This window comes from Chenopodium album, chromosome 15 (genome assembly GCF_948465745.1).
Source record: "Chenopodium album chromosome 15, dcCheAlbu1.1, whole genome shotgun sequence".
Lineage (NCBI taxonomy): Eukaryota > Viridiplantae > Streptophyta > Magnoliopsida > Caryophyllales > Amaranthaceae > Chenopodium > Chenopodium album.
Genome location: NC_137848.1, coordinates 1,629,484 through 1,690,431, shown reverse-complemented (window position 1 = coordinate 1,690,431; position 60,948 = coordinate 1,629,484). Strand labels below are relative to the sequence as shown.

Genomic DNA, 60,948 nt, shown 5'->3' with positions numbered 1-60,948 from the left:
TTTGAGACTGGTTTCAGCTTAGCGGGGTGCGTTTGTTTTGGGGATGAAAACAGGTGGTTTTCGAGGTATTTTGTGGGTCAACGTCGGAAAACTAGATCAGTGGTGAAAATCCGGTCAAAGGTAGTCTTATATAATATACTGTATATTAGTATATATTCTTAACAAGAGGTGAAAATTCTATAGTGGTCGTTTGAAATATGACAATAATAATATTTTAATGATTATATAGTTCAAAATTAACGTATTTTTATCCAAGTAATTAATTATACTACTCTATTTTTGCTATAAAATATTATTATCATCATTTTTTTTAATTTATCAAATTTTTAGTTTTATTTATGTAATTTTTACTCTTATTTTATAGTTTCTCGAAAAATATTTATTTGGTGTTGGATTAAAATTTTCAAAAATTATATTTGCATTATAGAAATTAGAATACTAATTGTGTCCAATTTATAATGTGAAATCGCTCATATTGTTTATCATTAAATAATAAGATAGTCATATTTCAAACGACCGCTGTAGAGGACTGCTCTCTTAAATTAGCAACAATTATATATATATATATATATATATATATATATATATAATACTTTCATGAGTTATTACGACTCCATCTCCATAATTTGAAGTTTGCACAATACATAGCAAATATTCATGGACTAATTAGTCACGATATACGTCAATACATTAAACTCTTGAGCTAATATGGCTAAGCAAATGTCTTGGATGGAAGAAATCCATGTTGAAGGGAAGCTTCCCATATCTTTTCAACGTCGAAAATCTCATCACCGCATTCATTCACATTCCATCCTTCTAAAGCATGTACAATTCCTGCCACACGCCTCGCGCTAATCACACTTCTTGGCAGCCAGTTCTGCGCATATATGTACGCGTACACCCAAAACACAAGCAGTTAAGAGCTTCAATTGAGGAAATAATACTCAATTAAGGTGATTAAATAATAATGGATTGTACAAACCTCACAAGAATGCAAGTTTCCGAATGATTTAGGAGCCACCAATGATGGTGTGTTGAGATAGAAGCAATCATTTCTTGTTTTCTTGGGAGGGAACTGAGATATTGGAACAAATATAGTTCCTTTAGATGCCATAGACTGTTCTTCTTTCGTTAAATCTTCTCCGACTAACCATACCTGCATCAAAGAGAAAAAAAATATCATCTCAGAGGCTATTAGAATACAAAAATTTTACGTACTGGTCACAAGAATTTAGTATCCACGCGTATAATTTTTTAATCAACCCGTTTTGTGTGTGAATGGTCACACCGTGTGACCATTTATAACACTATAACACTCATCGAGTAACTTCTATAAGACTGACCAAGTAACTCTGTAACACTGACCGAGTAACTAGTATAACACTATAACGCTGATGAGTAACCCCTTTAACATTGACCAAGTAACCCCTATTACACTAAAATATATTGGATGGCCACACCGTGTGGCCAGCCGCATATAAGACTTTGTGTTCTTTAATTTGGTCGGACCATACTATATGCTCCACTACATAAATATTTATTGGTTCGTAGCCATTATATATACTTCCTCTGTTCTATAAATATAGCAACAACGGTATAATTATGCATCCCAAAACACATTTTATATGTTAAATATCTATAATTAAAGAGTAAAATTATAAAAAATTGATATTGTAAAAGTATTTTACTAGAAAAATCTAACAAGACTCCATATGACTATATTTTACTTTACGTATAAATCATGATCATAATATGTGGTCAAACAAGCGTGATGAATAGTGTAAAAGTTCAGTTATAATATTACTAGAACGGAGGAAGCATGTGTTCGGAGACATATTTGGAGTCTGCATGCATGCTACCTTCTGATTATACAAATTAGAAGATTGAAAGAGCAAAAGCATACCTTTTGATTAAAGCCGTTTGTTATATGAGCCAAATTGGAGCCATCTTCTGTTGTCAAAGACTTTTTAAGCTTCTCATATTCAATTTTTCTAATGGTAGTAACCTAAATATGATATAAAATATAGGTTAGTTTCATATACTTAATTGTACACATATATTTGAAATTCATCACATCAATAATGTGGATATTAATGGAGTTTTACTACAACAGTACATGGCCATAAAAGGCACAAATTTACTACCTGGATGCCCTTGTGACATAGCGCCGAAACAATGGAATAAGCAACCTTCGACAGCCTACCCCTAAACATAACCTGGGAAGTTCCCACGGGAATGCTATTAAGCACCACCGCGACTACTAAGCTACTACCATCAACCACTTTTACTTTGAGGTTAGGGTGCTTTTCCAAGTAAATTTCGCCGTTTCTATTGAACTCTTTCCCCTGAGAAGTTAGTGTTCAGAAGATAAAACTTGGCTATATATATTTCATTGGTTTAATAACATAACATAAAATCAAAGAATAATAATCATAACTTAATTAACTTGCCTGATTTAAAAGTCCTAGGCTTACTACTTTGATTCCTTTATCCTCTGCCTCTAGTATGGCTTCTTCAATCAACTTGTTTATAGCATCTCGCTTCGTTTGTAAAAGATACTACACCAAATATCCAATAATAAAAGTTAAAGCTATCAAAAATAATACAACCTTTGACCCATTCATTTTTAATAATATAACCTTTGGATTATTTTGTAATAATACAACCTTTAGGAAGTGTTCATTTTAAATGAGACAAAATCAAATTTTCGCTGGTTTTTATGTTTAGGAAAGGTTGTTTTATTTCATAATACCCCCTAAAGGTTGCATAATACCCTCTAAAGGTTGTACTATTACAAAATAACATTTTATGTCACTCATAAAATATGTTAGTTCCATTTTATGTCACTCATATAGAAATAATGTCAAATGGCTAAGTGAAAATAATTACTCACTTCTTTCTTAAAGCATGGCACAATCCATAATTTTGCCTTAAGCTTCTTAAATGTGTTTCTTTCGATGATGAATGTCCTACCGTAGGCCCAAGCTATAAGCGCGGACCAGCATGTGAGAGGCCAGATTAGCCACATGTACCATTTGTAGTTCAAAGGGTTCGAGGCAAGGGAGGCAAACCCAAGCCGGAGATGGTAGACAGACTGCAGAGTTGTCAGATGCGTAAGGTGAACCACATCCGGAACATCTTCCGGCTTCTTCAGAGAAATTTCATAAACTATATCTGTTGATTCATCCATTGTTCCATAGATGTAATCATAGAATGGCATGAAAAGAGAGTAATTTGTCCTGAAACGGGTGTGATGCAAAGAGTGATACCTGTAAAACCAGAAAATAGAGCCTTATTACTTTTATGTATTTTAAAATGGAAAAATTTGTCAAAAAGGTCCTTTAAAGTAGGTCTCTTTATGGTAAAGGTCTTTTTATATATATAAAAAAATGGTATTAAAGATCCTTTTATCACACTTAGGTTGTGGAGAGGGTCCTTTGACCGAATTCCGACCATTGACTTTTTTTCCGGCTAAAAAAAGTCATGTGTCTTGTATATGACCAGTTAAAATATAATCCTTTTTCCCCTGTCCCCATTTTCCCTCCTCATCTGGTTTGATTTGTCTTCAATTTTAATGTGAGAGACTAGAATCGGAGTTTGATGATTTTTTTTCACAAAATAGGGTTCGCGTTGAGGTTGACGATGAAGACATTAGGGTTTAATAAAGGGAAAGGTAAAAAAGGGGGAAAATGGGTTTTTATGCAAGGCATGTGAATTTGTTTGGTCGGAAAAAGGTCAACTGCCAGAATCCGATCAAAGAACCTTCGTCACAATCTAAGTGCGATAAAAGGACCTTTTGTGCCACCTTTTTTTATAAAAGGACCTTTACAACAAAATGACCTATATAAAAGGACCTTTCTGACAAATTTCCTTTTAAAATAGATCGAGAATTGTATTGTACATGTTAAGTTACTTACGAGGGAGTGTACATGAGATATTTGAGTGGAGGAATCATATCAAACACCCATTTCGGAATGACCTCAAAGTTGCAATGACCCATGCTGTTCATCAAGTCGATGTAAGTGAGATACAACGCCACAGTAGCTATAGAGATAGTTCCCATGAATGTGGTTACCAGCAATGGTAATCCAAGGATAACATAATATGCTATGTGTTCAGCAAATGGATGAATCACAGCTGCAAACAAAAAAATATTGTCCTAGATTAAACATATATAATATGATGAGTAACATATAATAAGGTCTAGTTGAATTGGTTACTCCACCTATTTCCAATTGATATAACAGTACGTACAACTCAACATTAATTAATCTTATTTTGATTCATATATGTATATTCCAAGATGTTTGATCGTTATATACAATGATTTTGTGCGTGTCGACTTACCAGTATGGGGTTGAGATACAATAGAAGAATGGTGATGAGAGTGGTAGCGAGAGTAAAGGAAGTGATGGTGTAGAGCGCGATGTAACCAATAGTAGAGGAACTCAACAGGACCAATATGAAGTATGAAAACTAGAAGGAGACCATCCATTCTCCATAAAGGCATGTTCTTTGCATCCTCAAGCACCCAATATGAAATATAGAATAAGATCCCATTAAGCAGAATCTGGTCATCCCTGATTGTTTAATTTACCACATACATAACATAAACGTGTCACATTTATACAAAGAAAAACGGGGAAAAAAAAAAAATTATATAAACATGTAACTGTCGTATATAGACAAGTTAAGAGAAAAGTGTTTGTTTAATCACTTTTTAAAGCCATGGGATTACTCTATGATTAGTTGGATTCATCTAATAATAATTTACTATCTAGATCGAACATTATGGAGCAACCAAATAACAACATTATTGATACTATTGCCAAGAAAAAACAAACAATATGGATGATAAATTACGTTACCATTTGCTTTCCCTGTCAACTTGCTCAAAGTCGATACTCCTATCGACAATAAGGCTGTTGCCTTTTGCTGTTCGATATCGAGACAGACTTATCCATAGCTGCTGGTGAAGCATCCTCCATAGCATAGAAAAGAACACAAAGAGATAAAATGGTTTTCTCTCATCCGATCTCGCTAAGTACAAGTATATGCTATGAATAATCCCTGGTGCCACTAAAACATACTTCAACCCATACAATTAAATCAACTAGTTAGAGATTATTTTATATTTGTAACGATGAAATTTTGTTGATTAGACTTTTTTGAACGAAGATGTAACATCCAGGAGTAGACGCCTTAAAAAAAGTCATACTCCTGGTATTAGAATACAGTATTAAAGTAAGTCAATATTCTCCACTGTATGCCAAAATAAGGAAAACTCTTGGTGCATAGGCCCTATATATTTTGCAACATATAGGATGACACAATTATAAATATTAACAAAAGTATAAAATATCGCTAAATAGGTAAATAGTATCATTGAATGATGACATGGTGTAATGGTATAAATATTTTTCTAATGGTACAAATAATCGATAAATATGTAAATGTTGTATCAAATGTTATACCATTGTGAGATACCCGTATAATACTAATAATTGATAAATAATTGATAATCTGTAATATAATCTGTAAGGTACTATATACATGTACAATAGTACAAAAAAAAAAAAAAAACCATTATAAGCCTAAAAATTACTATTATAGATGTCGAAATACGTACTATTATGCCCTCCAATGTGTTTCCAAAACACAAAAGGGCTTATGCGTCCACATGCACTACTCCCAAAATATGTCAATATATTCTCCGCTGTATTAAAAGACAGTGGATCTTTAAGGATTATGCCAAAATAAGTCATACTCATGGTTTTAGAATATATTAGAAAAAGTCATCTCAGTAACTAAAAACTAAATATACTTTAGAAAAAAGTCATATTTATTCTTTTAAAAAAGCATGGCATACCTTAGAAATTCAACAATCTTAATGACAAAATTTAGAAAACCCTTTCAAATTTTATATTCTCTACGGGTGAATGAAATATATGCGAAATAAAATAGAGTTTGGGATAAACTTATTCATCCTATATATATATAGGGAAATAAAAATTCTCATTTTCAAAAGTAAAATGTCAAGTTTTTTGTGTTGACAGAGGTTGTAGATGGGAAAAAGCGTGTTGGTTTATTTATTAAGTCTTTACATATAAGAAGAAGAAATAAATTGCTTTCAAATACTACATCATATTTAACGGTTTATTTGATAGTACTAAAAATATATGATTAAAACTATAATACTCCGTATAAGAAAATTCAATGTTACATACTTCGTACGAAGTATTAAATAATTTTGTTTTAAATCTTTGTGAAATGATTATATATAAGTATTAAAATTTGTAAACCTTGCATCGCATGAGTGCTATACTAGTATTATTAAGATTGTGAGATACAGTCCGACCAAATAGTCAAATACTATTTGGTTGCCACGTGTTCTTATTAGGTCATGCAAAATACTTCAATGTTGTAGAATTGCACAATATATAATGAATACCTAATACAAAGTGTTATATATATATATATATATATATATATATATATATATATATATATATATATATATATATATATATATATATATATATATATATATCATGAAGTTAAAAATTATAAAAAATGAAACAAATATGAAGCAATAAATAGCAATGACTATATACATATATATATCATGAAGTTAAAAATTATAAAAAATGAAACAAATATGAAGCAATAAATAGCAATGACAAAGATACACTTGTAGTAAAATAGAGAGTACACCTTGAAGTTACCAAGAGGTTCCCACGGCCAGTGAGAAAAGATACCAGGAGTAGACGCCATACACTTTTATTTCTCTCTTACAACTAAAAACTTACAATTAAGTAATTAGCACTCTCTCTTAAATTAATTAAAGCTACAACTTTATTACTATTATTATTATTCAAAGCCTATATATAAGCTACGTACAAATTTATTATCATTCTCTCTTAAACTTAATTATAGGAAGAGCCTGTAAGTAAGTGGCCCCTACCCCTATCCCCGAGCGATTTGCTTGAGGCAACTAGCCAAGCTCTTCGTGGCGACATTCACACCAGATCAATATATATCAATATATCTTCAGAAAGAAAAAAAAAAAATTAAAAAAAAATCAAAAAAAAATCAATATATTATCTATTTCAAATCTTAAAAAAGAAGAAAAAAAATATGCTTCCTTTGGTTTTTGTTTGTTACACCATGAGTGATTTCATGCTTGTCAATGCATTACTTTGGTTATTAATATCTTTAGTTATACTTTTGTAAAAATTATAAAAAAAATTAATATTTAACAAGTAGATATTAAGGCGAATCTAACTATATTCCACAAGACCTTACAGTTAAATCACAAAAGATTGTCAAAGAAGATTATGTAATTAAATAGTGTCAAAGTCTTTATGGTGCAATAAAAGAAAAACTGAGGAAGTATATCAAATGTACAATATCTTATATAGACCCGATTCACACTAATTTATTATGGACCAATAATATTAGAGACATTATGGTTGTTTTATTACAAAAAAAAAAAAATGGTCACTATATTAAAATAAAAGTTATTATATTGAAATAAAAGTCATTGTGCCATTAAAAGCTAGAGGAGGTTATTTTATTTTATATATGAATAATAAAGGTTATACTGTTAAAATTAGGGTCACTATGTTCAACTAACATTGTACTTTAGGTTCATAATAATAAAGATCACACAAGTTTTAATAAAGGTTGCTACGTTAAAAATAAGGTTACTTTGTTAAAAGTAGGATCACTATGTTCTATATAAAGTCAGTTGCGTGCGTATAAGTCTCGAGTTCACAATAATATTTTTGTGAATTAGGTCCACAGAAGTTTATTCCTATCAAATGAGCAAAAAGATCCTTGCCTTGATGGATAAAGGGGTTACCTGCAATGAAAAAAATGAGGTTATTCTTTTAGTAAATAAGGTGGGATTTTTCTTTTAATAGTATAAAAAAAAAAAAGGAAAGAGGTTGCTCAAATGTTCGAACAAATGGGTCACATTTTTTTTAATTAATTGATATTACCCGTGTACTCCGTAATAAATTGGGGGATATTCTTATAGGCAAATAAAATGGTAACTAATATGAATAATTGAACTTATTCATAATAACAAATACTTTCTCCGTTTCTTTTTAGTTGACACATTTTTTTTAAGTCACGTTTGCCAATGGACAAATTCAACGGTATATATCTTTAATTACCGATAAGCAAAAATTATAAAAAGTTGATATTATGAAAATATATACTCTGACGAATCTAATAAGACCCCACATGCCTATATTTTTCATTACGTATAAATCACAAAACACGGTCAAAGGGAAGTGTGTGAATAGTGCTAAAGTCAAAACGTGTCAAGTAAAAAAAAAAAAACGGAGGTAGTGATAATTACTCTTATAACCAAATGTGGTCACACTATGTGACTTGCCACATATGAAGTATAAGATTTAGGCTATGTTTTGTTCGTTTCTTTTTGCTCATCTAATATGATATGAACTTATATGTATAAAGTGGGGTCTTGTTAGATTCGTAATTATGTAGCATACTTTAATACATGATTGTCATAAAATTTTCCTTTACGATATCACGAGATTAAAGACATTTAACAATTAAATAAGAACTTATTTTTTAAAATTCTAATCTGATTTGAAAGTAGTAAGCAAAATTAAGGTAAACTAAGCACAACTAACCTTACTGTATTTTAAACAATGCGGCAAGTGGAGTCTAAACTGTAAATTAATATTATTAGTGCTGTCAAATTTCAAACCGAAACCGTTTAACTGTCCGAAACCGACCGACCCAAATGAGAACCGAACCGATTAAAAACCGATTTTTTTGAAACCGAAAACCGACCCGAACCGTATTTTAGTAAACCCGAAACCGAATCGACCCGAATAATGTTAAACCGTATAAGAACCGAATCCGTTAACAAACCGAACCGAATATAAACCGAACTGAAAGAAAACCGAACCAAAAAAGAACCGAACCGTATCTAACCCGAAACCAGTTCCAACCCGAAACCGTTTAAACTGGCAAAAAAACCGCTTACACCGAACCGTTAGCAAACTGCTACCCGTTTGCACCGAACCATTTAAAAACCGAACTGGTTATAAACCGAACCGTTTATGAACCAAACCGCTGCTAAATCGAACCGTTTACAAACTTTTTCATATAATTAAATGGATTTTATTTTTTTTTAATTTTTTTTTTTTTTTTTTTTTTTTTTTGACAGGGATATAATTAAATGGATTAAATATTAGAAATTTTAGAATATTTTTTTTTAAATAGCAAGGCAAATCATTCATTAAGGTCTTAAGGATAATCACTGATTACTTGATTAGCAACACTTGTGTACATATGATTATCCTTAAGCAAAAGAAGACAAAACTAATTAAAAGATTACTAAGAGGTGTGAGTGTGTGACAACATGGAACTGAATGTACAGTAGGTTTGATTGATTATAAAAAACAAAGTCTCGTCTTCTTATTAAATGCATAAAAAAAAACAAAGTCTCGTCTTAAAACCAAAAACTTTAAAACTGATGATGTCATCCTAAGTGTTAAGACTTAAGGCTAATCTTGCTTTGATCAAATCACAGATTAAATTTAAAAATAGAAGTTTTAATGTCGGCAACTATCATGCATCGATCTTGTATCACTCCACGAGAATTTAACTTGACGACAGTGACTAGAACAAATTAAACATGGATGTATTAATTACTCGTCCCTTACAATTAATTAAAAAGTTGTGTACGTAATATTATTATTTTTTTTCACATAAAAAAACCAATAATTGATCCCGACAAAAGACAATTGACACCCAATAATTTCAATTTATTTTTGTTAGCACTAAACAGTTAACAGTATAAGAAAGGCAAGAACCACATTGAAATGATAGGGTGCAAATTCCCCTTTGTCCGGATCAATTTTTATTGCTTTCGGCCTCCACCATTGCCGGTTTACTGTGGGATGATGTCATAATTTCCGCCGTTCAGCATTACTTCACCATCCATCCAACTCATTTACACGCTAGGTACAACATCGTTCTCTTATTTTCTTTCCATTGCTTTCTTTTTATTTTTTATTTTTTATTTTTATTTATTTATGGTTGAGTTGGGCATTTAATTTGAACAGAATTAGGTTAAGAAATATAGAATTGTGATTTGCTAAAAATGGAATTTTTACTGTGGGAATTAGAAATCATGAGTATATTTCATGAGTTTATTTTCGGCTATCAAATGGAATAGGGTATTAAATTGGTGAATTGTGTAGCCATGATTACCAAAGTAACCACCTTCGTAGGGAAGTTGAAATTAAAAGAGAAATCTTGGGATGCACCAATTTCAATTTCTTATTAATTATATGTGGCTGTTTAACACACTTTGTTCGACAATTTGAGTTAATTCTTGGTATTTTAATCAATAGTTGGTAGAAGTTTTGAATAAGTATTTAGTTGTGCATGGATCCCTCTATCATGAAGCAACTCAAAGAGGATGAGGTATTTAATCCTCTATTGCCGATGTTTTCCAAGTACTTGTATATTACTTTGTGTTGTAAATTTCTAAGCATGTTTTGGTTGCCTTAGAGATGTGCCAGTCTTGGCACTTAATTTTGCTTATCTGATCCATCAATAACCCCTCATTTTCACATTTTTCAAAAAGACGTTAATTGAATAATGTAAAAATTGCAAATAAAGCAAGTAATAAAATATGAAGGGTATATATTAGTACGTATTATGAAATCCAAGCAAAGTAAATTTGGTGAAAACTGAAAATATTATTATTAAACTTAATTCATTTAAATTTTATTATTTTGTAATGAAACTTCTAGCATAATGTATTATGCATTAGAGGGAAAAAAGTTTGTGGCGCGCATCCACTATTATTTAATCTTTATAGGGAAAAAAATTTGTGACTCGCATCCACTATTATTTAATCAGGGGGTAGCACGAGCCCCTCGGGTTACAACGTAGGTCGTTTGCCAGTGGTCACCAGATAAGAATGTAAGTTGTTAGCTTGTTGCTTATGCTAGCTAGGGCCAAGTACCGACATGTTAAGTGATAGGATGAAACTAAGTTTTCACTGTACTACATTTACAATAACAAAAATGTGAACTACAATTGTGGTAGATGTAGAACAATAATTTAATTGAGCGTACAAAATAAAATTGATTTTAAAAGTGATAGGATTAAGTGTGACATGTAAGTCATGTTAAAGGTGAGTTTAATATGTACACTTATGTGAGATTGCATTCTAATTATTTCTTAATTGAAATTTTCTTCCTGCATGCGTGCTTGGTGCATTTTTTTTTTTTTTTTTTAAAGGCAGAATGAATATCTAGTTATTTTATAATGAACATATAGCTGTTTAGTAAAGAACATACAACTGTTTTATAATAAACATATAACTGTTTTGTAAAGAACATGATAATATAATGTAATGAACATTGTTCAACCACCATATTCTAAAGACAAAATTCAAAGAACATTTCAAAGTAAACAATGAACATTATAACATTGTATTGACAATCAAAGAACATGGAGATAAAGAACATTATTTCACCATGTGTTCTTTTCACTTTAGGTTTATGTTCCTACTTTTTAATAGTATTTTTTTTTTCACTATATGTATATATATGTTCATAACATTTAATAGTATGTGTTTTTTTAAACCGTAATCATATATTCATTATATTTCTATAATATGTTCATCTGTTTTTTTTTTATTTTTTATTTTTAATGAAATGCATATAGTATGCACCAATAAGGATGGTGCATAAGCCTTCAGGAACCAAGCTTTGTTCCTTAATATAGTACCCATTAAATTTTAAATTAACCAATCTTCTTTCTTTTACAACAACAATTATTCACATAGTTAATTCATTAGACATTTTACTCAAACACTTATCAATTAATATGAAAAAAAATGAAGTGTGTGATGATTAAGAGAATCATGGTGAAGAGAAGTGCTTTACAAAGTCCAAAAAAAAATGTTGTAGATATGTAGATATGTGCAACAGGTACAGTTTGCGGAGAAAGTACTTTGAAAGTAAGACATTCATGATAATGTGCACCAACAAAATTGATGTGAGAACAAGTCAAATGTGAATATTATATAGCCACTAATCTAACTTGAAGCACGGGTTTGTGTTGGAATATGTGCTTCAAATTGTTAGTGGGTAATTAATTAACTCCTAATGTAAAGGAATTTGCTCTTCAAAGAATCATGTTCCTTATAGCTTAGTATTAAATACAAAATTAGTTTCATCTCTATAACTATAATTAAACACATTCAAGCCAAGCATGCTCACAATGTTTTGATGTAAACCGGCTGCAAATAGCAGCTCTACTAATCAGCTTACTTATAATAATGCTTTGGATGATTTTTGACTCAAGATCAATTGATACTATTCGACATGTTGTTATTTGGATGATTATTACGGACTATAGAGTAGCCTTTTAACTTCTAGGTTCAATATATCTTAATTAGATAAGTGTAAAGTACATTATTTATTATAGAGTGTTAAATGTTAATTGGACTTGAAATCTAGAGCTGATTTAAGTTGGAGGTGATAGCTTATTTCAAAAGTTTTCCAACAATAGGTCATATGGCCAATTTCGATAAGAAATGAGAAAGTTATGTGCTCTTCATAGCTTGCCCATGCTTGGTCGCGTGAACGTTTTTTTGCTTCCTAATTTTGGGTACGTTTATGACAGCTACTAATGCTATTCATTGGGGAATAATTAGAGTTTCCTTAGAGTTTCCTTATGTTATAAAGTATAAGAAATCATTGGATGGGCAATTATTAAGTGTTTAAGTAGTGCTTAGATTAATTAGCCTAGCCATTTCAAGCTAATATGTAATAACTTTATTCGAGATGTTTTGTGAAATGGAGAGAGTTGTATCTCCTTGATTATATCTCTTGTTTATCCTCAAAACGATGTACATTTCATGTCATTTTTATCCGAATATTATATTTGCATTAATTTATCGAGGAAATATAAGTCAATCAGGCTGATTTACAGATTGTGCAAATCAGGGGTCAATTTCGTCTTTTCACTCATATTAGTAAGGGTAGTCTGGTCAGCTTGTGCAAACGTTGATATTCAATGTCGTTACCTTCTGTCATGAGGAATTAGTTAGAGAACTTCTTCACTTTCCCCAATTCGAAACCCTAATCTGAAACCCAAACCCAGAAACTACTTCTTCCTCCATGGTACCACCACCTATGGCAGTTCAAAATGTCGCCGCAAATGAATTCGAAAGGCTTTCCCTAAAGGGTTGATATGGCCTTAATTTACACTCAATTCAAGTAGGGTGTCTTTTAGGTTCGCCGCGAAGCGGCCATTGTTGGGGAAGAAGAGGAGGACGACGGGAAGAAGAAGAGAACGACGGGAAGAATAGAAGGACGACAAGAACTGAAGAATAGGATGAAGTGGAAGGCTTTGTGGGTTTGTTCGGCGGAAGGCATAAAGATGGTGGTGGCTGTGATGGGTTTTGGATGGTGGTCCCTGTGATGGTGACTATGGCGGTGTCGTCGGTGGAAGATTGGATAAGATGCTTTAAAAATAAAAATAAAAGAAATCCGTAAACCAAAACAGACGTTAGTAAGTCAAATGTCTTCAAAACCAAACAATAATATAAAATTAATTTATTTGGTAAGGGGGCCCACAAAAGCAACTGGTTGACAAAAATTTATCAATCAGGCTGATTGCCTGGGTCTTCCTCTTAATTTATCTACTCTCACAACCCTCTTTTTTAAGTGTTACATTTTTAATTTCTAAAGTGGCTTTTTTTTTTTTTTTTTTTTGTGTGTGTTTTTTGTTTTTTTTTGGAGTTTCCAAATGGTACCACTAAATTTGATTTTTCCAAATGGTACCCTTATTTTATCTTTCTTCCAAATAGTACAATTAAACTATTAGTCTAATAGCTACAGTAGGTTTACTAAACTCTAAACCTAATTAACATCTAATTAACAATGGGTTTACTGTAGCTATTAGATTAATAATGCAATAATACTATATAATTGAGTATGCAAATTATAGGGTAACTAAATTAAGAGAATTGGTTCATTTGAATTACTGAAGAAAAACATAAAAGAAATCAAAAGAGAAAATAAAATAATGACCGATAGATTTTATTGTTGAATGGTTTCAAATATCAGCAGACGACATATTTAGTCATACTAAATTACATGTAAAATGACGGACCTTTGCAAGGTTGGCTTTCTAAGTGATTTGAGTAAATAGCGTGTTTTTTGTACAAATTAAAATTTCGCCACTTGCAATTCCTTTTATTCAATTTACAGGTGTGTGTACTCGATGATAATAACATGCTATACCCTAAGTGATAAGGACATTTGAGGTAAGAAGACTACTAGCAAAATGTGTACTAAATAAAAAAAAAAAAATTAAAACTTCCCTAAATAGTTGATTGGCCAACAAATTCGACGGGTTGTATGTAACTTTAGCTACTTGCTTGGCCTTTGTTCTGATCCTATAAATATGTTAAGCCAAGTGAGCTTATTTCATCATATTATAAACAAATCCAATCTACAAGTAAATCAAACTTAGCTATATTTTTGTGAGTTTGATCATGGATTTCGGAAGCATAACCGAGTTTTTAAGCAACAAAACTATCTTAGTTACCGGTGTAACGGGCTTCATTGCTAAGAGTAATTTCTCTATTTCCCTTAATTAAATACTATATCAGGGCTGGAAAAGGGCCTGTGCAAACAGACCCTTAACATAGGGCCTCCAAGTTCATAGGGCCCCGAATTTTGAAGCCTAAATGATTTTTTATTTTTATTTTTTTTATTTTTTATTTTTTTTTTAAAACAAAAAAACTGCTTCCTTTTGTTTTCCCCATTAAATCAACTTTCAATTATACGCTTACATGGTTCAATATTCAAGATTATACTAGAAGTGATAAAAAAAAAAAAAAAATCAGGTCGGATCAGGCTTTAACATCATATCTCGTGTCCCAACCCGCAAAAAAATATCAATCTTGTCGGCCCAAAATGAGATTTCGGGCTGGTTTCAAGTTTTTAGGTTTGCCCAAACCCGCCTTATTCATATATATGCTTTTCATTCTAATTCCTCATAAATATTTTGTTTGACAAAATTTTCAATACCACTCTTCCTCTCTTAATCGACAGTTAATTAATTTGAAGTCATGTGTTGTGACATTGCTGTTATTTTATTTATTTCCACTATTCTCCATTTTTAATATATGCTCCAACCTCCTCTTGCATATGGGTATTTTTATTTTTGGTTGCTTTTGGGAGGTGAAGAAGATGAAACTTTGAAGTTTGAAGTCATGTATTGCGACTTTGCTGATTATTTTATTTTATTTTTTAATTGAAAAATATGGAGAATAAGATTATACTTCATATGCTTCGTATCTAGCATTGGGACTTTAGTCATAATTTGAATAAAGTTTGGCTTAAATTTGATTTTTCATTTTTTCTTTATTTTTTTATTTTTTTATTTTATTTTTTTCATATACTAGTAGATACTGATTATACGTAATAATTTTAATACGGTTTTGATATTTTTTTGTAAATAAATTATAAATATTAAAATACATTTTTTTATTATTAGAGGTCCACTTTTTAATATTATAGAACAGGGCCTCTAAAATGTTTAAGATGGTCCAAAATATTACATACATAAACATGGTGTTATTATGTGCATGCTAGTTTAACATACTTCCTAAGGTTATTTTTTAACGTGTACGCTTTAATATATATGTACCATGAATTGCAGTACTTGTGGAGAAGATACTTAGGGTTCAACCAAACGTGAAAAAGTTGTACCTTCTTGTAAGGCCTAGAGATGCTCAGGCAGCCGATGTTCGACTGCAAGATGAGGTATACTACGACCACAAAGTTATATATAAAATTTATCGAACGACTATTATATGTGCATTATTACTATTTATTTACCAATAACATTGGAAGTACGTGTAACATATATCTCTTACGTCGTGTTTTGTTATTATGTCTTGGACGTAGGTGTTAGGCATGGAGTTGTTCAAAGTGTTAAAAGAAAATTTGGGAACAAATTTTGAGGCTTTCATGTTGGAGAAAATAAGTGTAGTTGCTGGTGATATTTCGTACGAGAACTTGGGACTTACTACTGATCGAATGAAAGATATGTACAAGGGAATAGATATAGTAATTAATGTTGCAGCAACTACAAAATTTGATGAAAGGTATACATTATACTAATTATATTAACGGATTTATATTAGATTATTTCAAGCTTATGATCCATGCATAAAATCTATACATAAATAGTAATACGAGTAGGTTATTTTGAAACGAAGGAAATGTAGTTAATTACGAATGAATTGATTTTAATGAGTGTAGGTATGACATTGCACTGGGCGTGAACACCCTTGGAGCAAGAAACGTCATTAAATTTGCAAAGACTTGTGCTAATATACAGTTGCTCATCCATGTCTCAACTGGTACGTGATCGAATTTAAAGGTTTTATCCGATGATTTTTAAATGATCATATATATAATTAGCTATTAACAAAATTTAACTAATTTTGTGTTTCAGCGTACGTGTGTGGAGAGAAAAAAGGATTAATATCTGAAAGTGCATATGCCATGGGGGAGACACTAAATGGTGTAAATGGGTTGGATATTGATTATGAGAAGAAGCTTGCTGAACAAACATTAAGTAATCTTAAAGCCAAAGATCTTTCCGAAAAAGAAATCAGACTAATGATGCAAAACTTAGGGAATCAAAGGTATGAATTTTACAAGTATAGTCAATTTAATTTGATATATGGCTAACAACATCAATTTTATTCATATATCGTATGTCCCAATTAAGCTTAATTTCTATCCAAACAGATCGAGTTTAACCTTGAGATCATGGGTTTGAAACCTAAGTCTCTATTATTGAGAAATTTTGAAAGAGCTGAGAAGTTCTCAATTTTCCTTGGCCAATCTAATTCTATGCTCGGACATGATCTAAAATTTTCTACTCTAAATTGATTTTCTGATTTAACTAAACTTAGACCTTATTATATATGCATTAATTCTTAAGAAAAACAAATCGAGTAATAAGATTTCCTTAGATGTGTATTACCGTGTAATTTTCATTAGTAATTATGTACATAGAAGATATATAGTAATAAACAAACACAAATAATTAAATAGATTGATCTAACTATTACTCCGATATGATATGATGTGATCATTTTCGAAACAATTAATCAAGTGCTCAATTATGTATGTACTTAAATAAGTGGAAGTGAAAAAACCTTATGTTCAATGCTCTCATTAATCAAATATATCAAAATCTTATAGGACCACATACACATTAGTCGTTCTATTACATGTTTAGAGCCATTTTGTCCTCTTTTCATATTAATGCCACATTTTTCGTATAATCAACCAAAGGTTATACGGAGAATTAAAAATCTATAGGTTCATTGACACTTCAAATTGATTTGATATTAGTGTTCTTATTTACTACATAAATTAGGGCAAAACATTACGGATGGCCAAATACTTACGTTTTTACAAAGGCGATGGGAGAGATGCTTGTAGGGCATTTCCGAGGCAATTTACCAGTGGTTATCATGAGGCCTACCATCGTGTGTAGCACATTGAAAGAACCCTTTCCTGGTTGGGTTGAAGGTTGCAGGTATATATTTTTGAACTTAATACAGAATATAATCTTATGTAACTGTTACTAAATCGTGTTCATGATCTATATACTACCGATGTATTTATACAACTAGCTAGTTAGTCACCCCGGCTCAAATCACTCTACGTGATTTTTAAATGTAACTTTGTGTGATTCAAGTAATGGGTGACTAAATGGACTTAATATATATTACATCAACATAGTATATATGCTAGGTTTTCCTTACCTATGTTGGATTTTAAAAACTAAGTCTCTCTAATACAATAGCTCTATTACGTACTATTGACCTTATTGGTACAAAGTAGTACGAAGTATTAAAATTTCCATTTCTACTTATTTGATTGCAGGACTATTGATAGTGTGGCCGTGACCTATGGAAAAGGTATCCTAAGTGTCTTCCCTATTGATAGGAACACCGTCTTAGACTTGGTTGGTCCTCCCTTACCCTTTTGATTTATTATAAGTAACTGTCTCAAATTACTTTCTCCATTTGAATTTTCAACTTTCGACCATAAAACCTTATTAGTTATATATAAAACCGATAGTTCAACTTATATGATTATTAATGCGAATTTTGGCAAAAAGTTTGATGATGTTAACCAATTAATAACTATGCAGATACCTGCAGATATGTTTGTGAATTCGATAATTGTGGCAATGAAAACCCATGTCCGTATACCTTGTTTGACAATATATCAAGTCGGAAGCTCATACAGAAATCCTGTAACTTTTAAAGAGTTGCATGACATTCACTATCGTTACTTCACTAACAATCCATGGAGCAATGGTGAAGGTAACCCTGTTATAGTTGGGAAAGGTCTTGTGTTGAGCAACATAAAGATATTCGAAATCATTCTCTTCGTATGTCAATTTTTTGTTCAAACCGTAAGTTTATTTTTGTTTTATAATTCAACAATAATGTTGTCGCTTATCCTTTAAAATTAATTATTATTCCGATTTTATCTAATTACTCAATTTGTTTTCAGATTTTGTTATTTGCTACTAGAATGGGTCTTAGTGACTTGCAACGTACATTGTTTAATTTCGACAAAAAGCTGAAAAAAGCTATGAAATTGGTGGACTTGTACAAACCCTACTTGTTCTTTAACGGCATGTAAGTTCAACTTTTGAGCTTCATAATAACATAACTTCTATCTTTAACTCTCTAGCTATTCAATTCTTATGCGTAGTAAGAGTAATTGTATCCTTGCTAATGAATGGTTTTCTCTTTATAGATTCGTCGATACAAATACCGAAAATTTGATCAAAACTGCCCGTGAAAATGGTTTGGATGAAGATGTGTTTAACTTCGATCCGTTGAGCATCAATTGGAAAGACTACTTCATCAATATTCACATTCCATCAACTGTTAAATATTTGTTCTAGTTGGTATCTTTGCCAGATTTGCAAGGCCTTGATCATCATGTTATTAGTTCAATTTCTTAAACAATCTAGTATCTATGCACTTCTCGGCCTCATTTAAACAAAGAGTTGATGTATCATATATATAATACTCGAATAATCATGTATGTGGAAAATTTATTTACGAAGACTATATTGTATAATTAAATCAATATGAGTTAGTACATATAATAAAATTTTTAATTTTTTTTGCTACATCGATCTATCACTATTTCAAGTGTTTTATCAATAACTATTTTTTAGGCTCGGACGATTTCTCATGTTACCGCATTATTCCACGATAAAAATCTTTATTAACATTCATTTTTTATAAAATGGCATGTAATATGGTAATATCTTAGTGGCTAGCACTTAAAGATTAAGCTTAAGGTTGTAGGTTCAAATCTTGTACCATTTTTTAAACATGGTGTGAAATCAAATTAAATGAGAGAGTACCTCATGGCTTAAACATATGGAATAATAAAACGAGGAGAGCGTCACGTCGCCTTTTGATAGATATTATAGATATAGATAGATTTCTTCAATGTTTCAAAATCTATTATTGTCATATATTTTTAACAAAATTTACTTTCACGGTTTTCTAATACATGTAATCAGATAACTTTAGTATACACTCATTAAAAGTCAACTTGTTGCACATAATGAGATACAAAGGAACTAACTCTATACATAGCCTAGTTTACAGTAATTATCACAAGCTTATATTAGGTGGATTCACATATTAATTTATCATCATGATAAATCTCAACCTGCCACAATATGAAATCACAAGGACAAAATGTTAGTGCATAGCCTTTTTAATAAATGGTGTATGTTGAAAACTTGATCCCCATCGCAATATCCGCTTTGGATTTAAGTACGTAAGTGGTTGTGTTAAATCCCATCTCCTAGGGTTCCTTTATTATTGAATTAAATTATCTTAACTAGTCAATTAGCTATAGATTTGCTTTATAGTTGATAATTTATTAACAAATTACAAATTTTAGTTCTTGCTTAACTTGTCGTTTATTTAATGCATGCTTAGCTTATTAGTACACCTTAGTCATTGTGGATTTCGATCCTTCTTTAACTTGTGCTATGTATTGGTGAAGTTATGTTTCTGTTTGAATTAGGAGGCTAACCAACAACCTAATTTCCCTATCTATTCTATGGAACATCAATAATTAATTTTGGATCAAATGTTTCTGGTAACTTAGGGTCAAAATAAGTCTAATTTTACTTAACTCTTCAAGAGAAGATGAAATGGTTTTCTCCTTCACGTCATGAATAAGAGTAGTGACAGTTTGTCAACTTTGTCTATTTAGTTTAACTGTCTATAAAACTTAAATATTTATATAGCTTAGTAATTTAACATATAGTTCCCGTTTCTAATGAATTAGTGATTTTTTTAAAAGTTACCTTTTTACATATAGAGATTAGATATTTAAATATACTAGTGTTTACCCACGCTCGCAACAGGGTTTTGTGTATCCAAATTTGTAGAATGTTAATGAATCGTTTAGAAAGTCTATTTTTGATTTTGCAGGAATGAATTCAAAGTTGTACACTACCTATTAGTGATTGAAGAGTTACTTGTGATTAGCAATACGTGGTGAAGTGCATAGTTGTTAAGTAAGAAAATGATGTAGTTATTGTGTTTATTATTTAGATAAGTTTTGATTGTGTAAAGTAAAAATTTTGCTTTTGTAAATGATTGAACTTGTGATGAATAATAATGCATCTTCTCTAATATTATGACATATAATACTATAGATTTGTAAGCCATATTTTACATATAAAACAATGGGCATGTCATGCGTGGAACTTTCAAAACTTTTAAATCACTATATATACAGTTCTAACCTATGTAAGACTCGAAACTATACATATGTGCAATGGTACATTGCTCTACCATTTGAGCTAATAGACTTTCCAATAATTTTAGTAGACTTGACGTAAAATTTTAGTAGACAAATTAAAATGGAAATGTCTACACCCAACAAGAAAGAGGGTTAAATGTCATTACTAATAAACTTTTATACCAATATATCATCACATGGTAACTTTTATACCAATATGTCGCCGGTGACTAACCTTTATACCAATCTGTCACAACTTGCTAACTTTTATACCAATTTGTCGCCGAAGATAACTTTTATAACAATATGTCACAAGGATGCTAACTTTTATACTAATTTGGCTAATTGGCCTAACAACGTTACACGATATTGTGTTGAACACTTGCACCACGAGACGTTTAAAATTTTCGACTCTCTATTTTGCCAAAATGTTGGGGAGACATCCCACGTTAATACTCCTATCAAGAAGGCACCATATATGGAAGCATAACCCTGCGAATAAATGTAAAGAGAACAAGAAATTGTGTGTATCAAAATTAGAACCCAAGACCTTTACACTCAGCACGAAATCACTTACTAGAAAAACAAATTAAATTAAAGTGATTAACTTTATCTTCAATTTATTAATAGTCGTCCCATATTTTACTCGACCATATGTGATATTTCATTATGTGTACGATCTAATTTAATTTGGCCCATAGTATATAAAGGCCAATTAAAGGTCTTAGTTATGGGATGGACTCTAATATCATGTTAGGCCCATAGTAGTAGTTTTGAGTATTCATAAAAGTGGATTGTTTTAGTCAAAATGTTATAAAATTGACCATAAAAGTCAAAATATAAAAAAGAAAAGGCACCGAAGGAGTTGCAAAACTAGCAATAATGAAGTTGGTAGCCAGGCTTACCTACGGGCCTTATTTGGCATGTATATTGGGCTTCATTCAACTTAGATGGGGTTTAAATGAACATAATCTGGAAATAGTGGCCTGCTTTGACCAGTAGTGAAATGCTTCCTTCGTTTGTATTTGATCTTAATGTTTACGAATTTATGAGATAGTGAATTGATGTGTTGAGCGGCTGTCAAGAAAACGTATTGAAACTCATTGTAAATCCTCCCCTCTACTCTATCCTAAAATTTAGCCCCTAATGTTAAGAATTGAAGGGCTTCCATTAATTTTTATCAGTGGAAAATCTCAATTTTTTGTTTCTATAAATATATATTAGCGCTAGCTTCTTTCTTTTGAAAATGTTTTATCAATCAAAAGACAAGGTTAATACGGTAAAATCCGAGATTTTGTAGATTCATGAGATTCTTGTGTAATTGTTTCGTTGGTGAAAAATTACGCTATGTGTCACAAAAGTTAACAAAATTTCGAATTGAGAAATTTATGAAAAAGGACCTTTTAAATGGTTGAATTTTTATAAAAGAACCTTGAAAATGAAAAGTTGTGAAAAAGGACCTTTTATGTTGTATTATGTTTTTAGGGGGTATTTGGGTGAGTTTTCTTGGTAGTCAATGCTGGAGCTTCGATGTTGACTTTCGAGTTAAAAAAAAATAAAAAATTATTTTTCCCCCAAATTTTAGAAAGAAAGGCGGGAAAGTGCAAGGTAGACGAGCGTAGTTTTTATAAAGGAAATCTTTATTTGATTCAATATATTAGTATTTGTTAAATTAGAATTTCTTTTGTAGATGACGTATGACTTTTTAATAATGGTTTAATTTTGCAATTAAAACAATGTTTACAATTTTACCAAACATAATTGAAAATTAATTTAATGGTGCAAATGAGAGCATTAATAATGACGACGGTTTAAAATGCAAAAGTGAGAAGAAACATTATAGAACAGAGGGATTTTATTCTTTGAGGATTGGTGTTTTAGCCTCAATATATAGCTTAATTGAGATTAGAAACCTAAAACACTGATGTCAATGGACTTGTTATAATGATTCAATACAAGATTGTTTTATTATAAATCCAAGGAGGAACTATTCACATTACATAACATATATGGAACAAACACTGGCTAAATTAACTTAAACATCTCCCGTCAAAAAAAAAAAAAAAAAAAACTTAACACATCACATAGTTTGTGAAGTTTGGGTAGTAAAAGCTTTTCTGAAACGAAAGGCAAGATTAACATCATTATTCATGCCCAAAAGTCCATTCTCATAGAATCCAGAAAGTTTGCATAAGACATTGTCACAATGGAATATCTGATATTCATCTGGTTGGACATAATTGAATGGTACTGTAATACTGAATGCACTCGGTCCGAGCGACTCAGTAGTACCTGCAGCCACATAGATGTGGCCGGCTGCATTATCCGTGATTAATCGCCACGCCAGTGGTTTCGTGCAGCTGGTAGTGACGTTGACTAAGTAGAATTCAGTTGGACCAAATGGAAGGTACTTTGAGCTTATTGGAGAAGTGATTTTGAAAGCGTGGCCATTAGATGAACCATCTTTATCTTGAGCAATAAAGAGAGGGCAAGCCGAGGTTTGTGGTTTTTGTGCCACGGTGAGGCCTCCACCATTGGCGGTTCTCTGTGGGATGATGTAATAGGTTCCGCCATTTAGCAGTGGTTCACCATCCTCGTCCGTTATATAAACAAACGAGGCGGCCATAGTAGGGAGAGGAATGAGTTGGAGCAGAAGAAGAGTGGTTATTGCAATTGCTGGTTGGAGAAATGGAGTCATTTTCTTCAGAATTTTTGAGCTTTGGTTGCTAGGTTGTTTGAGTAGTACGTATGGGAAAGTAGGAGCTAGTAAAAGTTGGTATTTATAAGAAAAAAATTGTTACACTCTCTGTTACAATATAGTCGTTACACCAAGTTTTTGTCATAATATATCACTTTATGTTTATAATTTGATTAATTTGTATTCTTTCAGTCCAAACTTAGTTTAAAACAAATAAAAACTAATGCATTGCACAGGTTGAAAAGTAGTTAATTTATGTTAATCAGGATACACTAGCCTCTAGGGTTTTTCCTATCCTCTATTGCTATGTTGCCGGTGATATTTTGGAGAATTTATGGACATACAATTTCCCACATCTAAAATAACATTATTAAATTTACTTGAGACATGATATTTAAAATTAGAGTTGTCAAAAACTGACATGTTCGACCCGATCTAATCTGACTTGAAAAAACTCGTTTCATATTTCGACTCATAAGAACATTATAACTTAACTAAACTTCGAGATAAATTCGACCCGAGTTGACCTCACTAAATCTGACCCATATACTTGAATTAATACCTAATAGTTGTTTTTGGACTACCACAGATCCATAATAAAACCTCAAAATTTTATGAGGCAAATCCATACGCTATATGTGTACAACGAAAAACTCATATCATTTTATGTTAAATAACCTTGTTAAATTTATGTGTACGACGTACAATTCATATCAATTTTATCCAACATTATATTTGCACTAATTTATTTAACTCCTTTCATTTTAAAAATTGTTAGATTTTCTTAAAGTGACTATTATTTTTATGTGTTTACACTTTCTTTTTTTCTTTTTTTTTTTTAACTAAATACTACAAAATCTGAAATGCATTTTATCATTAATGTTTCTCTTATCACGGTCCTCTCATTATTAAGCTTCTCCAATTCTACAAAAAAAGAAAAAATAAAAAAAAGAAAAAAAGAAAAAATAAAAAAAATAAAAAAAAAGAAGAGAAATTCCAAGATGAAATTCTTTTATTGATAAGATCGACATCATACATTATTGTTCTTCATACAACCTTCATATATTTATATGCTTAGGTACATGCGTTATGCGTAGCAATAATGTACTTTGGGGCAAGGAAGACTATATAATGCAACACTTAAACTTTAATGAAACATAGAGCGTGGAAGAAGTCTGGCCTTCTTCGAACTAAAGTTAACCAAAACATGCGGGAGTCATCTGTGACGGTAGTAGAGTCAATAATGCCGCATACGATTTCTTTCTTACATGTAAACCCATCGATTGTACTACTAGACGGACAATACTCGAGTTGGTAAAGGTCCATACCAGCAATACTTTTCTCTATCTTGAACCAATTAGCAGCGGTCTGAGGGCTCGGGTTTCCTATACCACCTCCGGTAGACAAGTAGAGTTCACCGGAGTTGGCATCGGGGATTAGCTGCCATGCCCCTTGCGAGCAGGCACTAGATGAGGTGTTGAACATTATGTTGACGTCTGAGGAAAGGTGGATGTATTTTTGTGATGGGTCTGATGGAAGGAACATTATTGGGGATTCGCCGTACCAGCCTTCGGCTAATTGGGCTGCGTATTGAGGGCATTCCGATTGGTTTGGTTTGGATGCCGCGACTAGGCCACCCCCTAATCTATACATTGACAGTATAGTACGGACGTAGTAGGATGAACCTACTTCGAGTGGGTTCCCTTCGACATCTAGGACAAGGGAGTCCACGTCGTTGGCGGCTGTGGTTGAAGTAACGATGGAAAGAGAGAAAATAAGGAGGATTGTTGTTGAAAGTTGGGGAAAAAGATTAGCCATTTTTTGGGTTTTATTATTCGTTTTTTACTTTAGTTTGTGAAAAAAAAAAAAAAAAAAAACTAGTGCTCTAGAGCTTATTTATAGAAAAAGCTAAGTATACCAATTACCAAATCACACGACTCTAATCAAATTTACTTCGTATATGGTAGTGCTTATTTGTTTGAAACCTATAAAATAGTAAAATAATAGTAGCTGAAGTATAAAATCACGGGGATCTCAATATCATAAAACATGAGGATTAAATATCTAAGCTATCCCCTTGTTTAATAAAATTAATGGAAGTTCAAATTCTAATTGTTAATCGAACACGTTAAGTAAATTCCTACTATGTGATGGAAGTTCATAATTTCACATAACATTCAACTGTAATGTGAAATATTCTCTATCATATTGCCTTAGGTTGTAATCCCTATAAATATTGTTTAATGAAAATAACCTAATTAAGGAGGATTATACACAATTACATAATGGATTACTGAATCCAAATCCTTGAGTTTAACTTTTCACGTGTAACTTTTTTTTTTTGACACAAGTACTATCATCGATAATATTTAAGTTTTTAACTGGTATTATTATTAAAGATTCAATGAGTAGTTTAATTTAAAGAAATATACTTTAAAATTTTGGTGAAATCAAATTTAAAAAAATTACATCACCTTTTATCTAGAATTTGTTATATACACCCAGGTGTACCGTACACCCAACTAACCTAAGGTTAGTTTTTGCTCTTCATTTGATGATAAGATAAAAAACAATCATCAAAATGAGAACAAATATTCATGGGTGTACGGTACACCCGGGTGTATATAACAACATCTCCCTTTTATTAGTCGGAGAATTATGGTATACAAATGTTTATTGGTAAAATTGGCCTCAATACTCTGAGTTATGGCTTGGGTGCACCCAGCACCATGTACATTGCTTAGTGGCCAAAACACCACAAACTAATGACTTGGGTGCAAAGCGCACCTTTAGTGAGTTTTCCGACCATTATTCTCGCTGGAGTTGGTGAATTTTTTCGATTTGTGTGATGAAAAATGTTCCGTAAAGATTTCAGGGGTCATTTTGACCCATAAGGATCCAAATTGAGCTCGAAACAAGCAAAAAAATAGCGTACATGTGAGTGCGCTACTACAAAATTGGACCCTTAAGGCACTACTATTGTGAGAAAGAAAAAATTAAATGTTAAAATATAGTATAAAGTTATCAAATATAAAAGTGTTGCATTTAGAGAGAGAAAAAAAAAGGAAGCAATGCAAGTAAAAATAAAACGGAGGGAAGTACTATATAAGGGTGATTTTAACCCGTCTTACAATAATTTAATAAAGGTCAGCCTTAATTAAGAATTTGTGCTCATTTAGAACATACACACTTAATTTTTCAAACCTTTATGGAAATAACAATTTGAAAAAAAAAAAAAAATTACATATTAATTTTCACTTTATTTCCTACCCTTTATTAATGATATTTTTTTAAAAAAAAATTAGAAAGTGGATGAAATAAATTTCGTATCGGATTTAGCAAAAATAAAAAGGGGATGAAATATTAATTTAAAATTTTAAATAGAAAAATAAATTTAAAAAATACAAAAACGAGCCAGACTAAAAGGAGTCGTCCGAGTTGAAATGTAATAATTCTAGATGAAATGATAAGTGTCACGGGATATTTTGTAGACTAATTTTGTAGACTAAGTCTAGACCGACCTTATACTATATACGAAGCAACACAAGCAACAACGAGAACAAACACAAGGATACTTTTATTACTTTGAGAATGAGATTACTAAACAAGGTAAAGTGTCCGAATGAGTGAATCAGCAACTGAGGCAAGTCCTCTATTTATACTACTCAAGGGCTGGCCATAACCCAGCCAAATAGGCATAACTACCCACTACGAATTCAAGTAACTATCCCTTTGTACAGATGTCTTACATGAAGCATTATTGCATACCATCCATCAATCTAGGAGTAGTGGGCTACGTTGGTGGTGACCATAACTGTCCACTTCTCCACTACATACTCCTTCTAAATTAAAGGAATGACTGACACATCATCATAATGCATCTCAACTGATGAGCAGTTACTACTCCATACTAATCGTCACCCACTATTCCTACTAAAGGGGTAACCGTTAGCCCACATTCTCCACGCACTAAGCCATCCGAGTAACTTCCTCATCCATGATTCATATAAATAGGGCTCACTATGGACATCAACCACACTAAGTTAAACTTAGACTCCTAGTGTCTGATAACTCCTAACCATCGTGTTTAAGGCATGGTGCACCGGTTCCGTCCAAACTATAGCTGGAGCTAACTACTTAGCCAAATCCTACCGTGCCGTAAACCCCATAGGTCATCCTATGTCTAAGTCTATGCCCATGGCCTTTGGCCATGGAGCCACCCAAGGTCGACCACCAACTTATGAGTGAGCACTTGTCACCTACATAGCTTTATATTGATTTAGCCAAATAATACCAGTGAACACCCAATGGCGTGGTTGATGGGTTACTAGCACCTTCTTCGAGTGTCTTGCCTTTGCAAGATCGGGCCAAAGGGTTGCTAGGCAAGCCTAACACAATAGGAGGAAGCTCCTTCTTGGGACCAGCCATGGTCTTGCCATGCCATGTGGCTGGCGCGAGGCGTTGACCATGTCAATGGCAGGGGCTAACTGTTGATGTGACACTTAGCGTTTTAGCTATGATGAATCAAATGAAAAACAACATTGCAACTACAAAGAATCATTAAATAGTGCTCTCTAACAAGGATGTATCTTTGAGTGATATAAGTGGGAGAGCGAGATCTATTTAACAATTGTAATCTTTATTTGATTTAATGTATTATTCCTATTATATTTGTTAAATTTGAATGTCTTTTGTAGATGATAAATGACCTTTTATTCATGAATAAAATTTGCAATAACCAAAAAACAATGTTTACAAACTTAACAAAAATAATTGAAAATATAAACTAATGATCAAAAGAGTGTATTTGTGACAATTTATATTGCAAAAGCGAGAAACATAATCAAACAAAGGGATTATAGTCTTTGGGCAATGGTGTTATACTCAATAAATAAATATGATTTAACGCAAGAATGTAATAAGAGCAACACTAAAGTTTTATTATTAATCCAAGGAGGAATTTATTCACATTAAATAGCCTATATAGAACATCAAACATTGGCCATATTACATTAATCATTACATAATCTGAGAAGTTTGGGTAAAAGCTTTTCTGAAACGAAACCGAACATGATCATTATTCAAGCCCAAAAGTCCATTCTCATAGAATCCAGAACCTTCGCATAGGACGTTGTCACAATAGAATATCTCATATTCATTTGGTTGGGAATCACTGAATGGTAATAAAATACCGAATGGACTAGGCCCGAGCGACTGAGTAGTACCTGCAGCCACATAGATGTGGCCGGTTGCATTATCCTTGGTAAATCGCCACGCTAGTGGTTTCGTGCAGGTGGTAGTGACGTCGGTTAAGTAGAATTCAGTTGGACCAAATGAAAGGTACTTTGAGCTTATTGGAGAAGTAATTTTGAAAGGGTGGCCATTAGATGAACCATCATTCTCTTGGGCTATAAAGAGAGGGCACGCCGAGGTTTGTTGTTTTTGTGCCACGGTGAGGCCTCCACCATTGGCGGTTCTCTGTGGGATGATGTAATAGGTTCCGCCGTTTAGCACTAGTTCACCATCCTCGTCCATGATATAAGCAAACGAGGCAGCCATAGTAGGGAGAGGAAAGAGTTGGAGCAAAAGAACAGCGGTTATTGCAATGGCTGGTTGGAGAAAGGTACTCATTTTCTTAAGAATATTTGTTCTTTGGTTGCTAAGTTGTTTGGAGTATTTTGGAAATGTAAGAGCTTGTAAAATGATATTTATAAGAGGCTCCAACGAATATAAAACTAGAAAATTTTAAAATGTTGTTACTCAAATCTGTTCTAATTACACGATCACTTAATGTTAATAATTTTATTATTCAATACTCCTTTAATAATCCTATCAAGCAAGTTTTGGTTTAGTTAGAAAATTTACATCTTATGACAACTATGAGATTATGGGATTAAAGATCAAATTCCAATAGAGGCACGTTAGGGAAGAGATTCCTATACCCTTTATCCTCACTCCCAATGATCTAATCCATTAACTTGGATTGGATTGACCTGTTTTGTTACCACTAAATCAGCTTCACTTGTATACAAATTGTGTAATATTTAAACCATATACAATATGGAATATTTCACGAGATATTTTTTGTAAACAGATTTTAATTTTTTTTTTTTTTTAAAGAAAAATTATAGGGTTAGTACGTGCCCCTCGGGTTACAATTAAAGTCGGCAGCCAGTGGTCACTCAAGTAGATAAGAATGTTGGCTTGTTGCTTATGCTAGCTAGTGGCCATGTAAAGTGATAGGATGAAACTTAGTTTTCATTATTGTACTACATTAGCAATAACTAAAACGTATATTACCAATGACTCCAAAACATTTTTGGACCACAATTGTTTAATGTTAAAACCATATTCACAAGAGATTTTTTGTAAATAGACTTTTAAGTTTTATAAAAATAAAATTTATAGGGGTATCACGTGTCCTTCGGGTTACAACGTAGGTCCGCCAGTGGTCACACCCAAGTGAATAAGAGTGTTGGCTTTTTGCTAATGCTAAGCCATGCAGTGACATGTACAGTGATAGGATGAAACTTTGTTTTCATTGTACAACATTTGCAATAACAAAAACGTGGATACATATATTTACCTATGTAATCAAAGAATTTTTGGACCACAATTGTGTGATGCTTAAACCATATACAGTACGGAGTATTCCATAAACAACAGATTTTTTGTAAACAGATTTTTATCTTTTAATTTCTTTTTATAAAAAAATATACAGGAGTAGCACGTGCCCCTCGGGTTACAACGTAGGTCGTTCGCCAGTGGTCACCCAAGAAGATAAGAATGTTGGCTTTTTGCCCATGCTAGCTAGAGGCCAAGTAGCGACATGTACAGTGATAGGCACATCTTATTTGTTATTGAACTGCATTTACAGTAACAAAAACATGAATAATTTTCCTACGTAGTCGAAAGATTTTTAAACCCCAATTGTGGTAAGGACAATAATTTGATCGGTATTCCTCGCACAAACTAGATAGATTTTCATTGGATCAGCATAAGCCAATTAAAAGGTGAGATTGCATTCTAAAATTGTGATTTTGAATTTTTGAGTTGAGTGACCCACCAAATTTTGAATTAATCACTCTCTCTTCTTTTACTATGACAAATATTAACAATCATTTAACATCATTTACCAATAAGACGTCAATAACTCCTTAGATTCTTCTAATTCATTATTATAATTTCAGAATTTCTTCCGTATTCGTTGTTGCTGTTACAAATTCTAGTTGACTGTAAACCATGCGCATTGTTGCGTGAATTATATTAGAGCAAATGTCTATCAATGTGTGGTTCCTACGTGGGTATCTTGCATTGTACAACCATTTCGCGAAAAGAACATATTTTACATATGTAAGGAACATACAACTATAGTGAAAAGAACATACTATTAAAATGTAATGAACATATACCGAGTAAAAAGAACATATTTACACTTAAAAAGAGTGAAAAGAACATATGTCCATGTCCTTTGATTGTCTATGTAATGTACTTTTATTTGTGATATACTATTCATTATTTATCGTGAAATGTTTTTTAAATTTTGTTTTAGTATTAAGGTGGATATATATGTAAATAATGTTCATTACATAATATTTTCGTGTTCTTTAGATTTTTAAAAAAAATATATAAAATTAGATGTTCTTTACAAAATAACTTTATATTCTTTACAAAACAACAGTATGTATTTTACAAAACAACTACATGTTCTTTCCGCCTTTTTTGTTTGTACCAAACAAGTACATGCTGTTGTACCTTAAAATTTTCAAATGTCTATCATATTAAGAGAAGTTATTTTTCTTTTTAGAAAACCCATCTCCGGAACAAAACTACTAACTTAACACAATGCTAGAAAAAGAAAAAGGAGGAAAAAATATACATCAATAATGTGTTACAATAGTGGAAAGTTGAGGCAATTAATTAAGCCTCATTCAAGCATGCTAATCACAATGTTTTGTTGTCTAACCGGTTGCAAATTAAATAGCTCTACATAGCTCATCTTTACTAATAACTAGTTTTGTGTCCCGTGCGATGTCCGGGTTTTTTTTTTATTGAATTTTAATATAAATTTTTAATCTATACGTAGAATTTTAAAATATATCATTGATACAAAATTAGTTACGAATTGATGTACTTTTGTGACGATTTGATATCTAGTAGGCATGTAATGACTATAATAATGTTAGTAGAAAAGTTCGATTTAATACATTTTAAAAATAAAAATTTAGCAAAAAATAAATTAAATAAAATAAATGTTCAATGCCCATTGGGTTGACCCGAACCCAAAACTTTGGGCTTTTACGCTTTAAACTACTTCCTTCGCTCCAAAAAAATATTATGATATAAAAAATAAATTTTTATGATAATTTTTGAGAATTATAATCTAATAATTTTTTTAAAAATAAAATTATAATTCAATTTTTGCATTTGAATTATTGGTATTTTATCGAAAATAAAACTCTAAACACAAATTCTTATATGTGGCTGGCCACATGGTGTGGCCAGCCATAATGGGGGTTAAATTATTTCGTTAGGGTTATAGAGGTTACTCCGTCGGTGTTATATGGGTTACTTGATTAGTGTTTTAGGGGTTATTTTAAGCAGCCACACGGTGTGGCCAGCCGCACACAAGACTTGCAGAACTTTAAAGTAACAATTTTATCCTAAAATTCTATCCAAATAAAATTCTAAACTAAGTTTTTTATCTTATGAAGCCTATTTAAATCTGTCCAACGTGGCGTGACACTTGGCGAAAAGTTAAAACGTCAAGTGTCGCTACCTCGTGACTTAAAAGTTTAGCTTTATATATTAGTTATATGATAAGAAGTGTCAAAATTGACCCGACCCAAAAAATAATTATTCGTAGGAATATTAACTGACTTTATTTGATCTGAGAAATTCGAATTGAAAACCTGATCTATACCCGATTTGAACTCAATTTCAATTTCAATCTCAATATGACACGTTCTGAGCTCTACCCAACATCAATTTGATCTAACCTGAAATCAATCTAGATATCGATTTGACCCGATTAGTTCTCAAACCAACACCAATTTGACTGACTTGAACTCAACTCGACCCAAATTCATCCGACAAATACCTAATTCAATTGGATTGGTTTTTACCTCACATGATTTTAAACCTAGCCACTCTATTTTAACCAGCATAATTTTACACCGAATCTATTATTGACCTTACTTGTTTTTACTTAAACATAGTTACTTCGATACTATGTATTTGTTTAATCATTAAGAATTTTGTTTTACTTAAGTATTACCCGACTTCATTTGGTAATCATTCATCAATCTATCATGAGTTCATTACTTATCGTATCATTTATAATGCTATGATAAGTTATTGATAATTTGTGATTTAAAGATAAAATTGATACAATAGTTAATATCTATAATATAATTATAGAGTCAATTCACCATAATCTCTCAAATCCTCAATCCTCAAATTCTATTAATCACACTTTTCTTTTATATTATTATTTTTTAAAAACACCAATAACTACCCTACCCATCCCACTATTTTTTTTTAATTTTAATTTTTTTGTATTTTTTTCAAGAGATACCAATAACCACCAATATTTCACTTTAGGTAATTTTCTTTTGCGTATAATCTATTCCGTGCAAAGCACGGGTATGCTCTAGTAATAACAAATCTAAGAAGTGTTAATGACATAAGATAAATGTTAACACATGAATGTTCTTATAGTGACCCAATAATAAGGTATGAACTTAATAATTACTTTGATTTAAAAGTGACCTTATTTAAATATTGAATTTGATCAGCCCAACTCAAATCAAACAAACCCAAAAAGTATTGAATTAGAATTGACTTATTAATGAACAACCGTATCCTAATCAAAATTAACTGAGCAAAATTACCTAAATTGTAATCCACCCAACTCAAAGTCATTCGGCCCGAAATTAACCCAGTCCAACATAGTTTGAACCCAATCCATATTAATTTGACCGAATATAAACCAATCTGGAGTTAAGCCAACTAAAACACAACCATAAACCATGCGCGTCAAAAGGGTAACCTAGACCCAATTCAAGACTCCATCCGGTTACCCAATTTGACATCCCTACTTATAATGCTTTGGATAATTCAACTCAAGATCTGTGAATATTGTTACACAATTGTTTTTCCCATTTAATTAAAAATAAATATATAATACACATGAAACACAATTTTGCGTCATGTTTACAAGGAAAAGAAATGCGTTTTTAGATTTTATGGTTTTTGGACTATCATTTGATCATTAATGGAACATAGTTGTTGCCCATAATATTTTGGAGAATTTGTGGCTATCCAAATTTTCTTATTTCAAAAAACATAAATAAATTTAATTACTAGCTTAGCTAGAGACATATTAATTCTTCAACTAATCCCACTATTATCATATCTATTAATAATTTGATTTATACTATTCCTCCTAAAAATTCACGCATAGAGAAATGGAACAAGTAATAAAATATGGAGGGAGTATAAGAATGTGTGAATAAAATATTACAAATAATTAATAATTATTTAAGAAAATATTATATATTGTGCCTTGAAATTAGTTAATTTTTTTTTGGTAAAGGGCTTATTTCAAATGCCCATATCTCCTCAATTTAGAAATAATTTTGAAGTTAAAGGTGAAACCTGGTTTTGTTTAGGTTATTCTTGTATCATGGATGAACACTAGCTTTCAAAATAAATGTTTAATAGCTCTTTAGTGAAATATTTGTACTCTTATATTAAAAAAAAGTTTCTAAGAACGCTTACATGCCAAGAACGTATATGTGTCATGCAGATCCCTTCGTTATGTTACGTCACCCAGACCACTTCTCATTATTGCTAGTCCGGTACGTATAATAAAAATGTCCGTTCTCCACAAGATTTGAATATGCAACCTCTTTAAAAATGAGTGTCTTACCACCAAGTTATATGATATTTATGCTATCTTTTGAATACACAATATAATTAACAAAATTAATTATAAGAAAATTAAATCATAATTTGAAAGGTATATTAATAAATAATAACATGATAATATTAATAACTTAATTGGGGCATTGTCAGTCCCATATGCTATTTTACTGTTTAAGCTTATATCAAAATAAAAAGTAATATTTGTCTTTTATTGTAGAGAATGTTTGTTATGCTAATTTGTGTAAGTACGTACATTCATATCATTCTAATTAATTGGAATAATATACTCTATCCATTTTTGTAATATTGCATTAATTATGGGGTTTGAGCACAATTTTTTTGATAGGGAAAAAAGGGAAGAGAGAAAAAAATTACCTCTGTTTTATATTATGTGCAACAAAAATTTGATGTTCACTCCTAGGAAAAACTTATTTGTGACTGTAACATGGAGGAAAAAAAAGATAAAAATGTATGTGATGATGAGAGATATAAAAAGAAATGACAACTTAAAAAAGAAAAAAAATATTTATTTCAAATATATGAAATAGAGGTATTTGCAACATGAGTTAAATAAACTCAACAAGTGACAAAAAGTATGTGTAATATTTGTAAATTTCCTAAAAAAGCAAGAGGTGCTATCAATAGAAAAAAACAAAAAAAAAGTATATGCAAAATAAAAATTTCATTCACCCCCTTTTTTTAATGGTTACACTTTATTTTTGTAATTGTAATAATTATTACTCCCTATGTCTTTTATTTTCATGCCTATTTCTCACAAAATTCGAGAATTAAGGAAAATGGAGGATGAATCGGACTAAAGGAATATTATATGTGAAAGATAAAAAGTGCAAAAAATTGTATAAGAAAGATAAAAAGTAATTGATAAATTTTAGATACATGTGTATTTTATATGGGAAAGGTAAAAAGTTATGGATTATATATGAATTATGATAAAATTATATGTTATTTTTAGAACAGACAAAGACACAACATTTTGGACACCCAAAATAAAAACACAGGCACGAAAATAAAGGACAAATAGAGTGCGTATTAATATTAATCGATCTCTTTCCTCTCATGATTCTGCCATCATTAAATTAAGTTGGACTTTTTGTGAGAAACAACTTAATAAAATCTAAATTTTGTAAGAAACTATCTAATAAAAAAAATGTTGTAAGAAACTACCTAATAAAAGTAAAATGCTGTAAGATACAACCTTTGACCGAATTTACACCGTTGACTTAATTATTCGACGTTGATCCACCTTAAAACACCCCGAAATACTGTAAGAGTTGGATTTCAAGGTGGTAAGGTTATTTTTGGGATGGTTGGAGGATATTTCGAGTTTTTGAGGGTAGATTAGTGCTTCAGGATGATGATTTTTGGGGTCAAAGGTGGTAATTTTGGGGTTGAAAGGTGGTTTAGGTGTGGTACAATGGATGCGATTTGAAGCAAGTTGAATTGTGTTAGTGAATTGGGAATGAAAGCAGTGATTTCGAAAGTGTTTTGAGGTCGGTCAACGGTAAAAATCCAATATTGGTACTATTTTACAACATTTTACCTTTTCATAGATAGTTTTTTTTACAACATTTTACCTTTATTAGATAGTTTATTACAACATTTTTTTTATTAGGTATTTTCTCACAAAATCTAGATTTCATTTGGTAGTTTTTTTTACAAAAAAATCCAATTTAGTTTTATCTCCAATTCTACAAAAGACATTCATAATTAATCAAATAAAGACCGATCGAGAAATTTCAATGATGAAATATATATACTAGTATAAAAAGTTTTTGAAGCGAGGAAGATACTTAATTTAGCTTCTTATTTATGACGATAAGACGTCGTACATTATTGTTCATCATAAAACCTTGTTATTTACACGGAGTACATGCGTACTATTAACTAATGTAATTTGAACCGAAGAAGACGCTGCGGCGATTAAGCTTTAACGAAGGTTAAAATGTGGAAGAAATTTGGCCACTTTGGAACTAGACTTAACCACAACATGCTGAGGTCATCTGGGCCGCCAATAGCGTCAATAACGCCGCATTCAATATCTTTCTTAGCTGCAAGCGCATCAATAGTACTACTAGACGGACAATATTCGAGCTGGTAAAAGTTCCAGTAATCAAAGGTGCTTTTTTCTATTTTGAACCAATTAGCAGCGGTCTGAGGGCTCAGGTTTCCGATACCACCTCCGGTAGACAAGTGGAGTCTACCGGAGTTGGCATCAGGGGTTAGCTGCCATGCCCCTTGCGAGCAGACGCTGGATGAGGTGTTGAACATTATGTTGAGGTCTGAGGAAATGTGGATGTATTTTTGTGATGGGTCGGATGGGAGGAACGTTATTGGGGATTCGCGGTACCAGCCTACGGATAATTGGGCTACGTATTGAGGGCATTCAGGTTGGTTTGGTTTGGATGCCGCGACTAGGCCACCACCAATACCGACTTTAGAGAGTTCAGTGCGGACGTAGTAGGATGAGCCGACTTCAAGTGGGTTACCGTCGACATCTAGGACAAGGGAGTCGACGTCGTTGGCGGCTGTGGTTGAAGTAACGATGGAAAGAGAGAAAATAAGGAGGATTGTGGTTGAAAGTTGGGGAAAAAGATTAGCCATTTTTTGGGTTTTGTTCGTTTTTTGCTTCTGAAGTTTGAGAAAAAAAAATAACAAAAAACCTAGCGCTCTAGAGCTTATTTATAGAAAAAAGACAAGTAAACAAAAAGCTTGCCTAGGATGTTCGGTCAACAAAAAGCCGACCGTGTTTTAGAAGTTTCTACACGCTGTTTTGTAGTCACCATAAATCAAGTTAAGCACAAACATTGTATTGATAACTTTTTTCTAGGTTTATGTTTTCTTCTAGCTTTCAGCATATTATTATTGCAGAGTACATTGATGATTTAGCAAATTAACCTGTCAATCTGGGGTTTGAATACATTAATTAACCTCAATACCTACCTATATAAATCATCTACTAAAAGTTGAATTAATATTGTTTCTATCACTTTTGTGCATCCCACTTTATATAATTAAGTTATAGATATATATCTACCTATTGTAATTTTGGTGCTTCCTACTTTTATATTTTTTTTTAAACATTCATAACAATGCTCTTTTTACTATTTGACCAGGTGCATAGATCAAGAACTAGAAAGTAAGGAGATATTATACAAAAAGGATAGTTTAATACACTTACTTTGTTACCACTAAATCAACTTTACTTATTATACAAATTATATGACGTGTTTTTTCAACTTTGAAATATTTTATGTCTTACACATAATACTCTAAAATTGCAAAAATCATAAAATGAATGTAGTACAAAATATATTTTTTTAACAGATTTTTAAAATTTATTTCACGTTTTTTAAAAAAATTACAAAGTTAGCACGTGCTCCTCGGGTTACAAAAAGTAGGTCCGCCAATACCCACCCAAGTGGATAAGAATGTTGGCTTGTTGCTAGAAGTGTCAAAATCGAACCGACCCGAAAAAAGCTATCCGTTTCGAACTGTAACCGGTCCGATTTGATCCGAGAAATTCAAGACCCAAACCCGATTTGTAACCGAACTGAACTCAACCCGAATCCGAATTCGACCCGATCTGAACTTAACCCGGCACCGATTTGATCCGACCTGAACTCAACCCGAATCCGGTTTTACCCGACCTGAACTCTAACCGAACCGATTTGATCCAACCCGAGCTCAACCCGATCCGAAATTGACCCGACAAATAACCGATCTAATCCGATCTGTTTTGACCCGAACTGATATTAACCCGACCCGATTTTAACTCAATTTGATTTTTACCCGATCCGAATTTAACCAGGCCATAATTAATTTTTGACCTTTTTATTCAAGTTCTTATACTGCTCCGTTATTATTAATAAGTTTACGTTTTTTATTACAAAGAAATAATCCGAAGTAACAAGTTTACTTCATGTATATACCAATTACATAAAATTATTTTCTAAGCTTTATATTCATCTCATCTAAAATTTGCTACAAATAGTTTGTAATACTTGAACATCAAAACCTCTTCTTTTAACTCGATAAAATATACTCCCTATGATACATGAATGACTTGATATTGACCCAATAATAAGGTAAAAACTCAATAATAACTCTAATTTAAAAATAACCTTATTTAAATATGAATTGGGTCAACTCGATTAAAATCCAGCCAAACACAAAAAGGAATTGAATTGAAATTGACCAATTTAATGAATCAACGGATCAACCTTATCTTAATCAAACTGAACTTGACCGAACCGAAATCATCCGAACCGAAATCAACCCGACCCAAATTCATCCGACTCGAAATTAACCCGGCTAAACCCGTTTTGAACCCGATTCGAATTTATCCGAACCGAACATGAACCGATCTGGAGTTGATCTGACCCATATCCAACCCGGACTCGATAGACCATGACCCGAATTTGATCCAACCCGACCCGATCCGAATTATAAGAATAATTTTGACCCGAACATATCCGACCCGAACAGACCCGACCCAAACTCCATCCGGTTATCCGAATTGACACCTCTACTTGCTGCTAATGCTAGCTAGAGGCCAAATAGCGACATGTACAGTGATAAGATAAAACTTAGTTTTCATTGTTTATGCATTGTACTACATTTGCAATAACAAAAACATGTAAAGATTTCGAACCACAATTGTACGGAGCATGTCACAAGAGATTTTTTAAAATTAATCACTGTCCCTTCTTTTACTTATCACAATTACCAACAATTCACTAGATATTTAACGACTTATTAATAAGACGTCAATAACGCCTTCTCATATCCGTCTAAGTCGTTATAATGATCAAATGAAATTTAAGGATTTTTAATTCACCCTTTCCCTCCTTTTTTCTTAATTGGCACGTGATGTGGTCAACGCCGGAAAATGAAAGTAAACGATGATTTTCCGACCAATAGTAGTCTCTTACAACATTTACCCTTTTATAAAGTAGTTTCTTATAACATTTTTTTATTAGATAATTTCTCGCAAAAAAAAGTACTTTATAAAGTAGTTTTTTTAAAAAATGTCCTTATTTAAATATTAAATTTGGTCATCTCGATCCAAGTTTAGACAAACCCAAAAAGGTTTTAAATTGGAAATGACCTATTAATGAATCAAGTATCGTCTCCTAATCAAACTGAACTGAACCAAAATCAGCCGAATCGTAATCATATCAACCCAAAGTCATTTGATCCGAAATTAATCGATTGATCTTAATCCGATCAAAATTGAGGCAGGTCAAAAGGGTAACATAGACCCAAACAAAAAAAAAAAAAAAAAAAAAATCCCTTTAATTAAAAATTAATAAATGTACTCATGAAATACGATTTTCTGTCATGTTCACAAGGGATTTTTTTTTTTTCCTTTCGGTTTTTGTACCTTTACGACTATCATTTGATCATTAATGTAACATAGTTTTTACCGATGATAATTTGGAGAATTTGTGGATATCCAAATTTCCCATTTGTAAAACAACATTAATTAATTTAATTAATAGCTAGAGACACGGTGTTTGAATAGTTGTCTTTGGACAACCCCAAATCCACAATATAAAGCTAAATGAAAAGATTTTAAGGAAATTTTGACTTTTACCACCTTCAAAATACGACTTAATTGATTTTACCACCTCCATAAAAAAAAGATTTATTTTACCACCACATAAAAAAAAAATAAAAGTTGGCTTTTACCACCAATCACCTCCAACTAACGGATTTCGTCCATAAATCCGTTAGTGGAGCCTACCTTGCACACGTGTCGCCATATTATTGGGTAAATTTAAAAATAAATAAAAATTAAAAAATCCCCATCCATCAACCGGTGGTTGTTGCCAGCGTCAGGACCCACACCGCCGGACCGGCTACGACCAACCCCACCACCTAACCGCTACGACCAGCCCCCACCACCTAACCGCTACAACCAACCCCACCACCTAACCGCTACCAGCCCTCACCACCTATTCGCCACACAACGACCACTGCACAGCCACCGCACCACACTGCACAACCACAGCCACCGCACCGGATTTCGACCCCCTTTCCACCAATTTCCGACCTCAAAACTCTAGCCACCAAATTCCGACCACCCATAAAGCCCCTCCTAATTCCGACCACACTTAAAACCCTAACCACCACCAAATTTTGTACTCCTAAAACCCTAGCCACTACCTAATTTCGACCACCTCCCTAACCCACACACCAAATTCCGGCCCCTCCTTAGCCCCACACGAAATTCAGACCAACCGAGGTAGTTGATTTCGTTGCTGGTTGGTTGACATGGAAGATCGGGGAAGATGAAGAAGAAACGTCAAAAAGGTGGGCCCTACTAAAGGATTCATGGACGGAATCCGTTAGTTGGTGGTAAAATCGAATTTTTGGAAATTTTGTTGGTGGTAAAATAATTTTTTTTTATGAAGGTGGTAAAATCAATTAAGTCGTTTTTTGGAGGTGGTAAAAGTCAAAATTTCCAGATTTCAATGTATCTTAATTTTTCCGATTTATCATTACTTAATGGAAAAAATAATAATTTGTATGTGTTTTGATAATTTGATGAAAAAATCGGAAAAAACAAAGCAGAGTTTTTCAAAATTAAAAATAAAGTTGTTATTATAATAATTCAATACAAGATTGCTTTATTATAAATCCAAGGAGGAATTATTCACATTACATAACATATATGGAACAAAAACTGGCTAAATTAACTTAAACATCACATAGTCTGTGAAGTTTGGGTAGTATAAGCTTTTCTGAAACGGAAGACAAGTTTAACATCATTATTCATGCCCAAAAGTCCGATCTCAAAGAGTCCAGCAAGTTTGCAAAAGACATTGTCACAATGGAATATCTGATATTCATCTGGTTGGACATAATTGAATGGTACTGTAATACTGAATGCACTCGGCCCGAGCGAATGAGTAGTACCTGCAGCCACATAGATATGGCCGGTTGCATTATCTGTGATTAGTCGCCACGCTAGTGGTTTCGTGCAGGTGGTAGTGACGTCGGTTAAGTAGAATTCAGTTGGACCAAATGGAAGGTACTTTGAGCTTATTGGAGAAGCAATTTTGAAAGGGTGGCCATTAGATGAACCATCTTTCTCTTGGGTTATAAAGAGAGGGCACGGCGAGGTTTGTGGTTTTTGGGCCACGGTGAGGCCTCCACCATTGGCGGTTCTTTGTGGGATGATGTAATAGGTTCCTCCGTTTAGCAATGGTTCACCATCCTCGTCCGTGATATAAGCAGTCGAGGCGGCGAAAGTAGGGAGAGGTAAGAGTTGGAGCAGAAGAAGAGTGGTTATTGCAACTGCTGGTTGGAGAAAAGGAATCATTAGAATTATTGAGCTTTGGTTGCTAGGTTGTTTGAGTAGTTTGGGAAAGTAGGAGCTAGTAAAAATTGTTATTTATAATATGATTAGAAAAGGAGTCATCAGAAAAAATGTTACTCCCTCTCTTACCATATAGTCGTTATACCAAGTTTTGTCATAATTTTTTCACTTTAAGTTTATAATATGATTAATTAGTATTCTTTCTCTCCAAACTTAGTTTAAAAAAAAAAATGTGTATTATACGGAGTGAAAACTAGTTAATTTATGTTAAAGGACTTTTCCTAGCCTTCATTGCTAGGTTCCCCCCCCCCCCCTATTTTTCTCCCTTCTCTCTCTCTTTCTAATCTTTTCTTTCTGATCTCAGTTGTGAATCTTTGTAGGGACTTCCATTGGTGACTGGTACAGTGTGCTTTAGTGGTAAGCTCCAATAACTTTTACATTGCATACAACAAATAGATCATGATTGAAGATTTAGGGTTCATATTCTCTGTAAGTATCTAAAGGACCATATCAGTATTTTCTCCCAAATGACTATGCATTTGTGGATTTCAAGTCCTAAGTACTAACTCACACATTATATATATTTTTTCAGGTGAAGTTGTTTTTATTAAGGCGATCGTTGATCGAATCTACGATATAATTAGTTTTTAGAAATTATGTTCTTATATTGGAATTTTAGAGCTCTTTGGAATTATTTGTAAGTGCCTTTGACAAGGTTTATTTATTTATTTATTTTTTTTAGGAAAATTTTAAATTACCACCCAAAAATAACACCTATTTCAAAATAACTACCCATTTAATTTTTTATTTTATTTTACCATCCTTTAAATTAAAAAATTACTTAGATTTCCACCTTTTTTAAAATTCCGGTGATTTTCCCTTTTGTGGCCCCACCCCCATTTCCATTTTCCGCTGCATCACCGCAAAACCTCTTTTCTCCATTTTCCTACTTCACTTTCTCTCTCCTCCTTCTTACCTGAAACCACCATGCTAAGAGGCAGAGGAAGTAGCCGCTCTCAACGAAAATACTTCAAGCAAAAGGGAAAGGGGAAGGAACATTAATTTCATAACAACCCCCAATTTAATTGAAGTAGGAACTTAGAAACCCTCAATTCCATTAAAATAGGAACCCTAATTTAAGAAAACCCCCAATTTAGTTGAAGCATGAACCCTAATTTCATACAACCCCCAATTCTACCTATTTACCCTAATTATAGTGGAATTTGGTGAAGGAAATGCGAATTGAAGTTGGGAGAGCTGTTTAAAGAGAAAAATCGGGGGGAAAATCAGTTAAAAGGGTCAAATTGGCGATTAGTAGCCGTTAGGTGGGGCCCATAGACGGAAAACCCACCTGAGTGCGGCGTTGACTTGCCTAAAAATAGGACCTGGTCCCACTCAACAACCCAAATTGTGCTTTGTTGTCCTTTTAAACAACTTTTGACTTAATTGGTTCTTCTGTAGAAAAGGAACCACTTAAGTGGTCATTTAAACAAATTTTCCTTAATAAATTATTATTTCTATCATTACTTTTCATGGTTTTCAATACATTTCTTAAAATGTAAATATATTAAAATTTTATAGTATAATGATGTATACCCTCAATAGATTCATTAAAATTTCTTCTTTTATAATATCACATATTATATATTTTTTACCTTTGAACTAAATATTCCAATTTAATAAGATTATACGTGATCATATAAGATTAGACATTTTAACCAGCATTGCAGTATTTTCAAAGTTAGTATATATACTACCTCCATTTTAAGCAATAATTTGATATAAAGTGTGAGTAGAAAATATCTAATCGTTGTAAATATTTTAAAACAAAGGTAGTAGATTGAAATCACGGTTGAAGATGATATTGCACTGATATGAGTACGTTTTGTATCATATTTCATTTGCTGATACAAAAGTCAAATTAGACAGATAAATTTTCTTTTTTATTTCTATTCGAATTTAATAATTTAATTGCAACATCATTAGATTTTCCTAGAATTTGATGACATATATCTTTGTTTTACATTGCTCCGATCAATTACTATTACTTTTTTTAACGGGTGCATGTATGTAAAGGTACATGCCCGAAATAAACATTTGAACTAACTTACATCTGAATTTTATTATTTTGTACAAGACTGGAAGAAAATGGTTTATAGTATGATATGAAGTATAGTAAGAAAAGGGTTTCCCAAAAAAAAATAAAAATATGGTAGTAAGAAAAGGAGAAGAAAGAAGAATATAAGGGGTTTGGATATTTTGTTCATTTCGTACATGTACCTTTAGATACATGATACATGATACATGCACCCATTAATATTTATTTATTAATTCTTTATAAGGAAAAAAATTGGATTTATATCCTTCACTTATTATCAATACATTTCTTGGTTATAATATCCTTTAAATATTGCATAGTCACCCAAGTAGATAAGATTGTTGTTGGCTTGTTGCTAATGCTAGCTAGAGTCCAAGTAGCGACAATTTGCTAATGCTTTCATTGTACTACACTTGCAATAACAAAAACGTGGATCTATATTTACCTATGTACTCTCAAGGATTTTTAAACCACAATTTGTGGTAGATGTAGGACAATATTATAATTGGTGTCCCGTATACAAACTTAATAGATTTTCATTTGGATCAAGCGTAAACCACCATATCCACGCAGAGTCTACCAATCTGAACAAACACGGCAGTAGAAGACCTTCAAAATTAATGTGAGTTTACCGACATGCCCCTAACTAAATGAATGAAAAATCGGAAATACCCTTTCCACACTTATAAGTTAAGTGATATTGCATTCTGAAATTGTGATATTAAGCTTACTCGCCAAATTTTTAATTAATCACTCTCTCCATTTAATGAGAAGACATTGTGTGAGGTAAAACGAATATAAAGTATTCTGCATTTTATATAAATTTTTTTAATATAACTTTATAATTAGGTATAAGTTGTTGGACATTTCATATATATTCTTAAAAATTTCATACAAATTATTCATAGTCAAACAATATATAATTTGTGCTACTTACAATGCTCTATATAGATGATTTAACTCAAGATCAGCTAATTCTATAAGACAACATTGATCATTTATTGTATTATATGGAAGTACAATTTCGAGAGGTCATGTTTACAAGGAAATAGATGCGGTTAATAATTTCCACCTATTGGACTATCATTATTTTTATCATTCATGTACCCTAATTGTTGCCGGTGATATTTTGGAGAACTTGTGGACATCCAATAATTCCCCATTTATTAAAATACCATTATTAATTAGAGGTATCAAAATCTGAATCATATGACCTGATCTATTCTGATCGACCTGAAAAAAAAATACTATTTTAAATTTCTACTCATATGAGTACAATAATTTAACATGATTTAATTTGAAATAGATTTGACCCGACCTGATCCAGTTTCACCCAATCCTACGCATATACTTGAATTGACACCTAATTGTTGTCTTTGGACTACAACAGATCCACAATAAAAGCTCAAAAATTTATGAGGCCAATAATTGTTATGTGTACGACGTCTAATTTATATCATTTTATGTTAAATAACATTGTTAAATTTATGTGTATGACGTACAATTTATATCAATTTTTAGCCAATATTATATTTGCACTAATCTATTTAATTCCTTTTATATTTGAAAGTGACATATTTTCTCAATGTGACTATTTTTTTTTAAGTGTTATACTTTATTTTTCAATAAAATAATATGAAATTCAAATTACATTTTATCATTAATTTTTCTCATATCATGGTCCTCTCATTATTCAGCTTCTCTAATTCTACAAAAATACATTCATAATTAAGTAATCAAATGAAGAGAAATTTCAAAGATGAAATTCTTTTATTGATAAGATCAACATCATACATTTTTGTTCTTCATACAACCTTCTTAATAATCTATATGCTTAAGTACATGCGTAGCAATATATGTACTTTGGGGCAAGGAAGACAATGCAACACTTAAACTTTAATGAAACTTAGAATGTGGAAGAAGTCTGTCCTTCTTGGAACTAGACCTAACCACAACATCCGGTAGTCATCTGTGCCCGAAGTAGCGTCAATAACGCCGCATACGATATCTTTCTTAGCTGCAAACCCATTGATTGTACTACTAGACGGACAATATTCGAGCTGGTAAAACTCCGAACTAGCAATACTTTTCTCTATCTTGAACCAATTAGCTGCGGTCTGAGGGCTCGGGTTTCCAATATCACCTCCGGTAGACAAGTGGAGTTCACCGGAGTTGCCGTCGGGGGTAAGTTGCCATGCCCCTTGCGAGCAGACGCTAGAAGAGGTATTGAAAATTATGTTAAGGTCAGAGGAAATGTGGATGTGTTTTTGTGATGGGTCTGATGGTAGGAATGTTATTGGGGATTCGCCGTACCAGCCTTCGGCTAATTGGGCTACGTATTGAGGGCATTCAGGTTGGTTTGGTTTGGATGCCGCGACTATGCCACCCCCTATTCTGACTTTTGAAAGTTCTGTGCGGACGTAATAAGATGAGCCTACTTCGAGTGGGTTCCCTTCCACATCTAGAACAAGGGAGTCTACGTCGTTGGCGGCTTTGGTTGAAGTTACGATGGTAAGAGAGAAAATATGGAGGATTATCGTCGTTGAAAGTCGGGGAAAAAGATTAGCCATTTTTTGGGTTTTGTTCGTTTTTTTACTTCTGAAGTTTGAGAAGAAAAACACTAGTAATCTAGAGCTTATTTATAAAAAATGCTAAGTAAACCAACTAGGGTTTGATCTATGCACCCAAGTGCTGTGCACTCGGTAAAACTAAAAACAAACGAAAGAACATACTAGTATATAAAAAAGAACAAAAAAAATATACTAGCATTTGAAAAAGAACATATCTGTGTTTGACAAAATAATATGTTTGTGTTTGACAAAGAATATGACATTACAAAGAACGTAAAGTCTTTACAAAAAGAACATGATAATACATTAAAGAGCATGATATTTATCATGGTTATTCTGGTGGTTGAATTTAACATTTTTTTTTATGTACGTACATTAAAAAAAATATTGTATAATGTAAATAACATATTGTTCAAACTCAAAGAACATAATAATCAAACTCAAAAAACATATTATGCTCTCGTTCTTTATAAGGCCCCGTTCTCTTCACCTTATATTTGCTGAACTGAAATTATTTTTACTGAAACAAAATTATATTTGCTGAACTTAAATTATTTTTACTAACCTTAACTTAATTTTACTGAACTGAAATTATTTTTACTGATTTTCTATTATACGTGAGGGTGCCAAACAAAGCCTGCTCATGTGGGAGGAAACATGCAATTAGGAGCTCTGATTCGGAAAAATCCTTAAAGATTGTATTACAAGTGTGATGTTTATGATAAATTCATATAGTGCAATGGAAATATTGAGCAAAATGTTGGTTCGGGTTATTAATTTCAAAGTAGAGAATGCGTTGATGTGCAATTTTCATGGAGATGAGACCATGTTGAAGCAAGAAATGAACAAACTGAAGAGAGATTAGTACAACAGCAAAATCTTGAGGTTCTTGGAGAAATATGTTCAACTATATATCTATGCTTTTTGTATCAACAAGATTGTAGGCTATGACAAAAATCTCATTATTGCCATCAGTTGCAACTTTAATCAGCATTATGCCTTTATAATATCCACTAAGATGTGCACCATCTATGCCTATTATGGGTCTCCACCCAAAAAACCATTCACCTAAGATGCAAATGAAATACAACAAGCCTTGAATTTTGATTCTTCATTTCCACTGTCAGTCTAGGTAACAAGTGCATAGGATCTAGGATTTGTAGCTTTATGCATACGATTTAAGATTTTAGCTTTAATCATCTCAGTATACTTGGGTAACAGTCCATACGAATAAGCAAAACCCTCATGAATTTGTACCCTAGCTAATGCATTCACTTTGTAGAATAACCTCAGCTTCACATTAAGCATGTATCTTTCCATGCACACTCTCTGCAATGAATCCACTAGAATGTCAGGATTTGCTTTCAAGTCCTGCAATAGATGCCTGCATAGCCATGCTGAAGACACTATCGGATTTTTTTCAAGCCTCCCACAAGTTTTGTTTTTGGTGGTGTAGGCTGCCTATGTAGAGAAGTTTTAAAAAAAATAGCCATTATTATTTTTGGGTATCTGGTGAAATAAGTTTTATAAGTGTGTATATGGTGAAATAAATTTCCCCAGAGTGGTATATGGTGAATTTGTAAAATTACACAAACGACAGCCTAACGTCCGTTAAGAAAATAGGCATTGTGTGATAATGTGTAAAAACTAGATGGTATAAGGTGAATTTGAAAAAAAGTTGGTGGTATTTGGTGAATTTTGTTAAAACTCGGTGGTATTTCGCGAAAAATCCGATAAAAATTTCATTGACACCTATAAATTACTAGTAACCAAAGTATAAAATCTTGGGGGTTCAATATCATAAACATGAGAATTAAATTATCAAGCTATCCCTTGTTTATTAAAATTAACGAAAATTAAAATGCTAACTGTTAATCAAACACGATCAGTATACTTTATTTTCTACGGAAGTCATCCTTAAAATGACTATCAATCACTATATTTAATTCCCATTGACCTAGTTTTATTTATTTATTTTTTTTTTTTTTTGTATTTGCTTCTCAAACTTAAGATATTATTTGTCTAAAATAAAATAAAATAAAGAAATATAATCTTTTTTTAAAAATTATTTTTTCGAAAATTAATTATAAAAAGGAAATTTTTGCAAAAAACTACCTTTTAAATCTTGTTTTTTGCATATAACCACCTTTAAAAAAAATATTGTAAAAGACCACAAATTTTAAAAAAAATTGTTGCAACTTGTCACCATTTCAATGTAAAACAATTGATAAATTTGGCTAAAAAAGTTGTAATTTTGAAAATATTAAACTAATGGTCAAAAGGTTGCATCTGTGACAATTAATAATGCAGAAGCGAGTAACATAATCAAACAAAGGGATTATATTTTTTGAGCATTGGTGTGTTACACTCAATATATAAAAATGATTTAACAAAAGAATGTAATAAGAGCAACACTTGAGTTTTATTATTAATCAACGGACGAATTTGTGCACATTAGATACATAGCATGGAACATCAAACATTGGCCATATTAAATTAAACATCACATAATCTGTGAAGTTTATGTAAAAGCTTTTCTGAAACGAAAGGTAAATTTATGATTAAAATCAGTATTCATGCCCAAAAGTCCATCCTCAAAGATTCCAGCAAGTTTGCATAGGACGTTGTCACAATAGAATATCTCATATTCATTTGGTTGGACATCACTGAATGGTAATGTTAAACTGAATGGACTTGTCCCGAGCGACTGAGTAGTACCTGCAGCCACATAGATATGGCCGGTTGCATTATCCGTGATTAATCGCAACGCTAGTGGTTTCGTGCAGGTGGTAGTGACGTCTGTTAAGTAGAATTCAGTTGGACCAAATGGAAGGTACTTTGAGCTTATTGGAGAAGTGATTTTGAAAGGGTGGCCATTAGATGAACCATCTTTCTCTTGGGTTATAAAGAGAGTGCACGGCGAGGTTTGCGGTTTTTGGGCCACGGTGAGGCCTCCACCATTGGCGATTCTCTGAGGGATGATGTAATATGTTCAGCCATTTAGCAATGGTTCACCATCCTCGTCCGTGATATAAGCAAACCAGGCGGCCATGGTTGGGGGAGGAAAGAGTTGGAGCAAAAGAAGAGCGGTTATTGCAATTGCTGGTTGGAGAAAGGTAGTCATCTTAAGATTTTTTGAGCTTTGGTTGCTAAGTTGTTTGAAGTATTTTGGAAAAGTAGGAGCTTGTAAAATGATATTATAAGAGGCTCCAAGCTCCAACGAATAAAACTAGAAAATTTTAAATGTTAGTTAGTCCCTCTGTTCTAATTACATGATCACTACACCAGCTTTTGCCCGAATTGTTATCACTTTATGTCAAATAACTAGCTTAGGATCCGTGCCATACATAGTGCTGTTAATCGGTCCAAGATCGGACCGGAACAAACCGACCCAAACCGGACCGAAAATTAGAATTTTAAGAACCGAAGACCGGACCGATTAAGCTAGGACCAAACCCGGATCGGACCGAAAAAATCAGTCCAAAACGTGGACTAGACTGCTTTGGCCTGATTTAAGAATTTTTTTAAAAAAAATTCTAATTTTTTATTACTTTTATGGAAAACTCAAAAAAAGTAAAGGAAAATCTACACTTTAACGTTTTTTTTTATTTTTTATTTTTTATTTTTTATTTTTGTATATTTAGTACAAAAAAAACTTATAAAATTAAAGTTTTCTAAGCTTATTAAGTGTATTCTTAACTACTATTTAAGGTTTCATGCATATTTTTAATAAAAAAAATCGGTCCGATCCAAGACCGATTTTTATAGGGTTTTGGACCGGACCGGACCGAAGACCGGAAAAAAATTTCTAAACCCGAAGACCGGATCGATTAATTCAGTCCGAGGTGGTCCAGGCCATATTTTCGATCCGGACTGATTTATGAACACCCTGCATGATTATTACTGAATTTTTATTTATTGTTGTCTTAATCATAAAATTAAAAATATAACATCAAGCTTTATATATGTAAAATATGCATAAAAATTTGAGTACAAAATCTGCAAATATATTATAAACCTTATACAACAATAAAAGGTTTATAATAAATTTTGTCGATTCGTACTCAATTTTGTATGACAAACCCTGATAGAAAAAAATACATTTCTTTAAATTTTATTAATAAAGTGCTAAATAAATTAAATTAGGAAATTTTGAATTTTGAATTTTAACACCACAAAAAAAATGGAAAATGGATTTTAACACTACCAAAAAAAAAAAAAAAAACTTTTATTTTAACACCACAAAATTTTTAAAAAATTTAATTTTACCACCACTTAATGGTTGCCGTCCAAAAATCCGTAAAGTGGGCTCCATTGTGCCACGTGTCGTCATATTATTAGTTTGAAAAAAAATTAAAATTAAAAAAAAAACCTAAACTACCTAGCCAACCCCATCCCCACCGCCGATAGGACGACGTCGGCCATCACCCCACCCAAACACCACCGTTTCCAACCCCAGCCGCCGCATGCAAACTCCGTCTCCTCCCTTTCCCCCTTCCTAAAATCGACAAAACCTCCTAACGGCCACTTAAAATGGGCGGCCGTTTTTCAAACCACCCAAAATCGACCACCACTTACGGCAACTAACGGTCGAAAACCACCCTAAGTGGTCGATCTCGACCATACACCGGTCGTTTTTTATCCTTAAAACCTGTTTTTGGTGGCAATTGTGGGTTGTTCGAAAAATGGCCACTCGTTTTTTGTGGCCATTAGGGCAAGGTTGCCGGTTTTAGGGATGGGGAAAGGGAGGGGGTAGAGAATCTGGTGGCTTTGGCTAGGAGTAGGGGTGTTTGGGTGGGGAAGTGATCGGTGTCGCCCAGCCGGCGGTGCGGATATGGTGGCTAGGTTGAGGGTTTTTGTTTTTTCTTTTAATTTTTTTTATTATTTTCTTCCAATAATATGCTGACACGTAAGCAATGTGGAGTCCACTAACGGATTTCATCCATGAAGTAGTTAAGTGGTGGTAAAAGCCAATTTTTTTAAACTTTTAGTGGTGTTAAAATAAAAGATTTTTTTTTTGTTTTTTTTTGCAGTGTTAAAATCTATTTTTTCGTTTTTTTGTGGTGTTAAAATCTATTTTTTCGTTTTTTTGTGGTGTTAAAATTCAGAATTTCCATTAAATTATCTTGATTTTTACATCAATTAATTTTAAGATTTTGAATGATTCAATATTTTTTATATGTAAAAAGTACAAATTATATGGTCTGTTTTGGGTGTTTTTGTCCCTTGGGAGAGTTACAACTCGAAGACTGGTCCTGTTGACTCTGTACCTGCAAAAACAACGGAGACACCGGTTGGGTGGTGCTCCGCCTCCAACGCTCAAATTAGTAACTTGAAGGAGAATAAAAAGTGCGGAAATTTAGGTGGGGATCTGCTTGGATTCCAAGCTCAGGTGTTCTCTGATGAGAGAGAGTAGGATGTAATAAATGATAGTAAATTTCTGAATTCTTTCAATTGTCCCCCATTTTGGGGGAATATCTCCCTATTTATAGGGTCCTTGGGAAAAGTGCCCCTTCCTAGGTTATTTTAACCTAGGACTGATGTGCTGCGCCGCCAAATAGCGGATTTTTGGGGAATTGGGCCCTTGAAGGCCGCAACTCTAAGGGAATATCTGGAGAGGCCACGTGTCAGCTGGGGATTGGTCAAGGGTAACCTGCCAGCCTCTGACACGTGGCACCTCCTCATTGGTCCACTTGTCAAGGGTAAAAATACCCCAAACATTTGCCCCTCACAGGTGGCACGTGGCAGGCCACGTGGCGCCTGTGACACGTGTCAGCCCATGAAGGGTGAACAGTGAAAACGGCTATTTTTTTACAGTGGTGACGGGGATTCGTGTCGTTTCACCCCCTATAAATAGGGATTTACCCCCCCTCCTTCTCCTCTTCACTTTTCACAATCTTGACTTTCTAGAGAGAGAAAAAGAGTTTTCTAGAGAGAGGTGCTCTGATTCCGGTTGCGTTTAAGCAAGTTTAAGATTTCCGTGTGCTCTTTCGAAGTCACCCGGTCACCGGTTTCTTTGCCGTTTTCAGATTTTTTCAGAACTCAAAGTAAGGTAACCATCCGTTTCCTTCTTTAAGTTTTCTTCTTTTTCCTTTTTCTTTAGCCTGTATACACTCATTTCCGGCTGTATACATTAACTTTTCAAAAAATAAAATGAACTCTCCATTTGCACACACGGCACTGCCTAGGACGCTCAGCCGGTCACCAGGGACGGCTGAGTCTAGAACCGGGGGTGCCTTGTCTGGAGTTGCTGGAGTGCTTTGCTCATCTCCGGCTTCTTCCCTCTCTGTGTCTGTGCAGGACACAATGGCTAGAACTAAACAGATGGTTATAAAGCCCAGTAGGCGGCGCACTAGGGAAGTGCCCGCAAGTGAAGTAGTGAGGGAGGAGGACTATGAGGCGGCTGAGCAAAGTAATTCAGCTGAGGACACCCCGTCTACCTCCAGCAACAACGACTCAAGGGGAGACGGTGAGGAAACCGCCTCCTCTTCAAACCGAAGTAACTCAGCTGAAGAAGCGGCTGAGGAGCAGGAAGGATCCGGGGCGGAGGGAGAGAACCTTGCTGAGGCTTATCGCCAAACAGCAAAGAAAGAAGCAAACCCGGATCCTACTAAAACCTGGATGAAGCCTGGGGACAGGGCCCTTCTTGAAAGTAGCTTTGAGGCTTTCAAACAACTACACCCCTTTGGGGAAGACTGGGACATCATGGTCCCTCCGGCTGATGCTGTTTTAGCCTGGGGGGATGACATTGACAATGCAGACAATTACTTTGTCTGCTATGAGGCGGTAATAGAAGCCGGCCTCCGCTTTCCCCTTCATAGAGGCATCCGGAAGATTCTGAAGGGATATGACTTGGGAGTATGGCAATTAACGCCTAACTCTTGGGTCAATATCCTTAGCTATATCGCCGCCTGCGAGCTCCAGGACATTGAGCCCAGCTTCACCGCCTTTGCCCATATGCACTACCTCAAGAGTGCCCCAGGCGGATATGGAGCGTGGTACACTATTTCCACGCTCCCGGAATATTTGATGACCTTGGACAAAGTGTCCAAGTGGGGAGGTTGGAAAGATAAATGGTACTTGGTCTCCTCCCCTCAAGTGAGGATAAACAAGATTCTCCGGCGCTATAACAAAGAGCCGGCTTTGGTGGGCCAGAAGTGTGTACGCCCAGCTCTTACTACCAAAGCCCGGGAGCAAATAATAGAGCCGGAGCTCTTCAAGACAACAACTGAGCCCTTGGGGGATGGGACTCACATAGTTGTTCCAAGAAACTGGATCCCCCACCCGGATTTCTTTGCGGATGAGAGATTCTTGTCCGCCTGCGGGTTGAGCCCTATGTTTCTAAAGGGTAGATACACTCACCCACCCGGCGGTCTTCCGTCTGCAATTTAAATTTCATTGCTTTGGACTTTTTCTTGCTCTAACTCTTTTATGTTTTTCTGCAGAGGAAGCAAGGAAAATGGTCGATCCGGCTAAGACCCCTCAAAAATCTGCGGCTCTGCTCCGCAAAGAGAATATTTTGGCCAAGAAGGCCAACATTGAGGCCAAGGAGGCCAAAAAAGGAGGGGTAAGATAATTCCAACTTCCCTTGAAATTTTCCAAGTTCTTTTGATTCCGATGACTTATGGTTTCCTTGCGTTTTTGCAGGCTTCAACAGGCATCCTCCCCCGTTCCATGACAAAGGTCTTAAAAAGACCTGGGGATGAAAACCTTCAAAAACCGGCTGCTAAAACCGGGAGGAAGGCAACCCCAACGGCCTCTGGCGTTAACGCCAAAGGTTTCCCTACAACCGGGGGAAAGGGCCCCGAAGCCATGGCAACTCTGAGTGAAAACTCAGAGAAATCAAAGAAAAAGCCAGATGCTCATGAAGCATCGAAGGATGGCGAGCCATCCAGGGCTGCAGGTGGTGCTGCAGCCGCAGAGGAGGAGCCGGCGAGGGTCGACTCCAAAGGTAAGATTGAAATTCCTTGGCCGCTTGACCTTATGCGCGTCAAAACTATGACTGACCCTTCCGGGGGGTCTGCAAGTAGCCGGCAAAGAATGAATGTCAAATACGCTGCTAGCCTCTCACCAAGTCCTTCTTATGCTGCAGATGCTACTTCTGCCCCGGACCTGGCGGGGTTTGGCAAACGGATGGTGAGAACTCTCACCCAGTCGGAGAAGAACTCCATACCCAACCGCCACGAGGTCGACTTTGACCAGATTCTGGGGCAGCTGGCGGAGGTAAGTGAAACTTGCCCCTTATCTTTTTCATTTCTTTTCATTTCATTTTGTCTTTCAATTTTGCTAAGTGTTTAGATTCCCGGATGACCTTGCTCAGGTTATGGTCCGGGTGGATGGGCTCCGGTTGCCTTTCCGGAAGAAGCAAGAAGAGGTAACTGATGCCAAGAGAAGGGCTCAAGCCAATCTCAACTCTGCTGAATATGCCTATATAAATTTTGATGTTGAGATTAAAGCCCTCGAGTTGAAACAGGAGGAGCTGGTCAGGACTTTGACGGCTGCTAATGATGAAGCCAACAACAAGATCAGCGACTTGGAGCTAAAGCTGAAAACTGCCGGCTCCAACCTCAAGGCCTTGGAGGGAGCTGATCAGGAGAACACTGCCCTAAGGGCAGAAAAGTCCCGGCTGACTGCTGAGCTTGCCACTCTGAAGGGCAAGCATGCTGAGGAGCTTGAAGCTGAGCAGGCCCGGCTCATCAAAGAGAATGAGCGGGACAACGAGATCCGCCTCCGATACGCTTGGGGGCTTCTCTATCCTGAAGTAGACTTTGAAGTCTACAAGCTGAGGTACAACTACGCCACTGAGGTGTACGATGCCAAGGTTCTCCAGGATCCTGCTCCGGCTCGCTTCAAAGGATGGGCCCTGGAAAACGGTGCTGAGGTTTCGGACACAGAGGAGCCGGACCTGGACGAGATTATAAAGGAAGTGAACAAGGACAGCCAGCCTGAAGAGGTTGTGGTTCCGGATGATGTTCCTTCAGCGACTCCAGCCCAGCCGGAACAGCCAGCAGCATAGCTCCCCTACTTCTCTGCGGCAGTATGCCAACCTTTTGCTTTTCCGGCCTGCGTGCCGAGTAATTATGTAGCCTTTCCCTATATTCTCTGTACACCGGATGTTGATCCGGCTAACAATGATTCCTGGCCTTGGGCCAATTTATTTGATGAAGTCGGTTTTTCTTATACTTGCACAATTTTTCAATTTTTTCACTTTTTTCACTTTTGCATATATACTCAATATATATACTTGTGAATTTGCCTATCTTATGAAAAGCATGCGGCAGGTACAAATCCGGCTGTCCTTGCCCCTGGGCGGCTGTGTGATTGGTTTAATCTGAAAAAGGATTGATTGCCTTGGAAACTTCTCATACTTCAAAGAGTATGGGATGTTTGTAAGGCAATCAATCACAATAGTGATTGCCCCAAACCAAGTACACAGCCGGACAAATGACAGACATACAACCTCTGCCCCAGTCGGTATCAAACCGCCTGGGTATTCTTTATAGCCATTACGCAAAAAAGGGTTTGCCCTAAAAGTGCGCAACTTGGAGAAAATTTAACTAAGTAAAAACTTATGATGGTACTCCGACTGATACTGGTAGGCAGCCGGAGCATGTACAACCAAATATTCCTTAGTAGAAATAACACAGTCAGACAGCTATGAGTTGGTTGTTTTAACCACTCAATCTTTGCCGCCTGCATGGGTATGTAGAACAAGCAAGGTGGCTGTTCTCTGCGACGATTGCACCCGGAGGGGTGTCGCCGGACGCCTATATCCATATTGGGATAGACGAATTTGTGAAAATGGACAACCATCTGGCCCTTGGCCTCAGGTCTTGTTGTAGACCGGCTGATAGCCACTAAACGGTTTTGTGCTTAGCTTAAGAATCCGGCTGTTAGCCTCTTGTCATTATGGACTTTTGATTTCATATACTAAGTATCAAACTTAGTTATCTGGCCACTGGCCTCAAGTTATTCATATATTAAATTTGCTATTGAACCTTTCATCATTAGTATGGGTAAACCCAGACGGATAAAAAGACAATAAATGAAACAAAAAGCATCTCTCATTAATACTTCTTGTTACAAAAAACTTTACAATACTCAGAAGTAGTACTTTTTTAAGTTGTCTACATTCCAAGTTCTAGGCAAGCGTCTACCGTCTGGGGTTTCCAGGCGGTATGTGCCGTCCCTAACTTCTTCATAGATCCGGTAGGGGCCTTCCCAATTAGGAGTTAGCTTTCCAAGCTCATTGGCCCTACCGGTTGCCTCCATTTTCCGTAACACAAAATCGTCCACTTTCAAAGGACGTTTGTGCACTCTTTTGTTGTAGGCTCGCGTCATTCTCAGACGGTATATCTCATGTCGTAGGGCAGCATTGCCCCTGCGTTCCGGGAGGGAGTCCAATGCCAGCCGCATGGCCTCCCAATTTGCCTCTTCATCATAGAGCATCACTCTGAGCGTAGGCTCATAGTGTTCAATGGGTAAAACGGCTTCAGCCCCGTATACCATGAGAAACGGGGTTTCTCCGGTTGATCCCTTGGCAGTTGTCCGGATGGCCCAAAGAACATGAATTAACTCTTCAGCCCAAAGACCACTGGCTTTTTCAATTTTCTTTTTTATGCCGTCTGAGATGAGTTTGTTGAATGCCTCAACCTGACCATTTGCTTGAGGACGGCCGACTGAGGCAAAGTAACTTGAGATGCCCTGATCTCCTAACCAAATCTTGAGCTGAGGCGTCTCAAACTGAGGGCCATTGTCAAATACCATAGACATAGGTACCCCAAACCGGGTGATAATATTCTTCCATATGAAAGAGATGACATCCTTTGTCTTGATATTCTTGACTGCCTCTGCCTCCACCCATTTGGTGAAGTAATCCATAGCCACCAAGATATAGCGCTTCCCGCCTGGAGCAGGCGTATAAGGACCCAATATGTCCATGCCCCACTTAGCAAACGGGACTGGGCTGTGGATTGCCGTCAGAGCAGTAGCCGAGCGATGTATTAGCTTGCCAAACCTCTGGCATTTATCACATTTCTTCACAAATTCCTTGGTGTCTGCCTCAAGAGTAGGCCAAAAATAATGCCGCCTGGCTCTGACGGCTAGGGACTTGCCGCCTATGTGGGAGGCGAAAAATCCCGCATGCAGCTCTTCGAGTACCTTCTTCCCCTTTTCTGGGGTAACACATTTCAACAAGGGCTTGAGAAATCTAGCCTTGAAGAGTTCTCCGTTCCTCAACTCGAAGTTTGCTGCTCTCTTTTTCATGACGGCTGCTTCCTGAGGTGAATTAGGGAGCGTGCCGTCTGCAAGATACGCCCGGATGCCATCCATCCAAGTAGAACTTCGATCCAGAATTCCAATGGGCTCTTCATAAATACTTCTTTTTTCAAGAATTTCCCAAAAGACTGACCGAGGCGTATCATGGCAGGCGGATGATGCCAGTTTTGACAGTGCATCCGCCGGGTGGTTATCTGACCGGGGCACTTGATTCAATCTGAATTCCTCAAGGGTCCCGACCTCATCTTTGACAGCCTGAAGATATTTGATCATTGCCGGTTGGGTCGCTTCATAAGTGCCCTCATACTGGCTAACAACCAACTGAGAATCAGAATGGGCGTCAATCTTTGTTGCCCCTGCTGCCTTACACATACGGATTCCGGCTAGCAGGGCTTCATACTCCGCCTCGTTATTCGAGGCCTGAAACTTGAACCGTAGTGCATACTCATATATATCTCCTTCTGGAGATTCACAAACAATGCCTGCACCACAGCCGTTCTTTGTAGAGCTCCCATCTACATACACCTTCCAAACTTGATCAAAATTATCCGGGAAGACCGGACGGGTCATTTCAACAATGAAGTCGGCAAACGCCTGACCTTTCACTGCTTTTCTTGGTTCGTAAGAGATTTCAAGACTTTGCATTTCAATAGCCCATTTCAACATTCTGCCGGATGACTCCAGAGTGGACATTGGCCGCTTGAGGGGCTGGCCGGTGTAGATTACCACCGGATGTGCCAGAAAGTATGGCTTCAATTTTTTGAAGGCCATATATAGAGCAAGACCAAATTTTTCCACCATGGGGTACCGGAGTTCAGCATTTTTTAACACATGGCTTATGAAATATACCGGGAGCTGCGTTCCGTCTCGTTCAGCAAGGAGAACGGCACTGAGAGCATGGTCTGAGACGGCTAGGTACATGTACAACTTCTCTCTTAGCAAAGGACTAACAAGCCTTGGCAAAGAGTGCAAGTGCTCTTTCAATTTTTGGAATGCCGCCTCAGCATCATCCCCCCATTCAAATCTAGTCTTCTTCCTGATTGCTTGGAAGAAATAAAGGCATTTGTCACCTGACCGGCTGAGGAACCTCCCCAAGGCGGCCAGGCAACCGGTGAGTCTCTGAACTTCCTTGACAGTGCGGGGTGACTTCATGTCAATTACCGCCTGTATCTTCTCAGGGTTAGCCTCTATCCCCCTTTGATCAATCAGGAATCCGAGAAACTTCCCAGACTCAACACCAAAGACGCATATCTTAGGATTTAACATAACCTTATGCCGCCTGAGTGTGGTGAAGGTTTCTCGGAGATCAGCAAGGTGATCCGCCTGCTGCTTGGATTTGACTATCATGTCATCAATATACGCCTCTACATTCCTCCCAATTTGATTAATGAAGACTGTATTAATCATCCGTTGGAACGTAGCCGGCGCATTCTTCAAGCCAAACGGCATCACAGTATAACAGAATAACCCCTGATCAGTGACGAAGGTCGTCTTTTCTTGATCTTTTTTCCACAGAGGTATCTGATGGAAGCCGGAATAGGCATCCATAAAACTCATCAAGGCATGGCCGGCTGTTGAATCAACCAGGCTGTCGATTTTAGGAAGTGGATAACTATCCTTTGGGCATGCCTTGTTGAGATCTGTGTAATCTACACACATCCGCCAAGTACCATTCGGCTTCTTTACAAGCACAACGTTTTCCACCCAGTCGGGGAAATTACAAGGCCGAATGAACCGGGCATCTAACAGCTTTTTTACTTCGGCAGCTGCCGCCTGACTTCTTTCCTCACCGTGGTTTCTCTTCTTTTGCCGGATGGGCTTCATTTTTGGATCCACGGCGAGCTTGTGGACAGTGAGATCCAGGCTGATGCCTGACATCTCTTCCACTTCAAAGGCAAACACATCTTTGAATTCTTTCAGCAGAAGGTGCAAGTCTGCACCCAGAACAGCATTAGCAACCGTCCCAACCTTAACAGTTCGCTCTGGACGGCTGTCGTCCAGAACAAGATCAATACTTTCACCAGCCGGTTGGGGACGGAGCTCCTCTGACCGTTCACCGGTCAGTGATTGCTATTTCTTTTCTTTCTTCACCACCACCAGCTCTGCAGCTTTTCTCTTTTTTCCGGCTGCTGGTGGAGGTGAAGGAGCATCCTTGACGTTGTCAAGGTCTATTGGTTCCTTCCTTTGGCCGTCTGCGGCCACAGTATCTTTGACGGCTGAGAGGTAACACTCCCTGGCCGTCTTCTGATCCCCGTTCAGGGAACCAACAGAACCATCATCCCTCTCATACTTGATAAGCATGAGAGCAGGGATGATTACAGCCTTGGCTTCGTTGAGGGTTGGCCTCCCAAGAATAATGTTGTAGGCAGTCAACTCCTCAACGACCAAGAATCTGACGACAATATGTCGTCCCTGGCCCTTCTCACCCAGCCGGATGGGTAGGTCAATTCTTCCGGCTGGATAGACCATCCCACCCCCAAAACCAACTAAAGGGTGGGTGACCGGATGCATGCTGCTGGAGTTGTATTTCAGCTTCTGCAAGCACCGGAGGCTGATGATGTCTGACGCTCTGCCGGTGTCAATAAGGATGCGCCCAACTAGCTGGTTGGCGACCTTGCATTCAATAACAACCGGGTCGTCATGCGGGCGGCGGACGCTGCCCCTGTCCTTCTCAGTAATGAGGACATCCGGAAAAGTGGAGCTGGCAGACGCCTGCTCCTCATCATCCTTATCCATCTTTCGAAGATGGCTTTTGGTGCCCCGGATGGTAGGGCCACCACAAGAAAATCCGCCTGCTATGGTGAAGACCGGATCCCTGTCGGTTTCCGAACTAGTAGCAGGTTGGGGGGTAGCCTTAGAGGACTGACCCTTGTTCTTCTTCTTTGTCCCGGCTGGGGACTTGGAAATATATGACTTCAGATGCCCTTTGTCAGCCAGACGGTCCAACGTCCGCTGTAAACTGAAGCAATCGTTGGTGTCATGGCCAACCTCCTCATGGAATTGGAAATATTTATTTTTGTTCCGTGACTGGACGAAAATCTTCAGTGGATTCGGCTTCTCAATGGACAACCGGTCCTTCACCTCCATGAGGATGGAGTTACAATCTTTGTTAAACTCGTACCGGGAAA

General features: G+C 34.8%; 8 protein-coding genes across 8 annotated transcripts; 1 reads left to right on the top strand and 7 right to left on the bottom strand.

The window, feature by feature from the left end:
* Window positions 1-712: 712 nt before the first annotated feature.
* On the bottom strand, window positions 713-6,774 carry LOC145581531 (very-long-chain aldehyde decarbonylase CER1-like). The gene is made up of 10 exons (XM_081638535.1): window positions 6,715-6,774; window positions 4,869-5,089; window positions 4,348-4,580; window positions 3,918-4,137; window positions 2,894-3,269; window positions 2,451-2,558; window positions 2,145-2,345; window positions 1,904-2,005; window positions 983-1,156; window positions 713-877 (listed from the first exon to the last, which is right to left on the bottom strand). Exons 1-10 carry the CDS (start codon window positions 6,772-6,774, stop codon window positions 713-715), a joined length of 1,860 nt encoding a protein of 619 aa, XP_081494661.1.
* An 8,965-nt stretch (window positions 6,775-15,739) lies between these two features.
* Window positions 15,740-19,154, top strand: LOC145581530 (fatty acyl-CoA reductase 3-like). The gene is made up of 9 exons (XM_081638534.1): window positions 15,740-15,845; window positions 15,990-16,189; window positions 16,347-16,447; window positions 16,543-16,735; window positions 17,479-17,640; window positions 17,991-18,072; window positions 18,262-18,528; window positions 18,630-18,757; window positions 18,879-19,154. Exons 2-9 carry the CDS (start codon window positions 15,999-16,001, stop codon window positions 19,027-19,029), a joined length of 1,275 nt encoding a protein of 424 aa, XP_081494660.1. The 5' UTR covers window positions 15,740-15,845; window positions 15,990-15,998; the 3' UTR covers window positions 19,030-19,154.
* Window positions 19,155-22,983: 3,829 nt separating this feature from the next.
* LOC145583453 (trypsin inhibitor 1B-like) lies at window positions 22,984-23,601 on the bottom strand. The gene has a single exon (XM_081640687.1). It carries the CDS (start codon window positions 23,599-23,601, stop codon window positions 22,984-22,986), a length of 618 nt encoding a protein of 205 aa, XP_081496813.1.
* Window positions 23,602-24,465: 864 nt separating this feature from the next.
* Window positions 24,466-25,547, bottom strand: LOC145581529 (miraculin-like). The gene has a single exon (XM_081638533.1). It carries the CDS (start codon window positions 25,417-25,419, stop codon window positions 24,742-24,744), a length of 678 nt encoding a protein of 225 aa, XP_081494659.1. The 5' UTR covers window positions 25,420-25,547; the 3' UTR covers window positions 24,466-24,741.
* Window positions 25,548-28,620: 3,073 nt separating this feature from the next.
* On the bottom strand, window positions 28,621-29,232 carry LOC145583452 (trypsin inhibitor 1B-like). Its single transcript, XM_081640686.1, has one exon. The coding sequence runs from the start codon at window positions 29,230-29,232 to the stop codon at window positions 28,621-28,623; it is 612 nt and encodes a 203-aa protein (XP_081496812.1).
* A 7,106-nt stretch (window positions 29,233-36,338) lies between these two features.
* LOC145581528 (miraculin-like) lies at window positions 36,339-37,183 on the bottom strand. The gene has a single exon (XM_081638532.1). It carries the CDS (start codon window positions 37,150-37,152, stop codon window positions 36,472-36,474), a length of 681 nt encoding a protein of 226 aa, XP_081494658.1. The 5' UTR covers window positions 37,153-37,183; the 3' UTR covers window positions 36,339-36,471.
* A 4,077-nt stretch (window positions 37,184-41,260) lies between these two features.
* On the bottom strand, window positions 41,261-41,878 carry LOC145583451 (trypsin inhibitor DE-3-like). The gene has a single exon (XM_081640684.1). It carries the CDS (start codon window positions 41,876-41,878, stop codon window positions 41,261-41,263), a length of 618 nt encoding a protein of 205 aa, XP_081496810.1.
* Window positions 41,879-45,714: 3,836 nt separating this feature from the next.
* LOC145581527 (miraculin-like) lies at window positions 45,715-46,587 on the bottom strand. Its single transcript, XM_081638531.1, has one exon. It carries the CDS (start codon window positions 46,541-46,543, stop codon window positions 45,863-45,865), a length of 681 nt encoding a protein of 226 aa, XP_081494657.1. The 5' UTR covers window positions 46,544-46,587; the 3' UTR covers window positions 45,715-45,862.
* Between the last annotated feature and the right edge of the window lie 14,361 nt (window positions 46,588-60,948).

Excerpts from the sequence above, each read along its gene's own strand:
- LOC145581531 (XM_081638535.1), bottom strand. The coding sequence starts at position 6,774 with ATGGCGTCTACTCCTGGTATCTTTTCTCACTGGCCGTGGGAACCTCTT. Across the intron at positions 2,559-2,893 it reads TGCCATGCTTTAAGAAAGAA|TATCTTTTACAAACGAAGCG; the intron begins GTGAGTAATTAT and ends TATTTGGTGTAG. Across the intron at positions 1,157-1,903 it reads CAAACGGCTTTAATCAAAAG|GTATGGTTAGTCGGAGAAGA; the intron begins GTATGCTTTTGC and ends TCTTTGATGCAG.
- LOC145581530 (XM_081638534.1), top strand. The coding sequence starts at position 15,999 with ATGGAGTTGTTCAAAGTGTTAAAAGAAAATTTGGGAACAAATTTTGAG. Across the intron at positions 16,448-16,542 it reads GCTCATCCATGTCTCAACTG|CGTACGTGTGTGGAGAGAAA; the intron begins GTACGTGATCGA and ends TTTGTGTTTCAG. Across the intron at positions 18,529-18,629 it reads GTCAATTTTTTGTTCAAACC|ATTTTGTTATTTGCTACTAG; the intron begins GTAAGTTTATTT and ends ATTTGTTTTCAG.
- LOC145583453 (XM_081640687.1), bottom strand. The coding sequence starts at position 23,601 with ATGACTCCATTTCTCCAACCAGCAATTGCAATAACCACTCTTCTTCTG.
- LOC145581529 (XM_081638533.1), bottom strand. The coding sequence starts at position 25,419 with ATGGCTAATCTTTTTCCCCAACTTTCAACAACAATCCTCCTTATTTTC.
- LOC145583452 (XM_081640686.1), bottom strand. The coding sequence starts at position 29,232 with ATGAGTACCTTTCTCCAACCAGCCATTGCAATAACCGCTGTTCTTTTG.
- LOC145581528 (XM_081638532.1), bottom strand. The coding sequence starts at position 37,152 with ATGGCTAATCTTTTTCCCCAACTTTCAACCACAATCCTCCTTATTTTC.
- LOC145583451 (XM_081640684.1), bottom strand. The coding sequence starts at position 41,878 with ATGATTCCTTTTCTCCAACCAGCAGTTGCAATAACCACTCTTCTTCTG.
- LOC145581527 (XM_081638531.1), bottom strand. The coding sequence starts at position 46,543 with ATGGCTAATCTTTTTCCCCGACTTTCAACGACGATAATCCTCCATATT.